We start from the raw sequence: 70,584 nt of genomic DNA, 5'->3' as shown, positions 1-70,584 counted from the left end.
GATTATTTGACGAATCATCGTACAACCCGACTTCACACAAAGCCACGACTATTATAATAAAGACTTTGACGAGACGAGCGCAACTAGTTTGTGACACACCGGACAGGCGAAGGGATTCTAAAGCGAGAACGAAGAATAAAATTTGGAAATTTTTCCGATGATTATATTTAATACTTATCGTAATATCGAGACCTCTTTTGGCTAAATTCAATTCAAGACTCTTTGGACCGAATACAAGAGGAAACGCATGGGATTATTCCTCTTTTTACTAGAAAACACATTTTAACAAGTGCTTCAGCTAAAAAAATTTCAAACTTTGCGAACTGGAGCGTTTATTCTCTTTCGACCTCTGAAAATAGAGTTTCCGAAAATGTCTTACTGGGAGCTTCTATTTAATTTTTTTTTTTCCCCAGAATTTCTTGATTTTTCTGCGAATACTGATCGCACTTTTCATTTCTGTAGTCTTCACCAATTTACAGTGCTTTCTGAAGATTTTCAATGAAATTTTCATACCACTTGTTCCTGTTACTAAATTTCTGGAAAACGGAAAGGGCGCCCAAAGCTTTCAGTTGGAAAGTTAAGGTGGAAATGTTACGTATTTTTCGAAAAAAAAAAAAAAAGAAAAAAAAAACCGGTGGGTTAGATTGCTTTTTCTGAGGTTTCAGTTAAACTGATTATGAAATCAACAAAAAAAAAAGCCGCTTTGAGAAATAAGACAACTTCTATGTTATTTTACACCGTTAGACAGCCAAATTAAAACGTGAAATTGGGGCATTGTCCATCAATCGGGGTATCGGTAACTGAAAATAGTCTTCCATTGCTGACACAATTTCAGTTCGTTTAGGTTGCCTGTACATATGATCAAGCGCAAACATAAGTTTGGATTCCAGGTACCAGAATTTGACTACAGAACAAACTGAGCCCAGCTACAGCCCGCAGTTTCTATGGTACACCCGCTGCACACAAAAATCTATTTATTCTCGTGAACCTTACAAACTGGTACTCGAGTCCACGGAGCTGAGAAATACAGTTTATCCTCGTCTCGGTGAATCACTAATTTTGCTTTTATATTAAATGGCCCAACAGACCAAACTGATTGTTGTTTGTGCATTTTCACAGTCTCGCAGTTTTGCTGGCCAAGAAAGCCCAGTTTTGAGTTCCTTGTCAGCCGAGCAAACAAGCAAACCCCATTAGTCAGAAAAGCTTGTTTAAAGAACGATTTTTTTTCTCATTCACACCCTGTGGCTTCTCTGAGTCGGTCCCTCTAGCTCGGTCATAAGGCCTATATATAAAAAACTTTGATTTTATTTGCTTCTGGAAAGGTTAGAATATATATTGCATACCACTGCGTAAGCTTAAGCTTTCTTTTGTGGTCTTCATCCTATTGAAACAAGGTAGTACAGATATTTACGTCCTTATATACTCGTTATTCAGTGGTCACTAAGACGTAGAATTGAAAAAACGGAGCTCGCTTCCTTGATTTTTAAAATGAGAATGCATAACGAAGTTTTCTATCTTTGATGTGAAGTAAATATGAAATAATTCATATTTGAACTTTCTTTACTATACTCAAAACGACTCCATTTTTTTCACGAAAGAAAACAATTCCCCATGGCTGAGTTTGTCATAATCTTATTTCATTTTACCATAGACTGTAAATACCAGTACCTCTCAAAGTTCATGTAAGTTTTTCTGGCTTGGTAAAAAGATAGAACACGAACGCGTCATATGTAGAAATTATTTACGCAAGAACCATAAGAACATGAAAAAATTCGCATTCCTTATTGATCACTGACTGAAGACGGGACATATAATGAGGTGGGCTAGAGGAGATGAAGGCCATTTCTCATCGAACTTTTTCGAGGGAAGAACTTGCCTACCAAGGGGAGACCTTTTTATAGCTTTAGGAAAGAGTTTTGAAGTCCTCGGGTAAGCCAGTGAACTCAGCTCCCGCTGTTTATCTCAAGGCAGCAAGGGGTTATAACTTAACTTAATGTATTTGCAGATTAGAAGAACCAGTTTGCCTGCGAGATGTTTCGATATTTGTCACTCTTTTGCCTCCAGCTTGTTCTGTTGTTGGTAAGTTTGCAATGATTTGGTTACGTTACAGTGGTGTACATATCTGTTCCTAGTTCAAGATCAATTCAAGTCAAGTTAAGTTCGTTTTACGTTTTCGTCTCGGACAGTTTCAACTGCGCTACAGAAAATCCATGTTGCTCGAGAACACTTAGACCATGATTTTAAGGTTTCGCTCCAAGTATCACCTCTCTTTAGTGAAATATCACCTCTCTCCTAATACCAGATTCGAGAATTTGATTTGGCCGTATATCACCAAAATATCTGCTAGTTGGCGAACAAAAGTGGAAAATTAGGTGATGGTGACTGTGGGAAATAGAAAACCAAAGAAAGCGAAGTAAGCGTTTGTTTCGCCTTGAGTTTTAATTCCACTCACTTCAGAAGAGTAGCTCTTTAGTATCTTTTCTGTTCAATCCCTAGAGTTGATTAAATTTTTTATATACGATGTTATTTTTCTAGGGTGATGTGCTCTGCAACTCCTCGATCAATCCTTGGACCAAGCGAGCCTTGTCTTCGTACCATCGCCATCACTCGTCTAAGCTATCTGTGAAAGACCTTGCTCTTGAATTGGCAAAGAAACACGTAAGTCTTGCGAAAACGCGTTATTGAAACCGAGCTATAGAGCTATAAGATAAATCGAAAACTAATAAATCTTTATCCCCTGATTGTTTAAAAGAAGACCCTAACTTGCTAGCTTAAAAGCCAGAAATCTGACAACCAATTAGTTTATCAAAGAAAAAAGTATAAGGTAAAATAATTGAGCTGCACACATTGAGCACAGGCTGAGCGCCATTAATTCAATTCACTACATACGCTGGCAAATGCAATATTAATATTCTCATTCGTCTTTAACTTTATAGTTGCTGAGGATGATTATTGATGAACAGCACGACCTGCAAAAGGCAAAGGTGAACGTTTACATTCTCCAGAGAGGTTTGCCAACAACCCTTATTTTATTAACATTTAGAGCCAAGAGGGGTGGGGAGGGGGGGGGGGGGGGGAAGGCTTCTATCTTGGGGTTGCAGAATCAGTGGGCATGCTCCCAAAAATATGCCAAATGCATAATTGGAACCTAATTGAAAACTGTTGCACCAGAAATACTAGCAATGCCACAAAGTAGAAATTACGATGAGGTACCAGTCCATAGTGTTAGCCTTTGTTTCTGCCATAATACTCACAATTTTTTTTTTTTTTTGCTCCTCCAAAGAGGAGTGACTAGCCACCCAATCCACCGCACCGCCAAAACCGCCCCTGGTCGTTTAGTGCCATGGTTTTGACTGGGGCCACAATTCATTGAATTCGTGAAGTCCTGTTTGTAACAATTCCTAAAAATGTCCATTTTTAGGTCACATTTCTCGGCTCGTTCTGTAAAATGTCTAAAGCAGTGAAATTCAGGACTTCATAAAAAAATTGTTAGCTGCTATAAACGGAGTGGTCTGTACAGCAACCTGGCAACACGCTCCTATTACGAGGAAAGGGTGAAATTTGGTCCCCAACATGATGCTTTTTTTCCCCTTTTTTTTCCCAATACTTGCAGACAGCTGAACTAATATCAAGTCTGTTGGTAAACGTGTCACTCACAATGCTCGACAGTACTCCTATGGAGCCTGGATGAAAGACCCACTAGGAATCATGGGTACCGAGACCATATTCGTGATGGAATCGTATTACTCAAAAAACGTACTGGAAGAGTTTGAAAACATGGACATGTTCAAGGCAGGTGTGACTCGTAAGACGTACAAACTGCCTTACAACTGGGACGGAACTGGAGCAGTGGTGTATGGACCATACCTGTACTACAACAGGTATAATTAACCGGTTCTACCCCAGAATATGAAGTTCACAAATTGGGAACTTCCCAAATAACGCAAAATTCATGTCATCCACGTCAGTTCTCTGACCATGAATCTATCATTTACTATTCTCCAGGACAAAAAGCGACACTGAAAGAAGCCAATTTCTTAACGTATCGCCACTGACGAAACTGAAAAAGATTTAAAGTAGTAAACGTTAGTGAAACAGGAAAAATTAATCTGGGCAAACTGAGTGCTTTTTGGCTCATTAAGGTAAATCAGTTCCCCAGTTAACATTTCTAAAGCCCACTTTTGTTGCCTCAATTAACAGGAAAAATTCGGCCTATATTATCAAGTACAATCTGCATACACAGCACATTGACGCCCAAGTAAGTGTGAGTGGTTACACACCGAGGAAGAACTACTACCAATGGAATGGATACAGTGGAATGGACCTAGCTGTTGACGAGCAGGGATTGTGGGTACTGTGGGGTAGTACTGGAAACAGTTATCGATTGTACGCATACAAAATTGATGTTTACAAAAACGCTGTTACACACCCTTGGAGCCTAAGCACCGGTAAGTACACAACTTTTAAGAATAACGAGGGTTTATTTAAGCAATAGACCACAAGTTTTTATGGTTTATAGGCTGATAAACCACGCGGGATGTTGGGGGAACACTCGAAGAATTCGTAAATCACGAGCCGCAGGCGAGTAATTTACGAATTCTTCGAGTGTTCTTCTAACATCCCAAGTGGTATCATGCCACTAAACCATAGAAACGTGGTCTATTGCTTTTATATAATAATTCAGAAGACACGAGAATTTCCATGAGTTTACTGGCACAATAAACCATAGCTGATTGGCCAATCAGAGCGCGCGCTTTCATTTGATTATTATATAAAGTAATAAATATCTTTTAGAAGCAGAATGGACCCACTAAAAGTAGTCTACGAATACTGTTCCTCCGAAATTTGATTAGATTATCTGACGAAGTTAGGGCCATCGAAGTGAAATAAAAATTTCCTTACCTTTGTTGCCACCCAGAGTGGCAACAAAGGCTAGTTTAGAATAATCCGTTTGATTATGAAAAAGATCAATCCTCATTTCAGACTAAATAACATAGAGTTTGGTAGCCTGAATTCAACTTTAGCCACGTGATTATATCTCTCAGTATATTTTCTCCCTGTTCACATTACGCAGAGAGGATGAAACATATGGGCAATGCTTTTGTGGTCTGTGGAGTAATCTACTGTATCGACGACCCTTACAGCAATCCCACTACCATCAACTTTGCTTACGACACCAAGACAGGCAAACAGTGGAACCCCAACATACAGTTCACAAATCAGTATCGGTACTACTCCATGGTGGATTACAACCCCAGAGAAAAAGTGCTGTACGCTTGGGACCAAAAGCGTCAAGTTACTTACTCCCTCACCTTTGAGGAACATTAGATTCGTGGAAGACACGAATCTAAAAGCAAGCGATAAAAGTTCACAAGCTTGCTGATTACTTTGCTCTTTTGTAGATGCGCACAAAAAAAGTTCCGTTTACAATTTGTACTTTTTCAGACTTCTGATTCAGCTGATTCAGTCTTGACCTGGTCTTGGCAAACTCAGTACTATCCGATCAGTTACTCATTTCATATCATTAACTGAAGAACCGACCAGAGAGTTCAAACAATTCCAGTTCGTAGTCTGAATAGCCACATAATTCAGTTATCTCAGATAAAAAAAAATTCTGTAGGACTTCGTTTTCATTCAATAATGGTGTGACACTAAGATCTTTGCACTGACTGACGTATCTGACGTCTCTGATTGTCTGAATAAGTGTAAATTGTAAATGAAGCTGCTAAAAACACGAAGGAAGACTTGTCTTCTGTGTGTTGACCAAACTTTGACTTGAAAGATCAAAGCGTTGGTACAGTTAAAGCTGCTGTTAGTGCTGACTGCTAAAATAAAATGTGGAAACTACATCTTCGCTGTCTACTTGTGAACTGTAAGTAATAAATACACGGATAGAATCTAGGAAAAACATCAAGATGCCAGCCATTACTTTCAAGTGAAACATTAGACTGACGCAGACTGTCGTGAGTCAAAACGTGTTTATGGAAAGTGATTGGTAAAGAGTTGGCTAAGAGCGAGGCGATTAAAGAAGGCCAGGGGCTGGGGGAAAGGCAGGAAAATTAAAAACGTTGAGAAGATTAACCCGAAATTTCAGTCACCTTGCCCGGGTCGGAGGACATTTCAGGCCATGAGAACATGTACAGTGATTTCAATTTGTTACCAAAATTTTAAAACTGGAGACTACTATACAGATCATTCCTAAATGTCGAGCGAGTTTTCTTGAGGTGCTGGAAGGGGCTACAATCGAGTTTAAGAGTTGAAACGAATTTTGAAATTATGGCAATTTTTGGACAACATAGAAAATCTAAATATCAAAGATGGCGAATTTTTATCGCATTGCTAATGACTTCAAAATACTCTTATAATGCAAAAAAAAAAACAAAAATCGAGACTTCGTTAAGGACGGTGCCTTCTAAATACAAAGGTTTTTGCGCTAGGTTAGGACCACTCGGAAAAAGTAGATCTTTGCAAGGGCTGTTGGAATCCCCGAAGAAAAATTGGGGTTGCCATGCATTTTTTCGAGATAATTAGCCTCAAATCTCAACAAAAATGCTGACATCAGCATTTTTCTGACAAAAGCAGGAAAGGATATTTCTTCACAGATTTCCTTAGAATTCGCCTTTACAGACAGAAAAGCAAACACATTTATAAAGATCTTAAAACTACATGGTAAATGGTAACATAAAAACCATTTTTGGTATGTGTTTAATAACAAAATCGTTGCAACGGCGCTTTTAGGGTCTCTGACAGCCTCCCTCTGGTTCAGGTAAAATACAGTCTAAATACCTTTTGCTCACAACCAGAAACTAATCACGTGTTGAATAGGCTTGCCACTTCCATTTCATAACATAAAATGTAGGGGTAGCCACGCGTTTTTTAAAGTTATTGATCTTTTTTGAAAACCTTTACGGTGCCCGTTACATATTTTCTTGTCATCTCCTCAGTAAGTAAAACATTTGCGTATCTCGAACTTGTTATGCGCGCGCACTACGCCATCTGCAGGTACATGTTTACAGTTGGAATTCAGCATAATTTGCGACAGATGACAGCTAGTTTTTCAGCTGGAAGACATTAATAGTTAGTGGTCAGCGATATGCTGTTATTCTGGTTTTCCTGGTTTAAGTGCAGGTTCATTAAACTTGATTTGGTCACAGTGGGAAAATTTTGCTTTCATTTTAGTCGTGTACTTGGTAGCGTAGTTGATTGCGTCCGTGTCAACCCCAGCGCGCGCGTGGCGCTTAAACCTGCCTTGCGTGATGCGCAGAACGTGTGCGCACTAACAAAAGTAGGCACCGTCCTTAATTGTCACGCTAGTGGGACGTTATTAGAAATCGTAACGATTTTTGGCAACGTGGTAACGAAAACCCCGAGTCGGAGACTGGATTTTGTCCTCAGCTGGTCCTTTTTTGCTCCGACTGAGGAGCAAAATAGAGAGAATATAATGCTCTCTTCTACCTATATCCTAAGTGTCAAAAATCCCATTCTATACACGGTTAACCAATTCAAGACTTTTTTTATGAAAAAGCAGTTGTATAACGCTGTAGATGTCTTTTTCTTGGCGCCGTTTTAAAATATTATCGCCAAACGGAGAAGACCTCATTAGAAATTAAAAAACAGAATTCTCTTCAATTGTTCGGCTCGATATCCAGCTATTTTTGGAGTCCAGTTGTTGCATGATCCTCCTCGCAACGTATGGTGCGGTGTAGGGCACGAAACATTTGCGTATCACCGTCTGAGTACTTCAGGAAAGGGAAACCTGTTCGCAGGCTACTCCTGGGCAAGTAACTTAACATTCTCACTTGCCCGATGGGCAAGAGATCAAGCAAGTCATCTGTCAACTATATTATTAACACAGCAAACTAAGACTTGCCCAGGGCAAGCAAAATTTGAGAGCCCTGAAGCGTTTTCCTTTGTAAGATGAATACAGCTGTTGTAAAATGTTACGAGGTCTTTGGTCGGAATGTTTGCCCTTTTTAGTTGTCCACGAAAGTATAATCTAGCTGGTACCTTATTAGATATCTACGCTACATGTAATCCATTAGAACCATTATCGTTAACGCTGTTGTGGTTTCTGATAATTCGCTGTACACATATTAGAATTACATGGGCTCTGGGGATTTAACCGAAACACGGCAATTACCGGCCGTAACAATTATTGGATGACGTTGAGCAAGATATCGTGATGTGTCAGTGGCGAGCAGTTTTCACATGAGTGTCGAAAGTAATACGCATTTGCTTTGGTTTTCCATTACCATGCTGTCTTTGTATAGTTCCACCGGCCTGAACACGTTTAACTGAGGTTAAGAGTTGAACACGTTTTTAGGCCAGACTTGCGTATGTTTACGTGTGAGGACGCACGTTTAATACATAGTAAAACGAACCAGTAAAACACTCAATAAAAAAAGCCGCAACGCTCACAGCTGATTCAACCGGTCTACATCCAAACTAAAGGTATTTTTTTGTTTTTATAACTGCTGTCGTGTTACGCGTCTACTGTACCCGGAAATATTGTGGTCGTCGCCCATCTGAAATGGCAGCGATACTGGCAGCCGTCATCTCACGGACTGGGTTTCAACAGACGCGGAACACGAGCGCATCACGTAAAGTGATTCGAGTCAACAACAGATCGATTCGCGCTGCAATTCAGTGTACTGCGAACTTACGGTCAAATAGGACTCCTCTGCTCCCTGCGTGGAAAGTTGACGTTTCCAAGCATTACTGAGCTCTTCGTCGAAGAAAACTATTGCAACTTCAACAGCGGTTAGTTTACTTAAGAAACAGTTAAGGGGATGTAAAATCCACGGTATATGTAAAGTGATATCTCTAATGATGAACAAATCAGACACTTTTAACGTACTGGGTAGGGAAGAAATAAGTAATCACGATTTCTCAACATCTTCCCGTAAGGCAAATATATATATGAACGTACGACGTATATTTCATGAAGCTTGTCTGACCGAATCTGTAACCTACCATTGACACGTTTTATTTCTTGACTGAGCAGAACTTGTGAAAAAAATACCTCTGAAAGTGTTTACACGTTATGGTTATCAGTTTTATTAGTATTTGTAGTATTGGCTGGATTCGTAATTTTTTTTTTTATCTACAAGTATTTTCAGTGTTGACTTCGACTTTGTTAGAAACTTGGTAATATTTCTAGGCTTCAGATACTTTCCGCACAATGTACACATAACGTTTTAGCCGGTGACACTGAAAACGTCAATATTTTGCCGATTGAACTTAATGTAAACATGAACACACTGAAGACTCTTCATTCACGGTTTTCAGCTTTTTAAACAGCCACGTAACGAAAATTGCTCATATGCTGCTGAAAAAAAAAAAACAGCTGAAAAGTTTGTCAGCTAGCCAAGTATTTTGCATATCTTGCATATCTTTGCGTATCTTGCAACGTTCCAAAGTTCAAGTTTCGCGAACTCGGAAACTTGTTTTGTACTGAGACGCGTGTATATTTCAAAGGGTCAAGTTTATGCCCCTCAGCATACAAAAGTGTCAGAGCATAAAAACGTTCCGACTTTGAAGAAACATATTTTCGCTTTTTTTTTCCTCAGACATGACTCTCAAACTTGGCTATTGTAGCAACTTTAAGGTGTTATTTCCAGTTGTGTCAATAGATTTGGGTTTCTTAACCAATTACCTAAAGTTGATAAACAAAAAAAACCTACAATGGTCTGTTATGTTTGCGCTGAATGTAACAATATTAAGCTCAAAGCTGCAACGGAGCTTCAAAACGCGAAAAGTCTCGCGCGTTCTACAATGAAATGAAGATCACATAACTAAAAAAATGAAGCGCATTTACTTCATTTATTTATGAAGGACCAAGCCCAGTTTGTCGTCGAAACCTTGGGAAAGCTAACCGAAGTTAAACTTAGCAAGCTAGGAGAAACCGAAATCTCAAGATACATTGGGACGTAGCCATGCACTAATGATCTTTTAAAACAAAATCTTTTATCTTTAATTTTTTCCTGACGTTTTTCTCAGTTCTTTTTCAAATTTCAATCAACAGTTGGAACGTAATTTTCAGTCGCTTTGTTTTTAAATTTGCAGATTCATAAGAGTCATCGACTTACAAACGTGATGGCATTTCGATATCTGCTGCTTCCGTTGTGTTGTTTACTTCCTCTTTTGCTGGTAAGTTTTGAATTTTTGTACTGCCGCTTGTGCTGAATAGTTCTTATCCGCCATAAGAACCATGATTTCTCAGTGTAGATCGCTTGAACGAGTACATCATGTCCAGTCCTAAAAGTGAAACTTCCTCACCGTTACCATATTTATAGTATATTTTACTTTCTCTTAGTATGTATGTGTGTGTGTGTATGTGTTTTTTTGACCTTTTTTCCTTCCATTGCTTAACTACTTTTTATCCTAAATTCTGATCATTTTGTGTGCTCATGACAGTATTTTTATTCTTTTGTTAAGTCTTAGATATTTTTAAGGTGGTCCTTTACGTAAGCCTTATATTTGCTTCCCTAGGCTTCCTTGCCTTATACATTAATGGTTTGTAAATATATTTATAAATGGTAAATATAAATCAAGAACAAGATCAAGTTTTGTCTGTATAGTTCAAACCATGCCGTCAAGCTAAGCAGCGTCCTCAATAACATCAAGCGGAATTCGATAAAGTACAGCAAAAGGATAATTTTAATTTCTCTTCAGCAGAATTTCCTACATACCAGTAAAGCGCTTAGAGACAGAAATTTTGGAGAAAATTTATGTTTGAGTCCCTCGACGTTTACCCATGTTTCTTATGGACCTTTATAAATAATTCTGTTAGAATTGACATTGATTTCGATGTATTTTGCATCTAAACTTTACTCACAATTTCCGTCGTTGCACTCCTCGCACATGCTGCATCGGAGTAACACCGGAATATTCGCAGTTTCGCCAAATAAATATGCGTAAGTCTATTACTGGAGATTGGAAGAAAAGTTTCGTGAGAGCAAATCAAATACAGTCCAACCTCCTCTAAACGACCACCCAAAATGACAACCCTAGGCGATCGCTTACAGGAGGTGGTCACTTACGGACCTTAAGAGAGCTTGGACCATATTGGGTCAAAATTTTGCCTCATTAGCATATGGTAATTGCAGAGACTTTCCCCATGTTTTTAATGTTTTATTCATGTGAAAAGTCGATTTTGAGAAAAATATCCTGTACTTCCCATTGAGAAATTTCCGTCTCTTGTACAACCAGGAATACGATGATAACACCTTTTTACCTCCTTTTCGCCCTATTATCTGTCAATAACTATTGCTCGCTCACGGGAGGTCAAAAAAGACTAAAGAAAATTGCACGTTTTTAGCTCTAAAAGTGGTCGCGGTAGCTTACAAGAGGTTCCCACAATTAACATATAATGATTTGACTAGGAAACTTTTGGTATTTTGGAAAACTGGTCGCTGAGGAGAGGTGATCGCTTACAAAAGGTGGTCGCAACCGGAGGTTCGACTGTACTGCGAAAATCATTACGAGGAATTGATTTTCCGATAGACAAAGATGAGCGTGTTTGCTTTCGAAAAGATTTCTGATTTGCAGTTACCCTCAGTAGGCTTGATTGTATGCCTTGTTATAGGCAATTTAGAACAAATGGCCATCTTTCCTCTAAAACCCAGTTAAGCTCAGTTAAACTGCAAACTTATTTATAAAACACACTTATTTTCTTTTTGCTCTCTTTGCAGCTGTTAAATTGTCTACTTAGTTTTTTTGTGCATAGTTTTGGTGACTTCATGGATTGTAACTAACTGAATATATTAATTTCAGTCGATTGAAGTGCTCAGCACTTCTTCGGTAAGTGCAACACGAACAAAGCGTGCTGCTTCTTCTATTCAAGATCTTGCCGTTGAGTTGGCCAAGACACAGGTAAGTTTAATTAAGGTTATGGAATAGTTAACTCGTTGCATGCACTTACTTCTTTTCATTTGCAGTTAAATGTGTTTTAATGTGTGCGTTTTATTTGCAAACAAAGTAATATTTGGCGCACACATGTACATGCAATATTAAACATTTGATGACTGTTCCTGAGGAAAAAAGGTTTACTTTGTTTCCCTGGAATCTCTATGCTTCTCAACGAGGAGCCTAAGAAATGTTGAAATTCAAGGGAAACAAAATTAATTGGTTCCCAATCGAGGGACCAGTCATAAAGTGATCAGTGCATCGGTGGTCTTTGATCAACATTCGCCAAGCAACGGTACACTGTTACTCTCTAATGTCGTAGATTTTGTAACGTTGTCCACTCCGAGACTTTTGGCGGGAAACAATTCTATTGTTAGATGTCATGTGACCTCGAAGTATAACACGCGGCTGTTTGGTAAAAACGTTTCGATTGTTACATGTTAAAGGAGCTACGTCACGGCTTGCGCATCTTGAGAAGTTTAGCTTAAAATTTTCAAGTTCGCCGATTGTAGTGCGTGTTAATCGTCTCCATCCTTAACCATCCTTGTTCCTTCACGGTTTATTATTATCTCGGTTTGGTGTTTTCTATCTTAGTAAACTATTATTTTCAGAACGAACAATTATTCTTGTTACAAGGTCTGAAAAATTTTTTTGTAACCGAAGCTTTCGACTGTGTTGCACAGTCTTCATCAGTGATTAAAGTGAGCTCACGTTGTCACGTGAATGCAAATTGTTTAATCACGTGACAACAGATGGTCAAAAATGGCGGGAAGATCATAGCCCCCATCTCTGTTCAGTGTTGGGCGTTACCGTCTGATGTGGATGGCCTCCTTGATTTTCCTTTTGATATCTACCGACTCTTTATCAAGAATCTTGACTCCTTCCCAGTCGATCTCGTGGTTGGCCTGAGACCAGTGTTCCCGGATTGCAGATGTTGTTTGTTTCTGATGTTCACCCAGTCGCTTCTCCAGAGTTCTTGCTGTCTCGCCAATGTAATGCTCTCCGCAATCTTTGCATGTGATGTCGTATACCACGCCCGTCTTCTTTTCAGTTGGTGTCCTGTCTTTTGGATGGACTAAGATGGACCTCAACGTGTTGTAAGGCTTGTGGTATGTGCGGATGTCTTGTGCCCTAAAGACTCTACTAAGATGTTCTGAGAGTCCAGACACATAAGTGAGGAGAAAAGGTCAGAACAGGTCCACAAATCAGGAGAACAGCACCTCGGAAACACCTAGACCAACCTCCGTAGGCCTGCCTTATGTGTCTGGACTCTCAGAACATCTTAGTAGAGTCTTTAGGGCACAAGACATCCGCACATGCCACAAGCCTTACAACACGTTGAGGTCCATCTTAGTCCATCCAAAAGACGGGACACCAACTGAAAAGAAGACGGGCGTGGTATACGACATCACATGCAAAGATTGCGGAGAGCATTACATTGGCGAGACAGCAAGAACTCTGGAGAAGCGACTGGGTGAACATCAGAAACAAACAACATCTGCAATCCGGGAACACTAGTCTCAGGCCAACCACGAGATCGACTGGGAAGGAGTCAAGATTCTTGATAAAGAGTCGGTAGATATCAAAAGGAAAATCAAGGAGGCCATCCACATCAGACGGCAACGCCCAACACTGAACAGAGATGGGGACTATGATCTTCCCGCCATTTTTGACCATCTGTTGTCACGTGATTAAACAATTTGCATTCACGTGACAACGTGAGCTCACTTTAATCGCTGATGAAGACTGTGCGATACAGTCGAAAGCTTCGGTTACAAAAAACATTTTTCAGACCTTGTGACAAGAATAATTGTTCGTTTATTTATACACCAAGGTCAAGAATGAGCGTACATAGTCATATTATTTTCAGGTTTTCTTCCAATTTAAAGCTAATTTTGTACGTGGCCAAAATAACTTGCTGTTTTGTAAACTTTTTGGTGATTTTTTTGGGTATATTTGGGGATAGATAGCTTTTCTCAAAGGATTCGTAAAATTTATGGAAATAGAAAAATTTTGAAGATTTGATCAGTGTTGTTTTAGAATTAGAATTTGAAGTTGGAAATTGGTAGACGTACACCAAACAATTGCCCACCAACCCGGGATGCCCTTTTGGGGGCAATCAACTGTCTGGTGGTGTTCCAAACACCTTTTTTCCTTTTAATCCCTCTTTAAACTTCCTAAAATTTCATTTAAATTCATGTGTACCACCGTCTTAAGAGCCTGATATCGTCTTTATACACGTGTTTTTAATGCCATATAGGGACGAGCCAGTCTTCAAGCGAATGATGTTATTTTAATCTGATTTTATTTAACACTGATTGTTTTCATGATTATTTCATATTTCTGTAGCTGCTCAAAATGATCGTCAACGAACAAGCTGACCTGGACAAGGCTAAGGAGAGTGTTCATATCCTACAGAGAGGTTTGCTAACGACCACATTTGCATCAAATTAGTCGCCGCGGTAGAACGCACAAAAAGTCGAGGAGATTCTCGAATCTGTAACCGAGAAATGCGTACATGTGTGTACATAGATGTGTGACTGATTGTGCGTTGCGACTGAAATACATATCAACAGGAAAAAAATACAAGTACAAAAATACACAAAAAAAACCGATTAGTAGAGTAAATCTTTGACGCGAAAGGCAATCGATAGTTTCCAAGGGAAAACCAGTGAGAAAAACTTAAAAATGAAGTTGTGGATATCGATACACAATTTGAATTCTAGTATGAATAAATACTCACGTAACTTTCCCGACAAGGCTGCGTACAAACATGAAAGTAAGAGCAAGTAAAACACAACTGAATTCCGGGTTCGACCCCTGGCAGTGGACACTGAGCAATTCCCTTTACTCTGACAGTGCCTCTCTCTACCCAGCTGGTGTATAAATGAGTACCAACGAATTTAATGCCAGTGGCGGATCCAGACCTTGAGCTAAGGCGTTGGGGGCGGGGCGTGGGAGGGAGCGGTTTTGTTTTGCTTGCCTTGCCGGCTTTTCTTCCCTCTGTGATTTCTTCTTTTTTACCCAAAATACGGGGGGCGGGCGGGCCCTCCGGGCCCCTCCCCTAGATCCGCCGCTGAATGCTAGAGAGTAACCCTGCGATGGACTAGTATCCCATCCAGGCGGGAGGGAAAGGCGGGGGGAGGGGGGTGGGGTAAAAATACTCCTAGTCGCTTCATGCTACTGAAATCGGAGATAAGCACCGGCGTGATGGGCCACTTTACTCGTATGCAGACTTTATCTTTTTACCCTTGTTTGTTGCTTCTCATGCTGGAATGATCAGCTCTGCTATTTAACCTTACTTTCCTTTTTTGCAAAATTTCATGCTACTGGAAAGTTGTCCGTCATCTTTCGTTTTCTTTACATTTGGATGAATGGAAACAACATCTGGAGAAATTTAGGCGAAGAGAAATTGAACTGGCAGTTCTCAGTACATTAAATATTTGAGGAGTGGTAGGTAAGGTAAAGTCTGCTTACGAGCCAAAGGGCGGAGCATCAGGCCGGCGCTTATCCTGGTTTCTGTAGCATAAAGCGACTAGGAGTATTTCTACTCCCCCCTGGATGGCATGCTAGTGAGTGAGTTGGAGATAAAAGACAGATATAGGAGAGAGTAACAGCAGAACCTCCTGACCCCGCCCTCTCTCTTTTGATGGTTTACAACCAATCCCGAGAGATTCCCAGCATGACTGCCATGCTGGATGACATTAACAAAAGTAGATTGTTGCATATCTGATGATGTCATTTGGGACGAAGGATTTTTAATTATTTTCCTTGTAGTGAAGCTTTACGTCGACTCGCACACAAGCATAATTGTCAGAAATCTATTAAATCTATTACAGACGCTGTCAAAGCTTCGGTTTTTAAATATCCGTATGCTCAGGACACAAATGCTGAATATCGTGACTGACTTATTCGCCCCCCACCCCCTCCGTTGAAAAGGGAATCATGCAATAATTTCATTTTCATTTTAATTAAACTCTTCCTTATAAGGTTGTTCCTCTTGCAACTGGATCAATTCTCAGTGAGAATGTTAAGCTTTTTAAGCAAAATTATGTAAATTATCTTAAGGATTCATATATAGGGCTCCACCATTTTTCTGTATTTTAAGTCAACTTTACCTAGTATTTAGTCATTAGTCATTTTATTTATTAGATTTTATGTATAGCGTAATGAGGGCCACTAGTTTGTCAGTGCTAGCTGTGAAGTGCTTTTACCCTCGTTAAATAAAGTTCTTCTTCTTCTGCTGCTGCTGCTGCTGCTCCTCCTCAGGTGTCAGGATTTAGTCTGTTCTCATGTGGTAAAATATAAACCAAATAAGATTTGTCTTAACTTTTTTTTCTTGAACTCTTGCAGACCGTTGTACTAATATCAATTCTGTTGGTAAACCTGTCACTCACAATACTCGACAGTCCTCACAAGGAGCCTGGATGAAAGACCCGCTAGGAATCATGGGTACCGAGACCATATTCGTTATGGAGAGATATAGCGGAAAAAATGTTGTTGAAGAATTTGAAAATATGGACAAGTTCAAAGCAGGAGTGACTCGTAAGACATACATACTGCCTTACAACTGGGACGGAACTGGAGCAGTGGTATATGGACCATATCTCTATTATAACAGGTAGTGTCAGTTTAGGTGTCCTGCGCAAAACATTTCATTAAGGCAGGTTTAAATAACTCTCTTTTTGATCTTTTGTATGAAAGATATCAGTTGCTACCCAAAACTGCCAAAACAGATTTTTAAAAAAACTACAATTGCTGAATTTTCTGATCATGTAGAAAATTTCAGATTCTGTTTTTTTTTTAAACTCCCTCCCTCTCTTTCTTTCTCTTTATATCTCTTTATTTTTTCATTTATTTATCTATTTATTTATTTATTTTATTTCTTTATTTTTTTATTACTTGCTTGTTTTGTTTTGACGTAACAGAGATAATTCGGCCTATATCGACAAGTACAATCTGCACGCAGAGCTCATCGAGGCCACAATCACCTTGAGCTCTTTCACACCAAGGAAGAACAACTACCAGTGGGGCGGATACAGTTCAATGGACCTGGCAGTTGACGAGCAGGGATTGTGGGTATTATGGGGTAGTACTGGAAACAGCGGGAAACTGTACGCATCCAAAATAGATGTGTACAAAAACGTCGTCACTCACAGTTGGGCACTGAACACAGGTAAGCGCATAATATCAATCACTTTAACATTTGACCGCTATCAACGAGGATTTATATTAGGATGGGAATACCACCTCAAACTCAGATTGATTGAGGCAATTTCCATGTTTAATTTTTTTATTGTTATTATTTATCATTGTTTTTTTTATCTCGCTTTTTGCAAGAGGGCTGTAATCATTAACAGTGATGATGTTTCAAAGAACCACCGGCGTCACCAGGCATGCGTCTACGTTGAAGGGTCCGTGCAAAGTTATTGCTGAGGCCACCAGCGTTTTAAGAAATGGTATCGTTTCTTAATTTTCCGCGCACGCTCAATACATAAAGCAGCAACGTAAATTGTGTGCGCAATATGCACGTAAAACGTTAGCGCAAACTTCTCCTTAAAAGAGAAAAATCTCAACAAGACAAAGAGTATAGCAATCATGCATGGGGTCATCTATAATTTCACACGCAAAGTTATGGTGTATTTTGAATGTGGCAATCAGTTTATTATCTCATAGCTCCTTCTCACAACGAGAATGACTGCGTTTGAATGAGACAGTGGGTTTGTCTTTTTTTGTTTTTGTACAGAAACAATGAGCTCGATGGGCAATGCTTTTGTGGTCTGTGAAGTGATCTACTGTATTGACAGCTATAACATCAATCCCACTACCATCAACTTTGCTTACGACACCAAGACAGGCAAACAGTGGAACCCCAACATACGGTTCACAAACCAATACGGCTACAACTCCATGGTGGATTATAACCCCAGAGAAAAAGTGCTGTACGCTTGGGACAGCCACCGTCAAGTTACTTACTCTCTTACTTAATTTGAGAAACATTGAATTCGCGAAAGACACGAATTGAAACTGCAATAAGCGTAAAAAACTCTCTTGGCCTTTAATAAACAACTCCACAAATCAAAACGGCGTGGTACAAAGAGTGTGCATACGAGCGGCGTAGATACAAACAGCGTGGGTTGAAACTAAAACAGTAAAGGAGCAAAAGTTACAAGTTGCGACTAAGCTAAATTCGAATAAAGAAATAACAAAACTGCAAAACGAGGACTGTGAATTACACTTACATTGTTTCGGCCAGAGAAAACTGTTGTGAAACGGACTGCGAATGACGCGAAGAGACTAGCACGAAAGTTAAATAGAACTGCGCTAAGCGCGGACCAAAATGAACTGCCCCAAAACTGTACTGCAAAGCTATGATATGGAAAATACGCTAGAACATGCGGAAAATAAAACTATAGAAACTTAGAAAGGCGCTAATGAAGATGAAACAGCAAAGAAACGCTAACGAGGGCGCGAAAACTGACAGAAAGGAATAAACACCTAAATTGACGCAAAAAAAAAGGACGAAACAAAAGGACGAAAAGAAGTATAAACTAATTTGCGTACGCAAAGGAAAAACAAATTACGCAAGAACGAATAATAGAAAAAATGTCACACTTGGATCTTACATACCGGCCCCATAAGTGAGGAGCACACGCGAGGCACTTAAATTAAACAATTAAAGATCTAAGTGTCTTTCTAAGAGTTCTTAATGTTCTCTTCTCCTGAATTCAGAAAATTGCACAGAAAATAACTCCAAAGGGAAAGTTCAAGCTTCTATCAGCAAGCAAAGCTTGTCAATTGGCCTCTCCAAAACTGCTCCTTTTACTTTCACCCTGGTACGGCGCACCAAACCTTTCTTGTCGGCGAAGACTTCTACCACTCTACCAAGGGGCCATGAATTGCGAGGGGAATTTTCCGCGCTCCACTTCCGGGTCTCCGTCTTGAAGACATCCAAGCGATGAGGGGTTCCTAGGCCAATCTTCTTCTGACTTCCAGAGAAACTCCGGCCCCAGTAACCATCTTTGGCAGCTCAACAATGCAGTGGCAGTCAACGCTCTTGAAGCGCAATCTCCAGGATTCGCTACACCTTCCACATAGCGCCACTGATCTGGATTTGAGCCCTCTCGTTGTACGGCAACCCGATTGGCAACAAACGTGTGGAAACGCGTACTTTCGTTCTTCATATAACAAAGCACTGACATGCTGTCTGACCAAAACACGGATTCGCAATTAGGAGGCATCTCCAGCTCTTCCTTGAGCATCTTGTCTTGTCGTACAGAAACGGTTGCGGCCGAGAGCTCTAAACGAGGAACGGAAATAGCTTTCAAAGGAGCAACGCGTGATTTTCCAAACAGGAAGGAACAATGAATTCGGTCCTCATGGCTGACCAGTCGAAGGTAAGTCACTGAACCATAAGCAGCTTCTGAGACATCAGAGAAGCGATGCAGCTGAGTGGATTTAACGGGACCAAAATCCTCTGGCTTTAAACAGCGACTCACAGCAAACTCCGAGAGCTTTGGAACATCTGCTAGCCAATTTTCCCAACGTGCAGCGTACTCAGTCGGGATCTCGTCATCCCATCCTAGCTTAATGCGACAAAGATCTTGAAGGATTTCTTTTGCGGTCAGAACGAACGGTGCCAGGAATCCCAACGGATCAAAAATAGCACTCGCTAGAGACAAGATACCCCTACGCGTTGGTGGACGGGAGCTAATGTTGACTCTGAAGCGGAACGAGTCGGATTCTACACACCATTGAACTCCTAGGGGTCGCTGAACAGGCAACTCGTCCTTCCTTATGTCCATGTCCTTGATGTCCTTTGCGCGCTCCTTCTCAGGGATGGCTTGCAGAACATCACGGCTATTGTTGACCCATTTGGTTAGCTTGAAACCACCACGTGATAGTGAAGTGCATAAACTGCCAACATGCTCAATGGCTTTCTGCTCGCCAGGGAGGGACTTCAAACAATCATCAACATAAAAGTTTCTTTTAACTGTGTTGATGACGTCAGGAGGGAAGCTGTGACGATTATCTTCTGCTGTCTTGCGGAGTGCGAGATTTGCGCAAGCCGGTGATGAGATGGCTCCAAACAAGTGAACTACCATCTGATATTCTTGTAATTCGTGCGCCATGTTGCCATCCTCCCACCAAAGAAAACGCAGAAAGGAACTGTCAGGATCGGGAACTCTCACTTGGTGGAACATGGACTCTATGTCCGCCATAACGGCCACTCTCTCTTCACGAAACCTCAACAGGACTCCTATAAGCGAACTGGTTAGGTCCGGGCCCTTGTACAGCATGTCATTGAGAGACTTTCCCATAAATTTGGCCGAACAGTCAAACACGACGCGGATCTTTCCTGGCTTGCGAGGGTGGTAAACACCATGGTGCGGTATATACCAGGCGGTGCCCTTCGCGGGGCTCCTCTGATCAGGGGACACTTTGCGTGCATATCCTTTGGAGAGAATGTCTTCCATAAAGGCCTTATAATCTTGGTACAACTTCGGGTCTCGTTCCAGCCTTTTCTTCAACCAAATGGCGCGCTGCCAGGCCTGAGCCTTGTTGCTGGGTACAGGCGTTTGGCGATCCTTAAACGGTAAAGAGATTTGATAGTGCCCATTTCTCAATTCCACCGTCTGTTCGGCGATTTGCATAAATCTACGTTCGTCTTGAGACATCTCTGTCTTGCTATCAACGGTGGGATCAGTAAAATCGCGATTGTAGAAGTCTTCTATCATCTGTTGGAGCCGGTGATCGACTTTAGCAACAAAAGTGGATGACCGTGAACTATGGTGACGACGGCGTAAGGGACCATTTACCGCCCAGCCAATTCGCGTTCTTGAAGCATAAGGACCACCGTCTTGACTGTGTTTGATATCAAGTGGATCGAGAGCCTTGGGAACGTCACTAGCAATCAAAAGGCCAACCTCAGCGTCGAGACGAGGTAGAAAAACTCCTTGCAAGTGGGGCCACTGATCAACGTCGTCCTGAGTTGGAATGTCACTGCTGGACACAGGAATCTCCGGCCCGGTGTAAAGGGTCGGGAGGCTAATCCACTCGTTCTCATCCAAATCGGATACAAGAAGGTCGCGAACCAGGAAGCTGTTGGTGATGCTATTTTTCTTCTCAAGAGTAGACAAGGATATCTTAACTTGCTGACCATTAATCCCGAGCTGCTTCATGAGCGATTCAGTACAGAAACTGGAGTTGCTACCGTTATCCAAGAAGGCGTAGGTGATGACGCTCTTATCACTATCTTTCGCTCTCACTCTAACTGGTATTACGGCCATGCCTGTCCTACGACCCTCTCCCGAAGTCTCACTGTTAGCACTGGTGCCCGTTTTTACCATGTGACTACAAACTTGAGTGCTGATTACGTCCTCCGTACCCACTCCAACGTCGACAGCTGGTCTCTCACGAGGGCTAGTATGTAAAACAGTAGGATGCCGTCCTTTACAGTTCGAAATCTTGCAATTTTTCCTCTGCGGGCAAAACTTTGCGACATGTTCGGTGGATAAACATCCAAAGCACAGCTTTTTGGACAATAGGAATTGAATTCTCTCTTGGTAGGGTTTCCACCGCAATGACTGACAATCCTCAAGGGCGTGGTTTCTGCTACAATAGAGACACCGATTTTTCCCTTGTGAGGGCCCCTGATCGATTCCAGATAGCTGAACCTTGCGAGTCTGAGGTCCCTGCTCTCCATCGGCGCGTTGACTTGGCTCCTTTACACCCTGCGGAACCGTCTCACTGGTAGGACCTTCACTATCGCCTACATGTGCTAAGAGACTGAGGTTCTTGGGATTGGATGTCTTGCCACCAGAGGACCGCTGACCAGGCGCCGATCTTACGGTATCGGATATCTTGCCAAAGACTGGGTTGGTTAGTATTCTTGCTTTGCGATCAACAAAGGCAACGAAGTCACTGAACTGTACTGGCCTTAACTGTCTGTCCATGATGTCATCAGCTAAGCGACGCCATCTTTCTCTCATGCTGTAAGGAATCTTGAGCACCAACGTTTGAATGTTTCCTGGCTGATCAAACTTAGAAATGTACTGGCTACCTGCCAATGCGTTCTTGCAACTTGCGAGAAAGACTGAAAAACGATTCAAAGCCACACCATCTTCTGCCTTTATGCTCGGCCAATCGAGGGCCTTCATCTCGTAAGCGGATGTTATGCGATAATCGTCACCATACTTCCTTCTCAAAAGCCTACGAGCCTCATCGTAACCTTCTTCCGCTGGTAAATGATGACAGGATCTCACAAGTTCCTTAACGTCCCCTGCGGTGAACTGCTCGAGGTAATAGAGTCTATCAGTATTGCTAAATGTTCTGGATTCAACCAAATTTTCAAAAGCGCGAACGAAGGTGCGGTATTCAATAGGGTTTCCGTCAAACACAGGAACACGGGGCTGCGGAAGTTTGTTTCTATTCTGATTATGCGCTAGCAATTCCATTATTCTATTCTGCTGAAACTGAAGAGCAGTCTGTTGCCGCTGCAAACCAATCGTTTCCTTTCTCAGATCCTCGCCGACTGTACACGCTTGATAATCAAACTGGCCGTAAGGAACAGAATCCATGGACACGCCCTGGCCTGGGTGGTGCACCTCGCCTGGAAAGGACCTTTTCGCGCGGGGGCTGGTACGAGGGGGATCCTGATCCTGGAGCTCTGTCTCCAATTTTAAAGGCTTCACCTCCAGTAGAGAAGGGGAAGTCATTGCTGCGTAGACCCTCTCCTTAGCTGTTGTCTTGACCATTTCGGCTTCGAGGTTAAGGCGTAATTCTTCCTGCTGCAAACGAAACTTTTTCTCTTCGAGTGTTTGGCGCTTTTCGAGCATAGAAATTTCGGCTTTTAACTCGGCAATTCTTGCGGCTTCTTTGGCTCTCGCGGCTGCAACTGATGAAGCACGGCCACCACGTGAACTTGCTCGACTTGAATGTTTTGAAACCTTGGAAGCACCTGAAGGAATTGGTGTGCCAGCACAACTAATTGAATCCTCGGGATTCACCGCCGAATCTACTTGAAGCGATTCAGCTAATAGCTTGTGTTCAATATTAATTATCCAGTCGACGATCTCCTGACGGAACACACGAACCTTTCTCTCTTTGTCTTCAAGATAGCGTTGACCCTCAATAATGGCGTTCTCATCCAGAATTTCTCCGACGTAGTCGCGATGGGCCTCTTTGAATCTTTCAAAAGCGTTGTCCAAGTAAGGAAGCTTCTCCTTAACCTCCTGAAGATTATGATCATCAGTAAGCAAGCCAGAAATTTCATTGGAAATGGCTGTTACGGTAGATAGATGACCAGACCTTGAATTTTTCTTTAAACGAAGTGTTTCCAGGTTAGACGCCTCAAAATCCAGCGAACGGTTTGGTTGTCGCACGCGTGTTCCAACTCGCCGGGCGGCGGGATCTGTAAGCTGCTTGCGGCTAAAGCTCATGACGAAACGACATGTCACCAACAATTTTCAACGATGAAACTGCAATAAGCGTAAAAAACTCTCTTGGCCTTTAATAAACAACTCCACAAATCAAAACGGCGTGGTACAAAGAGTGTGCATACGAGCGGCGTAGATACAAACAGCGTGGGTTGAAACTAAAACAGTAAAGGAGCAAAAGTTACAAGTTGCGACTAAGCTAAATTCGAATAAAGAAATAACAAAACTGCAAAACGAGGACTGTGAATTACACTTACATTGTTTCGGTCAGAGAAAACTGTTGTGAAACGGACTGCGAATGACGCGAAGAGACTAGCACGAAAGTTAAATAGAACTGCGCTAAGCGCGGACCAAAATGAACTGCCCCAAAACTGTACTGCAAAGCTATGATATGGAAAATACGCTAGAACATGCGGAAAATAAAACTATAGAAACTTAGAAAGGCGCTAATGAAGATGAAACAGCAAAGAAACGCTAACGAGGGCGCGAAAACTGACAGAAAGGAATAAACACCTAAATTGACGCAAAAAAAAAGGACGAAACAAAAGGACGAAAAGAAGTATAAACTAATTTGCGTACGCAAAGGAAAAACAAATTACGCAAGAACGAATAATAGAAAAAATGTCACACTTGGATCTTACACGAATCTAAAAGCAAATGATGAAAATCGACAAGCTTGCTGATTGCTTCGCTTTTTTGTGGAAGACACGCTCAAAAAAAAAAAAAACTTTTAGTTTACAATTTGAACTCTTTTAGACTTCTGATTCAGCCTTACAAATTAAATAACACCTTTTACTCATTTCGCGTACTGAAAACCCGTCGGCAGATCTCAACTGGCTTTTCGAGTCAGAATTTTCCTCTGTTCGTATCAGCTGGCTTTTCAGATAAAAATGTAATACTTAGATGCAGTGAGTGATTTTAATGAGCACCAAGATCTTTTATTAGGAACTGTCTCTGATTGCCAGAAAAAGTGTAAATTGTAAATGTAGTTGCTGACGAACTCGAAGAAAAAAACTGGCCTAATTTTGAATCAAAAGATCAAAGTGTTGGTACAGTTAAAACTGCTGTTAGTACTGACTGCTAAAATAAAATATGAAAAATACATCAGCTGGCTGTACATTAGAGAATCTGTAAGTAATAAACACAAGGATGATTTTTTGAAAAAAATTATAATGCCGGCAATTTTGTTTTTTGAAACATTTGACTCTCACAGATTGTCGGGAGTTAAACCGTGCTCTTAGAAAGGGATTGGGACTGGAGTTGGCTTAGCACGAGACGATTGAAGAAGGCCAAGGGGAAGGCAGGAAAATCTAAAACGTTGAGTACACATCTGACCGGATTGGCAAAAACATAGCCATAGAATTTTACTTGCCACTGATAACCTTGATACAATTCTGTCCTAGAGCTAGCTTTCCACGAGGCTTATCGTGGCTCAAATTACAGCAAATAACTCTCCTGTATGCCCTTTGAGGCCAGGAAGACTAAATTCACTGTCTTTTCGTTGAATCATGAATTGTGCAATTTAATTAAGAGTGCTTTCAACATGAAATTGGAGTCTAAATCAACACGAACCAGAAGCATATAGGTGATATGCTTCTGCACGAACGTACAGATATCAAAACCGCGGCGGAGAACTAATCTATCGCTTTCTAAAGGCCTGCATCGTCGTAAATGGGCTGAACAAGAGCTTCCTACATCGAGAATCGATTGAACCTCAAACAAACTAGGCCATAGTTAGCAGTAAGCGGACACTCAACATGTTGTCGTTACGTCAATTATCGCCCGGAAGCCACGCAAATAAATTTCTTCCGCGCTAGCGAATCACAGACAGTTCTGATAGTTAGCTAAGCCGAGAACGCCTAAAATTGATAAAACAAGGAAATTCTACTCCTGATCAGCGGGAAAAAAAAGCAGAAAAAAAATGAAAAAAACAAATAAATCAAAAAACACTTGATTCAAGGGAACAAGACTGCATGACCCAGAAAGGTCGAAAAACGAGCGTGTCTAATTTCTGTCGATCTTTGTAAAGCATTTAGAGTCAAACTAGGGAATTCCCTGAGCAGTTTAGGACATTCTGTGCCAATATATGTCTGAATTTATGAAAACCGTTTTAAAGACTTTGCACCAAAATAGCGGGCATGTTCTTGGAAAATCGGTTAGCTATATATTATAACTTCAATTTGTTGCCATAATTCTGCAACTGGAGACTACTATACAGATCATTCTAAACGTCGAGTGAGTGTCTTCAGGCACACAAAGAAATTAACAAATAGGCCATTACCTTTAGCCTCTGTGCCAAAACGAGTCGTCGTGCGTCACCAAGCAATTTATTTTGTGAAAGGAAGTATAGAGCTGATGCTATGGCACCATTTACACCATAGAGTCTTTCGAATTTTATCCAAGTCATTTATATGTGCCTCGTTTTTTGACCCTTTTAATATTAACAGTATTTTTCGTAGGTTTGAGATAACTTGCTTGACTGACCTGCTGACCTATCTTTTTAGCAGCTTGTTATTACCCTTCAGTTTACTTTTTTTGAATTTTGTTTTTACCTGCTTGCCATGATCTAAAATACTCTAGGTGTAATGTTGACGTAGTTACTAAATAAAATAGGTGAGCAAGTAAGTAACGAGGAAGTAAGCAAGTAAACGTTATACATCTTGAGGTGGTTTCTTTTTTAAAATGTTTTTATATTCCCCAAATATCATGACAAGGCTGTGGAAAATTTACTATCCAAAGTTTGCATTCATTGAAGAGTTCGCCCAAGCATTCCAATTTTGCGCGTACCACTTTTATTTTACTCGAGTTGTACAGAACTGAATTAGCAATTACGGCCGAGTTTTGGTAAAACTCGGATACAAGTTGCACCGTACCGATGTTAGGGGGTTTAGCAAACCACGACGGCGACGGCGACGAGAGCGAAACCAAACAAAAGGTTTAATGAGCAGAACAATAGCTGTGCTCGTGCGTTTAGAATCTTGGTACATTTCTTTGCCGTCCTCTTCAAAACAACAACGTGAAATGACTAAGGTCTGCGTATCTTGGAGAACGCGAACCGCAATGGCTAATTTTTGGTGTCTTCTTTTGGGATTGAACGCTGCCGGTGCATGTTTAGCCTAAGCAAATTCTTAGACCGATAGGCGTACTGAACTGATTTACAGAGTTGCGACATTCGAAGGCAAAATATAAATTCATTTTTTACAAGGCGTCGTCCCCGACGTTGCCTAGGTCACGGAGCTTAAGAAACCACGACGGCGACGCCGAGGATAACGTCGATTCAAAATGATTTTATATTTTACTTACGAATCTCGCGGTACCCTAAAGTCATTCACTTTGTTTATCGCTGTCAAAGCTATCACGAAACTGAATCTAGGACACATCGTTAAATTTGAAATAAAAATTTTAAAAATTAGCCGTCGTGGTTCACGTTATCCAGACAGCACATAATTTGGTCATTTCACGTTGCTGTTTTGCAGAGGACGGCAATGAAATGTACCAAGAATAATAACGCACGTGCACAGCCATTGCTCTCCTCATGAAATCTTTTGTTTAGCAACGTTGCTGTTGCCGTTGCCGTCGTGGTTTTCTTAAGCTCCCTATTGCTAAAACTCCCTATTTTCAACCCTGGTTTAAATAAGTGAAAAGCAAAGGGAGGTTCAGACATATTATTTTTACCTCGCTAATAGCATATAATGGCGCGTGTCTTTTTGACTAAACCGGCGGTCTAATATCATAATGCACAATTAATTGGCACACGCTAGCCAAACTTATTGTTTGATTTGCTGCACATCATCGCATCACTGAATTTTAGCTTAAGTAATTAAACGCAAAATCCTTGTTTCGTTATTAAACAAAAAGAACGCCATATATAATTGAAGTTTGCGGCATACACGAGTCCTATTGCTCTTGATCCTTCGAAGTGCTTAATAACAGAAAAAAGCGTTGTTGAAAAAACAGCTAATGCATATATGTGTTGAGCATTCGCTTCACGTTGCAGAGAGACTACATGCAGCAGATTACGCGACATTACCTTAACATGACTGACAACAGTTTTCAGCATTTTCCAACATTCCTGATGGAACATCATTTAGAGCCGTCTAAACCTTCTGGAAGGTTAAGTTGGGTCTGAACCTCCTTCACAGCATTTTTTTAACCTTTGCAAAATGTCGCATCTTCCACAATGAAACATAGGCACGCAAGGCGTGCAGGAGTTATTGTCTTACGAATGAAAAGCCTCTGGAGCTAGCGACATTTCAGGTTACTCTTAACAATAACAGTTACTGCTCTTCTCAGTAGACCGCGAAATCCACGAATACTTTTTCCCGCTTTCAGAGTAATGTTTTGACGCCACAAGTTTGTTTCAAACTAATCTAGTGGTGCAATTGGAATGCACCTGAGAGGAGAATTTTTCTAAATGCGTCGCGACGTTTTCTTCCTTTCTTCTTTCCACAAAGCACACTGCACAAAGAACTGTAAAAGTTTGACGACACGATGCGAAAAAAGTTCATCTCATGGTACATTTGACTTGATGCATTTAAATGTACCACGTGATTGGTTTAAAACTAACTCGCGGCATCAAAAACGTTATTCACAAGGTGGCTCAAAACAGTATTATAACATAACTAAAGCAGAGCGCGCGCTCTGATTGGTTAATTTAGCGTCTACTATTTGGCCATGGGTGTACGCTGCTGACGTGTGTGCTAATGTTTACAAAGCAAATCTTTTGACAGACATTGTTTCCAAAGTAATGGCCGACGTTCTTCTGCCAGAAATGCGAAACTGTCTTCACAGTTGTCTGAAGATGAAACTTTATCGAGTTACTGGTGTGCAGTCGGTTGTCATCAATGAATTTTCGCGCGCTTGTTTTCTCTTAACATGTAAGACTACACGAAAATTTTTTTGTGATGTAGCTCAATAAAAGGACTTCTGTTGTTCCAATGTCTCAATGTTATGTTATAAAACAAATGGTAAACGCCATAACGTGCACTATTGAGTTATGGATGCACTTGGGAGGTTTGCTAAGCACTCAAGAAGCTAGAGTCGCACTCGGCTATCGCCTCGTGCGACTCTTACGCTTCTTTCGTGCTTAGCAACCTCCCGCGTGCGTGTTAAATATTTCCGTCAGAAGCCTCGGCTCTAACGCGCACTTCAGCGCGAGGCATCACGCCATCACCCGAGGGGTCGCGAGATAGCGGGCGAAATTTAAAGTTTGGAAAACTCACAACAAACATGGCGGCGCGAGGCCTACCTCGTAAAACTTTGTTTCCGCCAAGTTTTCCTGAGCTGTTTGCGATATCGCTTAATTTTTACCCTCAAAAACATCCATCCTTCAAAAAAAAAAAAAAAAAAACATTCCATTAAAGCGCTGCGCTAGAACGTAAACGGAAATTGTGATGTTGATGTTGCGATCGACTGCGCCGGCTATCAATCTAAAAAACAGCAGGGAAAAAACTACTCTTCAAGCTTTTACTAGGCCAGCCTCACCTTCGGGTATTTATGGTACTCTTCTTCTACCGCTTATGCTGCTAATGACAACAGCAAAAAAGGAAACACTATTCGCGGGTATTCAAGTTTATTCGCGTGAAATTGCGGGCTTTACTGGGCAGCGGACTGCCTTCACGCGTGCACAAAGTGCGATCTTGCAAAGTCTAGATTTTAATTTGCGCGTACAACGCGCGACAAAAATTCCTTATCCACGAAGGTAATATCTCGAAAACAGATCCGGTGACCCTACTTTTTCAATACAAAAAATTATTCAACAGCAAAAGCGGAATGCCTGCGCGAAATTGTAAAAAAAAAAAAAAAAAACTGCGGAGTGGAATTTTTTCAACTTGGAAATTTCCATTTTTTTTTTTATTCAAGCAAAATCTACTCCACAGAATTTTTTCTAATTTTCCCCGTTTCTTCTTCTGTGTGCAATAAAAAGATTTTTATCAAAAAAATATGAGGTCACCGGCTTAGTTTTTAAGATAGATGCAATAGCCCTTTTCGCGGTTACCTTTGCTCATTTGCATTACAATAAAATCTAGCATGTATGTGAGGAAATTTCGGGCTATTTTGTAGTTTTAGCCCGAAATTGCCTCGCATCCACGGTGGATTGTAATGCAAATGAGAAAAATTAACCGTGAAAAGGGCTATTGATGGTAAAAAGTGGGTCAAGTTTGTTGCTATGCAACAGGGCAGTGTTACCTTAATTTATGACTTAAACACAATAAAAGGAACAGTGGAGAGTCACCTTAAAAAAATCATTGCACAGCCATTCAAGACAGAACAGTTCCAAGCCTGAAAAATCGCACCTAGTTCTATAAGTCTCAAAAAAACAGAAAACTGTTTTGAGAACCATCTTAAAACGGGAAGAAAATCGTGAGTATCGCGGTCTACTGGTATTAGGTTAATCAAACAAGTTTGTTTGGTTAGGACGCACACCAACAAACAAATTTAGAATTGTGACGTACCAAAGTAATAAGATAAAACTTCTCACCTGAATAAATGTGATATCGAGCCAAATATTATCACTTTTATATTAACAATTCCAACAGTGGCTTTGTTTACTAGAACTATAATAGAACTGTTCATAGCAAGATTGAGTCAGGCATCGCTCGGGAAGGGAGATTAAAGGGGCAGTATCATCAGAGGTCTCCTACGTTTTCTTGCAAACTATGTAAGAGTTATAAAGGTGCACTCACTGATCAACAAAACAACCTTTAAACGACAAAAAGGCATAAATTCAATCTCTAAGAGATCAATGATTTTTAGTGATTTTCGTCCAAGAGAACATTGTCAAAACGTCGGCTCGACGTTTTTAAGTTTTAGACCACTTCTTTCCTTACCTACTCGTCCGTAGCCACAACAGTTGTAAACAACTTTCGTGACTAGTACGGTGCATTTTAGCAAGATTAGGCAACTACTAGTGGATTCCCAATTAATACCAACACCTTCACTGGGTTTTCAAGTAGCACCGTAAATCTTGGTGAGACTGCTCCTTTGAGTGTAAATCATATGGCAAACGGAGAACGGCAGATTGGCGTTGATGTTCGTTTTGTTTGAAGACTTAATTTAACTACAACAACATCTCGCAATACCGTGGTCACATTCTGTTGCCAGCATTGATCGTCGTCTCTGCAGTTTTGATGACAAAACCATTAATATTGATTTAAAAGCCATTTAAGCAAGAAGACATTACTGCAGGTAAACAGCATTAATTTATTTGAGACTTGAAACTACAAGACAGCTCAGACAGCTGAAAGACTGATCAAATTAATTTCCAGCTTTCAGTGGGGGACACAAAGTCTACAACAATATTTATACAGTTTTTTGGAAGGTTCCCATATCACATCCCTTCTCGATGCCCAAGAGACTTTTTGGAGTAAAAAAGTCAGCTTACGAAAGACGTTCAGAAAAAGGAATCTTAGGGGCCGTTTACATGGAGGAGGGTGCCTCGGGGGGATAGGGGCACCCTATGTAGTAGGGTTTCCCTTCTCTTTTGTTTTATGCGGTTCGTTCTACATGCGAGATAGGGTGCCCCTAGGGGGTAGGGTTACCCTACCTTGAAGGTAGGGTGCCCCTAGGGGCTAGGGTTGACTTTTGTTGACATAAGCCCATGTAGAACGAAACGGTAGGGCTGGCTCGGGGGGCTAGGGCTATGTCTTGTTATGATAAGGCCGCTGACCACCAAGTAAAAGGCGCGAAATTTCAGTAAGAATTCAACATGGCTACGAACAACAAAGGTGAATTATTTCGCCGCTATCAGCTGCAGAAAAGCTTAGAGTACGAGGAGGAAGATCAAAACGAGGAGCAGTTAGAATTCAACGACCAACGGGAAAGCGGCAAAGACGGAGATGGAGAGCAAGCGTTCGCCTGTGAAGAAGAAGAAGCCGCGAAGACTAGCACGTGTTCAAATGAAGTTTCGACCAAGAAACGTAAAAAAATGCAAAAGCAGGCAGTAAGCAAGAAGGTTAAGAAGTTTGCATGGACGGACGATAAAGTGGAAGATCTTCTGAAGTACATAAACGATTATAAGACAAATTGTAACTTCAAAGGAATTGATTTTGAAGCAGATCTTGCTCTTTGTATGCTGCGGTGCGAAAATGCATGGCTCGTCATTACCCATTAGATTTTGGGCCGGAGGAAGTCACTCTCCCAGAAAAAGAGCTCAAGAATATGAACAAGGAAGAGCACAATAAATACATTTCGGAAAGTGAGGCAGAAAAGGCGCTAATAAAGAGTGGGTGTTCAAGAATCAAGGAAAAGCCAAGGCTTTAAGGCAAGATTATCGTAACGCCGTTAACAAAGGCTCACGAAGCGGGAGCGGGCGCATTGTGAAAGAGCATTACGATTTTTTGACAAACATTTGGGGAGGATCACCAGCCACGACTGCGTTATCGTTTGGAATCGGAGCGTTTCGAAGTCGGGCCACGGCAATATCATACTGGTTAGCGATTTGAAAGCCAACCATTTGAAGACGACGTTTTTCAAGAATTAAATATGTTAAAATCAATCCACACAACTGAAAAGCAGCGACCAAAGATGAGAGAGTGACAAGAATTGCGTTTGCCGCCGAAATTTGTCTGCGATCCGCCATTTTGTCTGTTTACTAAACTTAGCGACCACCCCTTCAAATTAGCTCTTGGCCCTAGCGGGGAGGGTGCCCCTAGCTTGCATGTAGAACCGCGGTATCTTCAACCGTACTAGGTAGGGTGCCCCTATCCCCCCGAGGCGCCCTCTTTCCATGTAAACGGGCCCTTAAAGCGGAAGAACCACTTTGTCTCCTGTATATTTAATTTGCGGTTTAACTCCCGCCTCGGAGTCTATCGATGCAAACTGTTCACAGAAATGAGAACATACTTTGGAAGCGGAAAATGATAAGAACAGCGGATGGAGATTTTCAATTTACGTCAATATTTATGAGTGATAAATTTGAATTTACGTCACAAAAACAAAAGACCAAGGACATGCTTTGTTCGCGCGGTTAAAGCTCACTCGCTTAGCCATTGTCCCAGATCGAAATGTTTTTACCACAAATCGTTCTGAGTTTGAAAATATATAGTGCCGGCACAGAGATTAGATGAACAGGCTTTGTTTTCAGCTGAAAAAGGAATTAACGCTTGTCTCAAACACATGCATTGTAAAAATTTCTCAAGTAGCCATAGGTTACACGACCGCAAGAGCGATTTAACTCTAGATCGTTTAATTGGTTCGCCTAGTCATTGGTCAATTTGCTTTATTCCACACATCACATGCTGAAAACTTAAAGATGCATGCATTGGGGTTAGATTTTTTTGCTCCACTTTGTCATAAACGCAAATTTCAATTAAATGTAAGGAAACTTATAGCAGGATGGTAATGATTCGTTCCGAACTGATGGTTTCATTTTACATTTGTATTATTTCTGAGAAGGGAGCTTTCAAGGTCAAGTACGCACAAATCAATACAATTTTCCTTTCAGGCTGAACGCCAATAGTGCAATTGGACGTCAGTCCTACAAACCAACTCAACTCGAAACAACTCCTTCTTTAAATTGATAAATAAGGGAAGGAGGGAGAGTATAGCAAAAAAACCTTTCTTTCTATCTAATTTCCAGTGTGAGAGGATTTAATTGGTGCAATCGTCTCTTGATCTTTTTAATAATAGTCCCAAGAAGGAACCAAATGTCAGTATTCTAATCAAAAGAGGCAGGACTAATAAGAGTACAGGAATGAATGGCCACTCTTTGTGGTATTGTTCTGGGTGTTTTTATTCCTTGTTCCGCATTTGATGTCGAGATTCATTAATCTTTAAATGATGGTACTTTACGGGCGTCATGACCGTGAGTTAGGTTGTTTTTACTCCTCGTTTGAAAGCTGTTCTCACAAAATAACCTCTCAGTTTTAAATTGTATTTAGAACAGGTATCCAGTTCTTTCCTTTTATGATCCAATGAAATTAATTATTTGGTCGACACGTTATTTTAAGAAAGGCTTTAACCTAAATGTTGGACGTCGACATTCCGTGACCAACAGCAGAACGGACTTTGGTCTCTGATCAGCGGATAGGAATTCTAAAGTGGGTGGACTGATTGGACATGTTCCTGTTTTTACGTCGAAACCAATATCAATAATTATCTCCCTCAGGCCGGGTCATCTATTAAAGATCGGTAAGTTCACAGTATGTTGCACGCTTTTAGTAACGGGAAAAAAGCCTTCCTGTAAACAACACACGTAGAGACAAACTGGGGTCTCTTATTAGGACACGAATGCAAATCAATAACCACCCTGATTAAGTTAACAAAGATCGGAGGAACAGATTCCATGACCAAACGGCCACTTCAAACTGTTCCAACAGACGTTTTCATGGTAGACCCAAATTGTTCCTTCAAAAAAGTTGCTGTAATCGGTGTAATAGCTATTATACCGGTAGTAAACTGTGATCAATGATCTTTGCGAATGCAAGAGAATAGAAAATTGTGTTTTAGTATAAGTCGTGTAACTGTATCTGTTAGTAGTGTAAGTCGTTTAGATATTGTAATTTAAATAGTGTAAATAATTAGAGCGATATAATGTAAACAGAGCTAGTGTTGTAAGTAAGCGTTGTTTTCCCTTGTGTTATTTCAAATAAAAAAAAAATAAAAAATAAAGAATTGTGTTTTATGAGCCGAAGTACATTTTTCGATAAATGGGCTGTAAATTTTCTATTCATAAAGGTCCGGTTGTGTTTTCCTCCAACTTGTCTCGCAACATTGTTGCATTGCAAGTTGAAACCCACTGTTGCGCATATTACCACGTTTGTGACCAACTTGTCTCGTAGCAAAATACAGTGTTGCACGTTTTCGGAATCCTGCGCGTATGATTGAGTAACTGGGTTTTTCAGTGTAGTAACTTAAATTAATTTTACACGCCACAACGCAGATCGCAAAATTATGATTCTCTGTCACTAGCCAGGTGAAACATGGAACAGATTGACGTATTAATTTCGTCCAAACTTTTTACCCGTTTTAGCACGCAAGGTAGTTACTAAAATCAAAAATAAACAAGCGACCACATTTAAAATAAAAGATAAGATATTTAATCTGAATAATTGTTATAGCTCGTAATAGCAAAAAGATAGTACACTTGTATGAAAGCTCAATTCTTAAATCGTTTAGAAAAGTCTGAACATATCAATATTTGTTAAGATACATTTTTTTTTTTTTTATCGATTATTAGTATAAATCTACTAGCGTTCTATCACGGATGCCGTTCTCTGATTTGCAACGCCACTCACTATCTGTTCTGTGATAGATAATGAATGGCTTAGCAGCAACTGAGAGAAAATGAGGTGCTTGCGTAGCAGTGTCCTTGTTAACAAAATGATGGCCGCTTCTTGGCGTTTTCGAAGCGTCAGTGAAGAGGATTTAGATAAAGTTTTGAACGACTAGAAGACAATTAGAGTATTCGCTCTCGATTTCTATGCGTGATCGTCACCTATCACGCGATAGAATCTTGAGCTCATAAGCTAATTGCTTGATATATAGCAAGGCTATTGTTTTACATATCATTTGAGAGATCTGGAATAATAAATTGCATACCTTTAAAACTTTTACGAAATCTTTTACGGTATCAGCAACATTCTTCTCAGCTAGAAACTGACCGACCTCGTTCCCAGGGGTTTCTCATCTTCCCTCCCTGAGAGACCCTGGAAACAAGGTTGGAAAGTGACAAGAAGCTCAGTATGCCATTTCAAACACTAATGGCAATCACGCTTGATGTCATCACAATATTGTTCAGTTTCACCGAGTATTACATACGTAATAATCGTGTCGCTCACATTTAGGACATCAACAAACTCGCGGATTTTGAGATCGGATGGCGGTTAAACAGTTTGGCTGGAAGGAGAACAGACTTTGCTACCAATGACAGGTGTTCTCAGTTTGGAATGCTAAAGTTTTCATTATTAACTCTGAATGGCATAACTGAAATATTTAGCACGATAAAAATAATGGGCTCTTTAACATAATTAAGGTATACATTCTTGTCATGAAGACTATTGTCTCTTTGCACAGCATGACTTTTTGTAAATTATTTCCATTATTATGGCCTCCTTAACCTTGACTTTGCCAATACTTTTTCCTTCTTTCACCGGATGTTAATTCCATGATGAAGAGCTTGCTAAACATGAAGTAAACTGTATCTCGAATGTAAATTTCGTGAACATGTGCGCAGGGGTAAACAGTTCCTTTCAGAAACACTGGTGAAAAAAAACGTTTCACTGGTTCAGAAGTGAACCAATGCAAATGCATTACTCAAGATCAGTCGGCTGAATCGCAGGACTGACGTACATTACTCCTTTGAGGTCATCATTTTTCCTGTTGCTTCCCAGACAGCAGTCATGGAATAACAATAAAATCAGAAAGTGTAACTAAGCTTTTGTCTAGAATAGTGGATATCAATTCAAAGGTTGGTTAGTTTTTCCTGTTATATGGAAAACAATCGAAAAAAGCAGATTTGACACACTGACGTCGCAAACTGATGTTTTGTGAGCTCGGCTACTCCAAAATCGACAGTAAAAAAAACCGACAATACTTATTTTAATGAACCTAAACAGCTTAAGAACTTGTGTAACTAACAAAGTTATTTGCTCGTCAACAAGATCATTGGTAGATCAACCAGAATGACAAAGGTTTCCTTTCTGCTAATGAACTCTATGATGAATGCTTACTAACTGGATGTTTTTTGTAGCATGCATTTTAAACAGGAAACCGAATAGTTTGAAACTTAATCTTTAAGTTAACTGAAATTACTAGTTCTTTTACCGGTAGCTTTCCAGACTTATGCTACGATTATCAGTTGAGTAAGGCACGAGGCAAGTTTGGTTACGAAGTTTTGGCCTTAAAATTATAGTGTTGTCACGGGCAACTTACCTTGTTTCCGTTGGTAACAATATCGACAGCCGTTGGTCGCCTGACACGTCGCCTACAATTTCGCGTGCTTTGCAGCCAATGGCGTAAAACTGAGGCCGAGAAGTTATCAATGGATACCGAGCCAGTTGCTCTTGACAACAACACGATTTTTACGTTAAAACTTGGTGACCAAACTTTCTTCCTGCCTTGCTCAACTGATAATCGTAGTATCATACAACTTCTAATCAACAATGATTTAGATAAACATATACAGGCAAAAACTAACGATAGATAAATCCGACGTTTCGGCGACATCTTGGCGCCATTGTCAAGGGAAACTAATTAAATATGCGATTTCAAGGGTAACTAAGAGTTCAGAGTTTCTAATTTGCATAAGTTAGACAAAGACTTTAGCGCGAACTGAGTCTGATTGTACATTTAAACACGGTCGTAATTGTTTAATGAGTAACATCTCATTAATGAGACAATCAAACTTGTTGTGGCATTTTTTCAACACGCTAAAACAATTGCGAAGGTCATCCGGAATCCTGCCTGCGTGTCTACTATCATAGTGATTGCGTACTGACGAGGTCTTGCTTCTATGTCCATCAACGCGTACGAACAGATGGCCACGGGTGTAACCGACATAACCAGCATCGCACTGGTCACACATGCTTCCCTTTCTCGGTACTCAACTCCTAAACAGAGCGCCTCGTATTGAAACTAAAGTGTTTGTGAAGCCAACAAACAGTGGTCTGCTTCTCCATTACCACAGTCATGTCGATAGTAGGTACAAGCGCGGACTATTGACAACTATGCTCGATCGCGCACATCGCCTGTCTTCGTCATGGTCCTACTTCACTGAGGAGTGCGAACGACTGAAGTCTGTTTTCTCTAAACTGAAATATCCCAAGCACCTTGTTGACTCCACTGTCAAAACCTTCCTAAATTTAAAGGTCGCTGACCAGCCCTCATTACGGTCCAGATCTACGACAGAAAACACTACTCGGGTTGTCATACCCTTTAAAGACCAGGAGTCTGCTAATATCGTGAAGACACAGTTGAAAGATCTCAGTGTGAAGCTGCAGACCAGTGTTCAACCGGTGTTTACGAGCCGCAAGATTGCCCAGGAGTTCCCGACAAGCGAACCTAAGCCTCAGCTCATTGATCAACAATGCGTTGTGTATAACTTCAAGTGTGACCAGTGCGATGCTGGTTATGTCGGTTACACCCGTGGCCATCTGTTCGTACGCGTTGATGGACATAGAAGCAAGACCTCGTCAGTACGCAATCACTATGATAGTAGACACGCAGGCAGGATTCCGGATGACCTTCGCAATTGTTTTAGCGTGTTGAAAAAATGCCACAACAAGTTTGATTGTCTCATTAATGAGATGTTACTCATTAAACAATTACGACCGTGTTTAAATGTACAATCAGACTCAGTTCGCGCTAAAGTCTTTGTCTAACTTATGCAAATTAGAAACTCTGAACTCTTAGTTACCCTTGAAATCGCATATTTAATTAGTTTCCCTTGACAATGGCGCCAAGATGTCGCCGAAACGTCGGATTTATCTATCGTTAGTTTTTGCTCATACAACTTCACAAGTGATCAGCAAGTGTAACAAAGTTTTTGTCTTTGGGAGCGGATGCAAAGGCTAGGTCCGGGCTGTTTTAAAGTTTTCGCTTAGATCACGTAATCGCCGTCAAACAACCCAAAATAAATAGTGCCACTGGCAGCCAAACTTTGAGCAAGGAGGAAAGTTTCTTCATCAAAAACGATATACAGTATATAGCTTTGACAGAACAAGATGAAAGTTGGTAGAAAGAAGACGAAACTACAAGAAAACAAAGTTTAATCTTTTAATACCGCTTTATCGACTTTTGGACGAGCTAGCCACTATTAAATTCGAAGAGAAAAATTTGATTGTTGTACGAAATTTATTTCCTTCGATAGAACTATCACAAAGGCTGTTCCGTGTCAGTTAATTGTTGATTGATGATTCATTGATGATTGATGAATTCGTTGATGATTGTTTGATGATTGTCTTATTCAGTAGGTCACATCGCATAACCATTCTTCGTTTCTGAAATCCATTCAAATAGAAGAAGTGAAGCGGAGCAAATGTATTTCAAACATGTAATCCAATGACGATTTTATTCCTTGTTGTGATTATGTAAACGCTCACCCTTGATTCATGCAATCACTCACATCTCAGCGGCCGAAACTGAAAGGTAAGCGGCACCTTCTTGTTCACTTATTCGATTTTCAATTCTTTTTCGTTTGGAAAAAAGACCTGATTGGGCATATTTTGTATTTTTCAAGGCAACGTCTTCATTTGTAGTGGATTTGACAACTGGAAACAGGTATGTTTTTGTTTATACTTTAAACTGTCAGGAATGCAAACCTTTTGAACAACTGTTATATCGCACGATTACATGCATCTTTAAAGAGAAATTTGGGTTAGTAGGCAGCCCTTTGCAGGTTCCTCAGATTTTTCATACTTCGTAGATGTAAACGAAATGTGATTTTAACAGTGTGCTTTATGTTTTTTAATTTAAAGTTAAAAAAACAACAATTTTCCGTGTTTCAGTGTAATCAACAAGCAATCTGTTAAATAATCATTTTCCTAAGTTTGAGGTGAAAAGAAATTTCCATCACGGGGATACGGGTATTTGGTTTAAAAATTTCCAAAAATTGTTGGAAATCATGGGAAGCATACGGTATGAATTGGTGTAAGTATTGCCTGCTCAGTTTTAAAATTGCGGAAATTTTCATTTCGTGATAATAAATGCAATCTGTTCATCATTTTGAACAACAGGAACAATTCTAAGTTCAAATCAGAGGTAAATGGTCGATTAATCGACTCGAAGAACCTTATGTGCTTGAAATTTTCCAAGATGTGAGTCAAACTTGAACATTGCACTAAATTTATAAAGGTGTTATTTGCAGTCGTGCCGATAGACCAATATCTAAAGTTGATAAACAAACAAAAACAGATTATCGAAAGATCTATTATGCGTGCGCTGAATATAACAATAGTAAGGTTAAAAGCAACCCAGCTTCGAAAAGCGAAAAATCTCGCGAGTTTAACAATGAAATGGAGACCATATGCTAAAAGAAACGGTCTGAAGGACAAAGCTCAGTTTGTCGCCGAAGTTTTAGGAAAGACAACTGACCGCAAACTTAGCAAGCGGAAAAAAATTAAGGTAAAATGAAAGTCCTTAGGCGTGCACTGATGATGGTCTAAAACTACATATTTTACCCCGAATGTTTTTCTGGCGTCAGTCTGGTCAATGTGGAGGGTTAGGTATAAGACTGCTTCTTCATTGACGGACTTCCTTCTAGTGTATCTGTTCAGCACAGTGCTTGATCTCTTCCTTGGATAATAAGTTACTCTTTAGCATATCGCGAGTCTGTGCCCAATTGTCTTAGCACGTTCAGTTAGTTAGTGACATGATTGTTACGATGTTAGTCGGGTCAATGTAGGTCAGGTACTGGACTGCTTATTCATTGCCGTTCATTTACTCTCTAACTTAATGGAAGTACTTTATTAGGGCATGCCAGGGTTTGTAGTTACCAGATCTCCTTACTATAAGATCTGCGTCATCGTGTCTTCGTTGTAAGACTTATGGTTGGCTATATTCCATATTGTTGCCCGGTTGTGTCAGACAAGGGCTGTTTCCAGGCTGGTAATAATACCCAAGTTTTCGTAATTTTAAATTTTGCGACCTGCTATGCGCGTCGCCCCGTAATTTTCGTTCAGTGACGCTGGTCAGTCAAGGGCTGTGGCGCCACTGTTCGGTGTGCCTTTTCTTTCCAGAGTTCCGCCAGCGTCTTGGTGGGGTTGCCACATTGTTGTGGCTTGTGGCGAAAGTTTTAACACCAACTTTCCAGAAGAGATTTTAATCTTTGTTTGTAACCTTAGTTTCAATTAAACTCGTCACATTTGCAACCATTTATCCCAAACGATTTGTTTCTATTGTTGTCTACCTATCTCCTCAGCAAACTAATGTGACGCCTTGCGGAGCTCTCGATGTCTTAATGCTTGCAAATGACTCAAGATAAAAAAAAATTAAGCTTGAATGAAAGTCCTTCGGCGTACACTAATGATGGTTTAAAACTACATATTTTACCCCGAATGTTTTCCTGGCGTTTTCTCTGGTGTTTTTTTCAAGTTTCAATCAACCATTTAAAAGATAATTTTCGGTTGCTTTGTTTTTTAATTTACAGATTCATAAGAGGCATAAAAGTCATTGAATCAACGAGATGGCATTCCAATACCTTCCACTGCTCTGCTGCTGTTTTTTGCTGGTAAGATCATTGTATTTTTCTTATAATGTCTGTTTTCCTTCCCGCCATGGAGTGAAACAGCCTACTCAAACTCAATACGGTTAAACTCGACAAATTGCAGCAAAATGGTGATTTCTTTGTCTGTAGCAGAATTTGTTTTTGCTTCATATCACATCCGTAATTGCGGAGACAATTTATATTTTTCGCCTCTTAGCAGTTTTTCAAGTCAGTTAGATAATTGTAAGGTGGTATTTCGGTATGTTTTGATTCTAAAAAATTTCTAAAAATTCCGTTACACTTCCTCACTCAAGTTAGGAAGAGGAACAATTGATTTTGACAAATAAAAATGTACGAACCTTCAACTGGAGATTGAAGCAACTGAAAAGTTTGCTTTCAAACATGTTTCCTGATTTGTATTTACCATCAGTTCGCTCGACTGCACGCCTTTTCAAGTTATATAACTGTACAGTCAGTTTAGGACAAAAACCCACCTTTCCTCTAAAAATCAATTGTCTTCAGTCAGTTAGAAAGAGAAAAAAATTGCTCTTTTCATTCTGCTAACCCTTGGAAACTCGCAGTCAATTTCTAAAATTTTAAATCTAAAAATTTTTTAATGAGAATCAGTTAGAGAGCAGCCTTCTCTTTCCTGTGTGCATAACTGAAACCATGAACTGGCCTCCTTCTGACATGACTTTAGATGTTAGATGTAAAGAAAAAATGGTTGGTATGCAGACCAGCTAGACCGGCATCTAGACCGGTAATGTTTTGCAGAGAAAGAGTTGCAAACTAATGCAAAATCATTGAATATATTCATCTAACAATATTTATTTATGGTAGTGCCAAAAAAGCCTGATGAGAAAAAAAAGTAACGAGTACGAGCAAACTTTAGCAGAATTAAATTCAGCTCATTGCCGTTCGCAAGCAAAATGTCAGTAATTACAAACCAGTTACATTAAATAAACGAATTAAACTGTTCTTGTTTGCACCATATAATAAATATCTTATTAACCGACATTAGTCGGTCTGTACGAGAGAATCCTGACCTCAGTCGTGTGTACAGACCTCACTGCGTTAAGTTCGGTCCGTACTCACGACCCCGGTCAAGATTCTCCCATACAGACCTCCTGCTCGGTTAATAAGAGATAAATAATTATTTCAGGGTGGTGTGCTCGGCACTTCCTCGGTAAGTGTTAAGCGAACAAAGCGCGATGCTTCTTATAAGGCAGACCAGTCATCCAAGCTGACAATTCAGGACCTTACCGTTGAGTTGGCCAAGACACAGGTAAGTTCAAGTCCATGGTGATATCAACAAGTTGTATTTACTAAGTTACTGTAGGTGCTGGAGGTGTAAGTTTTTAAGAATAGAAAATCGGAGCGCATCTGGCCATCTGTAAAGTGCAGCAGTACATAGGACGCCGCTCTTTTATCAGTTTAGTCCACTTTTACGGTTTGGAGAGAGTTTAAAAGCTTGAGATGATATTATTGATCTTTTTTGTTTTGTTTCATGTCCGTGTTTCTAAGATAGCCGACAAAATAATGTAATTTATTTTGCCGTAACTGATACTTTTCCATGGTCCCGATTTTATATAGTCTGAATTTCAGCCGGCTGAAATTCAGACTAGATTTTACACCCTGTAGCCCTTTTCTTGTCTTCTCAGTTTGATTTTTTTACTAGCTGCAAAAATTGATTGAAGAAGAACGCGCAGGCCTGGACAAGGCAAAGAAGACTGCTCGTATCCTTCAGAGAGGTTTGTTAATTTGGAATATTTCCTGTATGGTGTAATAGGGAGTTCAAAAAACCAGGACGCGACGCCGAGGACAACGTCGCTTAAAAAATGATTTTATATTTCACGTACTAATCTCACTATACTCTTAAATCATTTTTCTTTGATTCTTAGTGTCGAAACTGTCACGAAACGGAATCTGGGACAGGGCGAAACATTTGAAATAAACTTAAAAAATTAGCCGTCGTGGTTCACATTCTCTGGACAACGTAGAATTTGTAATTTACGTTGTTGTTGTGCAGAGGACGGCAAAGAAATGTACCAAGAATTATAACGCACGTGCACAGCCATTGTTTTGCTTATAAGGACGGTGCCTACTTTTTGTTCGTGCGCACACGTTCTGCGCATCACGCAAGGCATAGTTGAATCAAGGTGGCTCCCTAGAGCATTTGCGAACACCCTGCCTATAGAGCGCGAGTTAGAAAAGGAAACTTAGTTAATTTCTCTTAAAGTTTTCCCTGTAGAGATTTACCAGTATGGGTACTGTTAAAATAAGGTTTATGTTTTGGTTGTCAATTTTTGGATTAAGGTCATTACCATGGCAACATCTCATTTAATAACAGGCAGATGTATTTCTCATTTTGACCTAAACTCCTTAATATTTATACTTTCCTTCAGTGAAAATTTTTCATACTTCGCCACGTCATGAAAATGATATTGCCTGACATTTTGAATTAGTAAAAAGTCTAGGTTGTTCAGATGGTTTTTCCAATATTCTGTAATTTGTCATTATTCTAAAGATATTAGATTAGCTATGACAGATTTTAACAAAAATAGGGTATTTCATAGGAATTGCATGTGGTTAAAAGTAAGTCAAATTGATAAAACAAATTCACCGAAGGGAACGCGAAAATATTAGCCTTTATTTGGTCACGCTGACGTCACAAAAATTAGAAAAACACGCGTGCTGTCACACGTGGTTATTCATTCAGGCGCGCGCTCAGGTGATACCATGTATCGCGTGCGAGAAAGCAAGAGTAAATTAGAGTTCTTTTACCGGTTATTTATAGAGCTTTTTTGTCATATTGTTTTGGCCCTAGGCTTAGACACATATTTGAACGGAGTTTGAAACTATTGCTACCTATACTGAAGTGATTTAACGCCTTTCAAGTGCTGAAGTGATTTCGTTTCTTCTTAGGGATACTTGCGTCATTTTTTGCACGCGCGATTAATACTGACGTCTGACAGGCAGAGATAGCGCGCGCTAGTGAGTCTCAGAAAAACTGTAGTAAGTCACCTTAGGTGATTCCTCACATTTGCATTGTGCATCCTTAAGGTCCGGTAATACGGGCAACATTTTTCTTCAATTTGCCTCGCAACATTGTTACATTGCAAGTTGAAACACTCTGTTGCGCGTATTACCACGTTTGTGACCAACTTCTCTCGTAGCAAAATACAGTGTTGCAAGTCTGTTAATTCTACACGCTTCATTGGTCAATCGTGTGTAAATAAAGATGGGCCTTTCATATAATTTAGCGTTTCGACGAACTTCCACTTCCACTTCTGGCCGTCATTTTCTTCTTAATTTTCAGTGCCAACGAAGTTCTCTCAGTATGAAGCTCAGTGTCGTTTCGGAACAAAATAAAGTTTTGTTGTTGTAAAAGATAGCTAAGCGAAAAGTTGTATTTCTGCAACAGTTCTTCCAAGCATTTTGCCTGTTTTGCCGCTTGTTTTGAACGGACAAACGAGATGCCCCAAAGACTATGATATCCTTCGAGGTCTTTGCAAAGCGCAAATTTATTACTTTCCGAGAGTTACTGGTCTACTTCGAACTCAAGCTCGTCTTTACCGTCCGCCATGTTATTTTTTTGGCCTCGTTGCCGCGCTTTGCGACAGCCAATTACTCAAATTTGTTGCGAGACAAGTTATAGCTTCAAAACAAAGCTAAAATTTGTTGCAGAAAGTAGAACTCGAGCCTACTTTGCGCGACATGCTGCCTCAACTTGCAACACTGTAGTTTGCTGCGAGACAAGTTGGTCACAGAAGTGGTAACACGTGCAACAGAGTGTTTCAACTTGCAATGCAACAATGTTGCGAGAAAAGTTGAAGAAAAAGGTTGCCCGTATTACCGGACCTTTACTGCGCATAATTTCTGGCGTCATTCGCGCGCACTCGTGCACGCACATTGAAAACATAGCGGATTTGCCTTGATATTGAGCTCTGTCAGTTGAAAAATGGCTATAGCTCACTAACGAGCTCGAGCATCCCGAATTTTTTCCAGTCTTTTCAATCAACTAATCATTAGCTTTGCGTGAGAAAAGACTGATCTGATTTCTATTGCTGAAAATTGAATAAATAAGGAAAATAGCAGCTGCACTGTAGTCTTTCTATTTTGCAGTTTGATAGCCGTGGCAAGCAATTTGGTTCCAATATTTTAACAAGGATTCAGCTGTCTGTCAAAATAAAACTTAAAAAGTTTATCTGTGTCCGACACAAGTATTGACTGTAGTCTTAGGCGTGTTTTCATGAGCCTGGGCTCACAAAGAGTTTACATAACTTGGAATGCGTTCTTGTAATAAACATTAAATAATGCTAAAATGGGACACTTTTAATGCCTCACTGCTCCTTAACGAGCATGGGCACCCCCCCCCCCCCCCCTATTTATGTTATAATTAAAGTTCTCATATGATAAATATTCATTGGACAACGTTTGAACAAAAATCTATTGACAGTTTTTTTTTCAGGGGAATTACCTTAATACTGACTTTGGCAGGCAATGGTAGAGCGCGCTATTGAGTCTCAGAAAAATTATAGTAAGCTACCTTAAGCGCCACGCGCGCGCTGGGGTTGACATTGATGCAATCAACTACGCTACCAAGTACTCAGTAAAATGAAAGCAAGTTTAATGAAACTGCACTTAAACCAGGAACACCAGAATAACAGCATATTGCTACCCACTAACTGTTAACGTCTTCCAGCGGAAAAACTAGCTCTTATCTGTCGAAAATTATACTGAAATCCAACTGTAAACATGTACCTGCAGATGGCGTAGTGCGCACGCAAAACAAATGCGAGGTATGCAATTTTTTTACTAACTGGGGAGGTGACAGGAAAAAATATATCGTGCACTGTAAAATTTTTCAAAAAAGATGAATAAGTTTAAAAAAAGCGTGGTTACACCTACATGTTATGTCATGTAATGGAAGTAGCAAGCCTATTCAACACTTGATCGGGTAATTATCATTTTGATTCCTTATCTAAAACTTGGCGGCATTCTAAAAATACCTTGGACGTCCAACACCTTTACCTTTTTTCGTTCATTTCGAATGAATGAAAACAAACCTGGAAATATTTATCGAAGTAAAATATAATTTACCGTTAATTTTAACATCCAAACCCGCGTGCAATGGTCAGGGAAGAAGAGGTTAGGGTTAGAAGACAAAAAAGGAATGAAAAACAAAAATCTGCCAGTAACAATTAACCCTCTATTACCTCTATTTTTACTTTTTCTCGTGTTGAGAGCCTTCACTAAGGCTTTTAACGAGAATAAAGATCAAAATAAACTTTAATTACATCAATTACAGATACGGTTTAATACAGCCTCAGTGCAGATGTTATGTACGGCTCAATTTTAATGATTTACCCAAAGTAAGTGAGGGCGCTTAATTCTCTTTGAATACATATTTATCTGTTACAATATTTTAGTAAAAACAGCACATAGTTCAACTCAAGATCTGTAAGAATAGGGACTCCGATATGGCGATAGTCGTACCGTTCCAGCAATATTTAAAGTGAACTTCATAATTCATTCTTTTAATCAGTCCATTCAATGTAAATGTCGTTGAATGTCACTTTCGCTATGGGGGCCCTTATTCGAAATGACGCGGGTTGGAATAAGGACGCTTATATTGATAATATTAAAAAAACGGTATTCAAGGAGAGTTGTTATTGCAAAGCGAGCGCCGCTTAGCAGCTTAATCATCAATGACTAGGTCTTGTCTTATCGAACCATACTAACCATGTGAAATTTGGCGTTGTTCTCGATTTCTTGTAGACAGCTGTACTAATATCAAGTCTGTTGGTGAACCTGTCACTCACAATGCACGCCAGCAAGTCCAAGGAGCCTGGATGAAAGACCCTCTAGGAATCATGGGTTATGAGACCATATTCGTGATGGAATCCTATTATGGAAGAGACGTTGTTGAAGAATTTGAAAATATGGACAAGTTCAAAGCAGGTGTGACTCGTAAGACGTACAAACTGCCTTACAAATGGGACGGAACTGGAGCAGTGGTATATGGACCATATCTCTATTATAACAGGTAATGTTTTAGGTGTCCTTCACATAACATTTCATGAAGACAGGTTTCATACCTCGTTTTCTGATCCTTCTTATCTAAACCATACTACTTTTCTTCGTTTGTAGTAGTCTTTCAGCTATCAATATTTCGAGGTATGAAAGCTGTTGGTTGCTAACAAGAGTACCTTGTTGTTTTCTTGCTGCTAACCAAAACTACCAAAATAGACTAAAATAGCTCAATTTTATTCTCATAGGAAAAGTTCCATCTTGTTGTTTCTTTGTTCCTTTGTTTCTTTCTCTCTTTCTCTCTCTCTCTCTTTCTCTCTTTTTTCTAGGGCTTTTTCCTTCCCTCTTTCTTTCTTTCTTTCGATTATTCATGCTTTCTTTCTTTCTTTCTTGTCCTGTTTTGTCCTAACAGAGAAAATTCAAACCACATCGACAAGTACAGTCTGCTGACAGAGAGCGTCGAGGCCACAATCAGCGTGAGCGGTTACACAGCTAGGAGGAATGGCTATCAATGGCAAACCTCCTACACTGGAATGGACCTGGCAATTGACGAACAGGGATTGTGGGTACTATGGGGTAGTACTGGAAACAGCGGGAAACTGTACGCATCCAAAATTGATGTTTACAAAAACGTCATCACTCAAACTTGGACACTGCACACAGGTAAGCACATACTACATTCACCTCTCCGAACCTCCAAACAACGCCGTTCCGGGAAGTTTAATAATTTTCCTTGATTTTTTTGGAACAAATGAATGCACAGAAAAATACGTGTATTTCTCTTCGGTTTCTTGAGCTGATATTCACGAAAACGTACCGCTGCATATAAAAATAAATTAATATATATTTTCGATCCGGTTCCTCCTCTGACGTGGTAAGAGCTGAGTTTTTCATTTTTTTGTGTGTGTGATGAAGGAAGTAGTAATTAATAATAATGTAATAATTTATTCAAGATAAACCCCGTCAGTGTAATAAACACTGGTATCAAAGGAGGTCCTGTTATTAGGGTAATGATCTATTTACAAAACCACCGAAGTCTCCAGGCATGAATCATCGTTAGAAGGTTCATGTAAAGTTATTGCGACAGGCAACCCTGAGCGTTTAAACTGTCTCAATTTCTCACTAGCTCCGAGCGCACGCTCAATAACTCTCAATATATAAAGTTGCAAAACACACAAGCGCACACAAAAGCATTAGCGCGAGCTCCTTAGACAAATTAAAGGGTAAAAAATTCCCAACGAGACAACGACTGTAGTAATCGCGACGTCATCTGTAGTTTTACACGCAAAGTTATGGTATATTTTACACGTAGCAGTCAGTGGTAAACATCCTTATTTAAAAAAAAAGTGTCCCGCAAAAAAGTGCATACAGTTTATGGTATAAAGAGGGGTTCATTGCTCCATCTAACAAAGAGAATGATTGCGTCCGACTGAGCTGGCAAGGGTACATACTTTTTTTTTGCTTTTGTACAGAACCAATGAGGACGATGGGCAATGCATTTGTGGCCTGTGGAGTGATTTACTGTATCGACGCCTATAACAGCAAGTCCACTACCATCAACTTTGCTTACGACACCAAGACATCAACAAAGTGGGTTCCCAACATACAGTTCACAAACCAGTATGGCTACAACTCCATGGTGGATTACAACCCCAGAGAAAAAGTGCTGTACGCTTGGGACAACAGGCGTCAAGTTACTTACTCTCTTACTTTTGAGGAACAAGTTCCAAGTAAATAGAGGAAGTGGCAAACATCGAGAAGGGGAACATTGCTGATTGCTTTGCTGTTTTGTAGAAGACGCATAAAAAAGGCAGTTATATTCAGTCACAATTTGAATTTTTATAGGCGGTCCTGATTTAGTCATAAACATTAATACAACATTAACCATCTTTTGACGAAATTATATTCCAATTTACTTCAAGTAGGTTTTTAGAAGTTGCAACACCAAATTACACGAAGAACATGCAGAGCTTTTGAATCTGTTTGATCTTAAATCTCTCCTCTGCATTAACGAAACGCTCTTGCAAACGTCTGTTCTTTTGAAGAAGGCCTGTAAAGTAATGATTACAAAACGTAAAAGCTAAAATGACCACATGTATCGTCAAATAAAAAGATGAATTATGAGTAAGGGCATGAAGGCTGAAAACTTGCTCGTCTTGATGGCAAGGAAATAGAATGCTTATAATGCTTTAGAGCTGAATGCGGAAATAAAATTTGAGAAAGAAATCTATAATATACTGTTGTCACTTAAGCTGTGAACGAGTTAAGTTTAGCAATAACCGTAATTTATTATTACTGTTTGAAACTGTTGGCAAATTCTGGGAAACATTTGGTTCTAACAACGCGAAAGGTCATATTAATTAAATATTAATTGATGAGATTCGTCCTTCAAGTATTTCGAATTGCCGCCTTAGTCACTAGATGTACCTTATCTTGGTTCACCCAGTTACATTGGGTAACGTGGTTTACTTGGTTAAACTGATTCAATATATAGGTCTAATTTTTTCACCTTTTCAATTTGTTCACCTGATTCAACTGGCCCTCTTGGTTCACCTTTTTAACCTTATGTACCTGGCCTACTTGGTTCATCTGTCTAACTTGGTTCACCTGGCTCGGTAATTTCACATGGTTCACCTGAGTCACCTGGCTTTTTTGGCTTACGTAGTTAAGGTGGTTCAACCGGTAAGCCTGGAACACTTTTGGTCGGATCTGGTTCATTTGCTAGTTCACTTGATTCAGTTTCAGCTGGTCCATGGGGCTCAATTTTTTTCACTAGTTTCGCCATCAGAGACAACGAAAACTGCGTCGCGTTGAACGCATCCAAAAAGTTGAAAATACCAAGTTTTTGCATATTAAGGGTGAATTGAGAGGCCCAATGTTTTTGCGGACCTTGGGGTTGGTAGCCCTTTTAAGAAGATTCCAGTATGCACTCGAGGACTTGACTTCATTAAAAATGGTGGAAAAATAAGATGATTTAGCTTTCCTTAAATCAGGACTACTCCTGGTCTGGCATAAAAGTTACTTAAAGGAAAGACAGCAATTTACAGCTGTTAATGGAGCAACTTCAGAAATGATGCCGATCTCTTTCGGAATTCCTCAAGGGTCCGTTTTGGGGCCAACACTTTTCACTCTTTTCACGAACGATCTTCCGTCCTCTGTGTCTTCCGGATCCGTCTATATGTTTGCCGACGACACAACGGTTTACTGCGTGAGTGACACGGCAGAAAAAAGTATTGCCCAGTTAAATTCTGCCGTACGTGAATTAAACGAGTGATGCCTCATTAACAGATTAACACCCCACCCAAGTAAAAGTGAGGCCATACTAATCTCTAGAAGAAATCTCCCGGCTAATATTCCCCCGATCTTCATTGGAAACTCTACAATTGAATGGGTATCGAAATCACGATTACTGGGAATGACCGTTGATGAGAAACTGACCTGAACTCCGCATATGCTGGAACTCAAAAAATCATTTGCTAAAAAACTAGGATTACTTAAGAACTCGAGATTTCTCCCTAGGAACGTTCGTCAGGATCTCTATTTTAAGGTCATTTTGCCCTCAGTGACCTATGGTCTTGTACTATGGGGATCTTGCTGCAACTCCGACTTAGTTCAGTCCCTGGAAAGACTTCACTGCAGGGCTGCGAGGCTTATTTTTAACTTGCCGAAAGACATGGCTTCTGTTGATGTCCTACAACGGGCCCAATGGCCCACTCTGTCTATTTATTATAGATCAGCCATTTTATCTGTTTTCATAAAGCTTTTCACGATAGGTTACCTGTCACATTAATCGATCTGATTTCTAAGAAACGGGCCACAAATTATTCAACCCAGACCTGCGCTTCTTTAATTGTTCCCCGCTTCAACACGCGTTACATGAAAGACTCTGTTGCGTTCAGAGGCCCAGTCCTGTGGAATGCAGTGACCAACAACTGTAGTGCCCTGACAAAAAATGTTCCATATCGTGACCTCAGGCTAAAGCTTAAATCTCTAGTTATTTTTAATGAATTCAGCTTTAAGATAACGTCTGCATCCACTTGTAATTTTAGAAAAGATGACTTTGCATATACTTAAAAACTTATGCTAACAATCTCTTATTGTATATATCGCTGACTTAAGTTCAAACGTTTTTTCTGTAAATACCCCTAGTTTTTAGTTTTTAGTTACTTAGCGATTAGTTAATTGCAAACGACCCCACAAGCTCAAGTAGCTTTAATACTCATCGTTTTAAAATAAAGGTTATCTATCTAATGGAGCCGACGCCAGTGGTGGTTAATTTACCTCAGGAAACAGTTTGGAGGTCTAGATTGGGAGATCTATACGTACAGCGTAATTCAGAATTATACGAGTCAGGCATAACTGGTAAAGAATGGAATAAACAGTCGCGATTTACCTCATTTAAGGTCATTCCCCAGTTTTGCATTGCGCATCCTTACTGCGCATAATTTATGGCGTCATTAGCGAGTGCTCGTGCACGCGCATATTGAAAACATGGCAGATTTGCCTTGATATCGAGCTCTGTCAGTTGAAAAATGGTTCTAGCCCACCAACGAACACGGGCACCCCAATTTTTTTTCCAGTCATTGTGATCAACCAATCGTAAGCTTTGCGTGAGAAAAGACTGATCTAATTTCTACTGCTGAAAATTGAATGAATAAGAAAAATAGCGGATACACTGTGGTCTTTTCTATTTTGCAGTCGGTAACCACGTCAAGAAATTTGGAAATCTTTAATCAAGGATTTAGCTTTCTGTCTGAATCAAACTTAAAATGTTTATTTGTGTCCGACACAATGTCTTGACTGTAGTTTAATGCGTGTTCTTATGAGTCTGGGCTCACAAAGATTTTACAATTACTGGGAATATGTTCTTATAATAAGCATTAAATAATGCCAAAATGGGGCATTTTCAATGCCTCACTGCTCCTTAGTGAGCATGGGCACCCCCTCCCCCTTTTATTTCAAAATTGTAGTTATCATATGACAAATATTCAGTGGACAAAGTTTGAACAAAAATCTATTCCAACTTTTATTTCAGAGGAATTACCTTAACATCCTTCGATATTCAAGAAAAAAGAAGAGAAATTGATTGAATCCTGATAGAATATGGCTATATCCATATTTACTTTCCTTGATTGTGTCGAATCCCGCTAAAAGCGTATTTGTTTGGTCTTAACCCAAAGCACAAGACCTTAGGTCTATCAGAACCACCTTAATTTTTCAAACGTTTAAGGTGGCTCTGAACCCTATGTACAGTTTTTTTTTAAACTTTGCCAAAAGTTGCGTCCTATCATTCTTATTTAATTTTGATAATGTAAAAAAAATCACCGTACCGTTTAGGAATTATAAGCCCCTAAAGCTGTAATTAAGGGTGTTTTTAGCACGTCATGGTAACCTAGTCTGTCGCGAAAATGATAACAACGTGTTCACAATGATTGGGTATTTTTGTGATACCATGATTGTAGCATCAAGTGATAAAGAGTGGTGAAAATGACAAATCAAATTCTAACTGCTGGAAACTGTTTTGAGCCACCTTAAACACCAAATTTCTATATTGCGCCCTTAAATCTCATCTGGAGCAATCTTACAATCATGAACTCATTACTTTAAAGTTCAAGATAAAATTTCTTCCTTTCGCTAAAATGGATAAACCAGAGCCTGCATTTCCTCCAGGCATACCCTCTAAATCATGAAATTTAAAATAGATAACCTAGCTGCCGGCCATGAAACACAGGTGGAAAGAAAACGTACCCTCCAGTGTCTTCCAGAGTCTGTTTTGCACCTTTTCTCCCTAGAAAGAATTTAGAAAGAATAGTAATGGAAAACACTCTCTATTCTCCTTGGTACCTCCTGAAAAAAAATTCAAAAGAATTACAACAAAAGATGCTTCATTCTTTATTTCAAAAATTAAGGTTTGAAATTGACTTCATAAGCTTACAGTCAGTTGTTTATTTGTATGGATCGCCCGGTAAACCAGGCCAAGATATTTCAATACAAAGAATGACTTACATAGGCGAAAAGGCCGAAATAAAAAAGAAAAAAAATGGTCTAAGGTAAAGGCATAAAGATGGTTAGAATTTTGGCTAACAGTAGCAAGTAGCATACCGTTCTATAAGTTTACTCCTGGCTTTCATCGCTGCTCTCAATTACCCTTACACGTTTTCATTTCTTACTATCACTTTCAAATTTGCTTTCACATTTACCAGGAGAAGTACTCTGCTGCGAATTTACATTTATGTTCTATACATTGAAGAGTTCACCCAAGCATACCAATTTAGAGCATAAGTATACACAATTTATATTTTACTTGAGTTGTGCAGAACTGAATTATAGCCGTCAAGTTAAGGGATTACGCCCGATTTTGGTACAACTCGGAAAAAAGCTGCACCGATATCTATTTTCACCGGCATGGTTTAAACGCGTGTAAAACCAAGGGAAGTTCAGAGATGTTATTTTTCCCTCACTTATAGCTTATAATGGCGCGTGTCTTGTTGATTAAAGCCTGGTTTTCATTAGCGACGCAAGCACAAGCGCGAGCACAAGCGCAAACACAATAATTCCTATTTCACCGTAAAACGACCTTGACGCAGGCATAAGCACAAGCGCATGCACAGGGTTTAAAATTTTTCCTTTTTCTTGTGCTTGTGTTTGCGTTTGCGCTTCCTATAAGTGAAAACGAAATACCACTCAGGAATAACCTAAGTACAAGGATATTTACCACACGTAGTTATATTTGGGCAATGGAAATACTGGATCCAGATTATCTCGCGCCTAAACAGTTTGGAAGGTTCGGATGATTTTGCTTAAGCTTGTGTTTGCGTCGAATTTCGTTTTCACTTGGGTAGTGAAAACCAGGCTTTGATTAAACCAGCGGTCCAATATCATAGTGAATAATTTAATTGGCACACGCCAGCCAGACTAATTGTTTGATTTGTTACACATCACTGCATCACTCAAGTTTAGATTCAGTAATTAAGTGAAAAATCTTTAACCGTACTTTGTTGTGTTATATCAAAAAGCAGCCCAGATAAATTGTAGTTTGCAGCATGCACGAGTCCTATAGTGCTTTCGATTCTTTGAAGTGTTTAATAACAGAAAAAAAAAGCATTGGTTTCTTTTTTTTTATTAACACACAACAAAACACTGCTGAAAACTACTTACAATTTAAACTTCTTCGTATAAAAATAATGCTAATACAATACTCAATGGTACACTGCTTACAATTTCTTTCTTTTTTTTTTTTTTCATCTTTTTAAAGTACAGACCAAGAAATAATTTATAAAAATTAACGCACAAGCGTTGGTGCATTTAAAAAAAAAAAAGCATTGATGCATTTAAATGTACCACGTGATTAGTTTGAAACTAAGTGTCGTCATCAATAAGGTTATTCTTATAGCAGGGAAACACTTGTGAGCGTCGTGGTCTACTGGTATTAGGTCAATCCACCAAGTTTGTTTGGTTAAACGCACACCAACAAACAAATTAAGAATATTTAACGTGCCGTAAAGTAATAATATAAAACTTTTCACCTTAATCAACGTGATATCGAGCCAAATTCTATAAATTTTATGTTAACAATTCCACCAGTAGCTTTAATGCTTACTATAACTACAACAGAATTGTTCACAGCAAGATGGAGGCAGCCATCGGCCGGGAAGGGATATTAAGTATAAATCATATGGCAAACGGAAAACGGCAGATTGGCATTCGGTATTGGCATGGTTCGGTATTTTTTAAAGAATTAATTTCATTGCAACCACATCTCGCAATACCGTGGTCACATTCTGTTGCCAGCATTGATCGTAGTCTCCTCAGTTTTGACGACGAAACCATTAATATTGATTTTAAAAGCCATTTAAACAAGAAGAAAGTAATGGAGGTAAACAACACTACTTTATTTGAGAGTTAAAACAACCAGAAAGACTGATCAAATTAATTTCCAGCTTCCAGTGATACACCAAAGTCTACAACAATGTTTATTCAGGTTTTTGGAAGGTTCCCATATGCATGTCACAGCCCTTCTCGACGCCCAAGATACTTTTTGGAGTAAAAAAGTCAGTTTATGAAAGATGTTCAGAAAAAGGAATCTTAAAGCGGAAGAACCACTTTGTCTCCTGTTTAATTAATATTGCGGTTTAACTCCACGCCACGGATCGGCGTTGCTCGCGCTGTCAAAGTTCACTCGCTTAGCCACCAGTGTAGCTGGCGGCATAGCTCTTGAATTGTGCGATTTTTGATACAAGCACCAAATTTTGTAGGATAATGTGTATTCCCAATCTGATCAATTCCTGATATAGTGCCAGACTCAATTTTTTAATTCCAGCTGGTTAGCGATAATCAGAGTTTTCACTCATTACACTCCCCCGCGGAGTTCTTGATGATGTTCTTTTTCGAGAATTAATTCATGTTTTTACCTTACGCTTTTACGTTATTAATGCACGTACGATTAGAATTCTTATTTCTTTCCTCCCTTTTTTTCTTCAAGTAGAGGTAATTTTCCCGCTAAAAATATTAAATGAATGAAGGTCCTAATTTGTATAAATCTGCTTTTTATCTTGCTGCCCTTTCTCTACATTTCTGTAACACTTTCTCTTGGTTCGGATGGTAGGAGGGGCATCTCATTCTAATTTGTTTCCATGCAATTGGATGCAAATACGCACAGCAAACATCATTGTTAGATAGATAAAACGGCGTGCTTCAACATATAAAGGAAGAAATGGCTTGATTTGAAAGTAATTGTTTTACTTAGCATAAATCTTGTCGAATTCGACAGAACCAAACAGAGCCAAACTTGATCACATATTTAAAAGGAAACTGTCTCGGCCAAAGAAGCTGCAATGCAAACGTACAGGAAGTATTTTCCAGACAACAGAAATGCCGCATTATGTTCCGCATAATGTAATAGTTCTCCATGGTCCCGATTTTATACCTTGTACCCCTTTTCTTATCTTGTCAGTTTGATATTTTTCTAGCTGCAAAGATTGATTGAAGAAGAACGCGCAGGCCTGGACAAGGCAAAGAAGACTGCTTATACCCTACAGAGAGGTTCGTTAATTCGGGATATTCTATTCCTGTATGTTGTCTTCTTATTTGTATTATTCGACTCACGGTAAAAAGACAAGTTCTGGCATTTACCTTTTTTCTTCATTTTTTTAATCTTTTTTAAAGCTTGGCGACATCCTAAAATACCCTGGTACATCATCTTTACCTTTCTCGTTCATTTCGAATGGATGAAAATAATAACCCTGAAAGCAATATGTCAAACATGAAAGACCGTCTTTGAGTACATTTCACCGAGAAGAGAGTTGAAAATACGACGCACAACGGAGTATTTTTGACGAACTTCAAGGTGTTTGGAAATGTGCTCAAACAGGAAAGACCATGTTTGAGCACATTTTCAAACAACGAGAAGAGAATTGAAAACACGACGCGCAGCGAAGTAGTTTTGATGAACATCGATGTGTTTGGAAATGCGGTCAAACACGATCTTGAGTGTTTGATATATCTTTTCAATCGAAACCAAAACTAAGGAGAAAACAGGGAAATAAAATCGTAAAAATCTATGCTAATTAAGATCAGATATCCAAGCACCGTCACCGTCATGATTTCCTTTGTTTGAACTTGATGAATTATGAATGAGTTTGAGAAAGATTTATCGAAGTAAAATAGAATACACGGTTTTAACATCCAAACCTGCGTGCAATGATCGAGGGGTGGGGGGGAGGTTAGGCTTTGAAAACAAAAACTGAATGAAAAGCAAAAATCTGCCAGGAACAATTGTCACACAGTAAAACCGCCCTCTCGTCCCTCTATTTTACACTTTATGGCTCATTTTGCGAGCCTTCATTAAGGCTTTGAACGAGAATATAGATCAAAATAAACATTAATTTCATTATTTACAGACATACATGCAAGGAGGCAGCGTGGCCGAGTGGTCAGCGTGTCGGACTCGTAATCCAGCGGTGCCAGGTTCGAGTCCCGCTCTGACCGCTACCTGGAATTGTTTCTCGGTAGCCCCAAGTTCAAATCCTCGGCCATGCTTGTAAATAGCCAACTGGTTTGCCTCCGGCCAGTTGGGATTCTTAACAATGTTATGTTCAATTTGAATTATTTGTTTCAGTTGTTTGCTCGGCCCCTCTAGCACCTGTGCTATAACACTGCCGAGGGTAAATAAAGGTTTTTTTTTTTCTTTTATGTATGCATCCATCCATCCATTCATTCATTCATTCATTCATTCATTCATTCATTCATCCATATTCTTTCTTTCTTTTCCTGTTCTTTCTTGACAGAGAAAACTCAAACCACATCGAGAAGTTCAGTCTGATGACAGGGCGCGTCGAGGCCACAATCAGCGTGAGCAGTTACACAGCTAGGAAGAATGGCTACCAATTGGACCTGGCCATTTACGAGCAGGGATTGTGGGTATTATGGGGTAGTACTGGAAACAGCGGAAAACTGTACGCATCCACAATTGATGTTTACAAAAACGTCATCACTCAAACTTGGACACTGCACACAGGTAAGCACATACTACATTCACCTCTCCGAACCTCCAAACAACGCCGTTCCGGGAAGTTTAATAATTTTCCTTGATATTCTTTGAACAAATGAATGCACACGGACATACATGTCATTCTCTTTGGTTTCTTGAGTCGATATTCACGAAAACCTACCGCTGCATATTATATATTTTCGACCCGGTTCCTCCTCTGACAAGGTAAGCGCTGAATTTTTCATTTTTTGTGATGAAGGAAGTAATAATTAAAGGTAATGATCTATTAACAGAACCACAGGAGTCTCCAGGCATGAATCATCGTTAGAAGGGCCATGCAAAGTTATTGCGGCAGGCAACCCTGAGCGTTTAAACTGTCTTAATTTCTCACTCTGAGCGCACCCTCAATACATAAAGAAGCAAAACACACAAAAACATTAGTACGAACTTCCTTAAACAAATTAAGGGTAAAAAGTTACCAGCGAGACAACGTCTGTAGTAATGACGTCTTGACGTCATCTGTAGTTTTACACGCACAATTATGGTATATTTTACACGTGCAATCATTGGTAGACATCCTTATAAAAACGTGGCCCACAAAAAAGTGCATGCAATTTATGTAATAAAGAGGGGTTCACTGTTCCATATAGGGGAGGCGCGGTGGCCTCATGGTTAGTGCGCTCGTCTCCGGATCGAGCGGTCCGGGTTCGAGTCCTAGCCGGGGACATTGCGTTGTGTTCTTGGGCAAGACACTTTACTCTCACAGTGCCTCTCTCCACCAGGTGTATAAATGGGTACCGGCAAACTTAATGCTGGGGGTAACCCTGCGATGGACTAGCATCCCATCCAGTGGGGAGTAGAAATACTCCTAGTCGCTTCATGCTACAGAAACCGGGATAAGCTCCGGCCTGATGGGCCACTTGGCTCGCATGCAGACTTTACCTTACCACTGCTCCGTATAACAAAGAGAATGATTGCGTCCGACTGAGCTGGCATGAGTACATATCTTTTTTGCCTTTGCACAGAACCAATGAACACGATGGGCAATGCTTTTGTGGTCTGTGGAGTGATCTACTGTATCGACGCCTATAACAGCAAGTCCACTACCATCAACTTTGCTTACGACACCAAGACAGCTAAAAAGTGGGTCCCCAACATACCCCTCACAAACCTGTATGCCTTCAACTCTATGGTGGATTACAACCCCAGAGAAAAAGTGCTGCACACTTGGGACAACAGGCGTCAAGTTACTTACTCCCTCACTTTTGAGGAGCAAGTTCCAAGTAAATAGAGGAACTGGCAAACATCGAATAGGGGAACATTTCTGATTGCTTGGCTATTTTGTAGAAGATGCATAAAAAAGGCAGCAATATTCAGTCACAATTTGAATTTTTATCAGGCGGTCCTGATTTAGTCATAAATATTGATATAACATCAACCATCTTTTTGCCGGAATTATTATATGTCAGTTTATTTCAAGTAGGTTTTTCAGAGGTTGCAACAGCAAATACGCGAAGAACACGTAGAGCTTCTAAATCTGTTTAATCTCATATCTGTCCTCACAGTCACGAAACGCTTTCGGCGTAAAGGTCTGTTCTTTTGAAGAAGGCCTACAAAGTAAGTAAAAGATAAAATGACTACATATATCGTCTAATAAAAAGATGAATTGTGAGTAGGGCATGAAGGCTAAAAGCTCGCTCGTCTTGCCGGATACCAAGGACATTAAATGCTTATAATGCTTTTAGTGCTGAATATAGAAATAAAATATGGGAAAAAATCTATGACATGTTGTTGTCACTTACTTGTCAACGGTAACCTTAATTTTTTATTGCTATTTGAAACTGGTGGCAAATTCTAGGAAACGTTTAGCTTTTACGCGAACGGTCATATTAATCAAATATTAATCAATGAGAATTAGTCACTGTAATTTTCAAGTACTTAGAATTGTCGCTTTAGTCACTAGTTGTGCTTCACGGTGTTAATTTATGACGTCATCGCCCAGTGAACAACCACAATGTTTTGCTATTTGCTGGCCCGATCTTTAGGTTTTATTTGCCTTCAATCGTGGAAAAAAGTGTTGACACATTTGGGCAAAACAAACGCTTTCTATCGGCGTCCTTCCGCAATTGAAAAAAACATCTTTTTTGTCGATAGCCAAACCCCCCCATCTCCCCCTTATCAATGTTGAAATACGCTCCGTGGACACTGTCACGTGGTTACAACAATGAAAAGGGGAGAGGGGGTCGAAATGTGAAAATTGGAGATTGAACTGAAAACTCACGCGTTCAACGAAACAGGTTTTTTTCGGGTAGTGTCTCAACTGCTTTTGTCCATGATTGTTGGTGTTGAATGAGGCTTGTGCCAAACCATAGTCTCCTCTACTAACTATGGCCAAACTGAAACTAACTTTGAACATAGTTACTAGAGGAGAATATCGAAAGCTACAATCTTGGACAAAATAAATGGAACATCTGGACCACCCCTCCCCCCATTTCAATGATGCCAAAATGGCGCGCTTTTGCTCCTGCGCGCCTTCATCATTGCTTTGGGGGAGATGGGGGATAATTGTTCCATTTTATTCTGTCCAAGATTGTCTGAGGACCACACTGGCGTTACAAGAAGCTATCTTTGCTATGCAGATCACATCTGATCTGTTGTCGCACGTTCGATAACCAAGGGAAAAGAACGTTAGCCGAAATAAAATCTGATGATCTCTGTGAGCGATTGAAGCAGAATTGAAATAAAATCACGACATGGTTTATTTTTGGTGTGTCATGTACTTTATTAATATGAAAATTGAATATGCATAAGTGCGTGTTGAAGCGTTGGCCAAAAGCAAAGTTATTTCTTTAGCCAAGCCGAATATATTTTTATTGTTGGTACTGCGCGCGCGGGAAATAAAAATATTAAACGTTGCACATCTCTGATTAAGCTCGCTTTCTTAGTTTTTCAGAATTTAATTTTGAATTGCGATCCTTTTAAAAGTACCTTATCGATACCTTCACAAGTCGATTTTTTGTTTTTTGCACCTCTGACGTGGTGGCAATATGTGGACGGCAATGGTGCACGTGGAGGGAGGGTTCATTGATGTGAGGGAGACAGAGTGAACTGATAGCAGTGCATTGGCACTGTTTGCCAGCAGATTTTACGACAAAAAAAAATAGATTTCAACTTACCCGCAGAAAGAAAAAAAACAAGAAAGAAAGAAAGAAAAACAGCAGACGAGGAGAATGGTCTGGAACCCGGGAGAGTTCTCACACTCCACCTTGACCCGCGATTTACGCGCTACTCCAGTGCGCCACGTAAGCCCTCACGCTTCCGTTCCATTATTTTTCTGAAAGCCTTAACTTTTCAGGCAGTTATTGGATATTTTCCTATTGAAGTATTTTCTTTCTGTAGAATAGTTTTCTTTATAAAAAAGAGTCTTGCACGATTTTTATCTACGTTGAAATCAAATTCAACGATTTACAAGTTTTTATTGACGATTTTTTACGGTTTAGCACGGTTTTGTAGCAGGGCAGTAAAATAATATTCTTAGCTTAGTTTCTATTTTATTGATCGCTTAAATCGTCAAAAACCGTTTTAAACCGTCCAAAAACCAACCTAAATCGTAGGAAATGTGTCGTAAACCGTCACTTAAACGTGTAAGCATCGTTTTAACATGGTGCAAGTGCCTATAGAGAACGGTAGTTTTATTGACTTCAGTCTTCCGTCATTACTTCGTATTATGGCAGTGATACGACTATTCACAGACTCGATAGTTTTATTGATCAACTCCTCTGAAATACGACAGATTGTTCTGTATTAAACATCTCGCTTAATGTGAAATTCGAAGTTGCCTTCAGGAATTTGTACCGAAACTCAGTGTTTCGTTCGGTATTCTTTTTTTTTCAATGGCATGTTTGTAGTGAGCTTTTCGAGCACTAATATGATTCGTTATTAATCGCAGTACTACTCTGGAAAGTTGGGGTTAGAATGACGCTTTTATTTATTCATTGTTATCGAAATACACTCTACTTGTAGTGCCTAAACTTAGGCTATCAGCGTTACCATTGAGTTCTGACGCGCGTGACTGCGACAGACACCACTTCCTTGTACTGCCGATAAATGTGTTGACATAATAGTTCCTAATTACTGGCTCCCTTTGTCTTGTCACGTTGAAACCTTAAGTACAATCTTGGACAAAATAAATGGAACATCTGGACCACCCCTCCCCCCATTTCAATGATGCCAAAATGGCGCGCTTTTGCTCCTGCGCGCCTTCATCATTGCTTTGGGGGGGGATGGGGGATAATTGTTCCATTTTATTCTGTCCAAGATTGTAGGTAGCATGTTCTCAGTCATTTGTCGCGCAAATTATTGATGCGACTGTATCCGGTGCGATAATGCAATTATTTTCTCTACTGAGCTAAGTACAAATAGAAATATTGTAGACCCTCCCATGGTTTCTGCTCAATGAAGAACCTTGAAATTATTAAACTAGGTTGGTGAGAATGCCAAATTTAAAACTTTACAACGTTGGGATAATTGTCACGCACGGATAAGCGTAATCGGCGAGGGAGGTGGGGAGAGGGGTGGGTGGCGCGAAGTTGTTTCTCCCACAGCATATAAAGCTATTAAAATTTCACGACTTACGGTATGCAGCGTTTTAATATTTACAATGCTTAGCCGAGTACTGTAAAATTTGGGACGTTGAATCGCACAAAGCCTTTTTGTTTTGCAGACGCAAGTATTGAGATCGAGCTTATCGTTGATGGCTTCGGCTATTCGCCGAATAAATTACTAACACGTTGAGATCTTAGCGCAGTTTGTTTACATTTATCTATTATCTAGCGGTAAACAGTTTACAAGCAGTTTACATCGTACTCTGATTTAAAGCTATGTAAGCGTACCTGCACTCGCTTTAGGGCTTTGAATAAGTCTGGCCAACGAGGACACACTTCTGAAAGAAACTTACCACGGTTTCGTAAGAAAATTTTATGTCGTGCAGCGTCACGTCAGCTTGAAACGATTGGCTAATTACTTTGGAATCCCGTCGATTTTTCAAACCACGGAAATTGGTTCGAAAAATCGAAGGTTCGAAAAAATGGAGAGCAAATTTTTCATAAATCCTCCCAAGAGAGAAAAACTGCCTCCCGATTAATTGGAAGTTTCGAAAAAATATGGAGTTTGAAAAATCGGAATTTTCACGGGAAGTCAAAAATGTTGTAGCATATTAGGAAAGATGACGTTTTGAGCGCTATATAGCCCTTCGTTAGAGAAAACTGTTTCCGTGATAGTCTTCGCTAAGGCGGGTTAGTTTACTTAAGAAACAGTTGGGAAGTTTAAATTGTAAATCCAGAGCGTAACTCTTGATGATAAACAAATAAGACATCGCGCATTGTTCAAGAAAGGAATAAATGATGACACTCGCAATTTGCTTCACTTAACATCTGCCCGTAAGGCATAACTATAAATGTACCTCAGGTTAATAAATTCATGAAGCTTGCCTGACTGAAGCGTGTCGACTGAATCTTTAAGCCACAATTTACACCATTTAATATCTTGACTGAATAAAAGTTTAGAAACAAGCACCTCTGAAAGCGTTTAGTCGTTATTACTGATGAGTCCTCGGATCTAGCAGCGTCTAGGTCTTCTCACGAAAATCAACACGAACTTGTTTTACGATCGGCTCATCCTTTATTATTTTGTCTAACTTTGGTATTGACTTCGACATGTGATGAACTGAAACTACTTTAATTATAAGAAATTAAGCTCTCAAAAGTTGATAATATGTTTAGATTTGAGATATTTTTCGCACGACGTATACAACTCGTTTAAGTGTGACATTGAAAATGTCAATATTTTGGTCTACTGAACTTAGTCAGTTAGTACAAATAATCTATGAATACAAAAGACCCTCTACAGTTTTTCTACTTTTCATATCAGCCACGAAGCGAAGCCAAGTGGTCGATATTGCTGAAAAAGACAAGTCAAAGGGGTCTAAAAGGTAAATGAGCCAAGTAGGTGAGTCGTAACTTGCAAAGTCGCAAAGTTACTAGCTTCCCAAAGTCGATCGGATTATTTTTATCCGCGCGTGTATAATTTGCGATGGTCAAGTTCATACCCCCGCCGGTATACAAACGTGCACGTGCAGGACGAAAAAACTTTCCGACTTAGAAGAACTGTACGGGTCCGCAAATGATCCCAGGACCGCAAATGATCCCGCACCGCAGATGATCCCTAAATTGGACCGCAAATGATCCCGGACAGGAAATGATCCCCGATAGGACCGCAAATGATCCCGACTAAAAAAACAGGAATGGCATGGATGGTGGAATGGTGTGGATAGGGAATTGGCGTACGTGAATACCGATGTTTTCATTAAAGCCATCTTATAATTATAATGGCTTACAACTTGCTTTTTTTTTTCTTCATACTGTCGACTAAATTTTGTTGCTAACTACGATGTTATGAATATCACCACTCAATCATCAAAACACGACTTGGCTTGCATTTCTTTGCAATTCTCCGTAAAATTATGATCAGTGCAACATACGCTACATATCCTCCTTTGCTAAACATTGATATTTCGGTGTTATAGTTAAATCACATTTTATCAGCCATTAATGCCACTCGTCTAAAGTTTTAAACTAAAATCTAACCATGAAGCAACTATTACAGAAGACGCTGTCCCCTGAGTAGACGCACAAGCCTATAACGCTTCATCACTCTGTAAAACACCTAGTGTGTAGCACTGGAAATTTGAACAAATTTATTTTGTAATTTTTCCTTGGTCGTATTTTGGCTTTAATTCCTCGGAAATGACTGCTTGAGTATTCTAAGAAGCCAAAATTCCAAGCTCTAGTTATGAAGTTCAGCTTCATGACCAAGCAAGGCCAAGGCTTGCGCTTCGTTTTCAATTAACTGTTTGATAGATGTTTGATACTATCGCCATCGGGATTTCGAGGATGTTGACAAGTATGTGTTTTTCTAAGACTTCTAATTCAATAGATCGTCTTCACGTGACGTGTTTTTATCCTCATCGGGCATAAGAGGCGGTATATTTATATCTGTTTACAATTAAAGTGCTTTTTGAATTTCAGGGTTATGGAGGTTGCGTGACACAAGGCTACGATCGAGTTTGTTGAAAAACATATACTTATCTCATGATTTTGAGCCTTTTTAGAAGTTATAGCAGTGCTTATGTAAATGCTTGTTTGTTTAGTACTGATAATCAGTCGCCTAGAAAGCCAAAGTAAGTTCCAGATGTTTACACTATATTCCGGCCGCCATGTTGGTGTACCACGGATGTACACCAACATGGCGTTTTCTTACTGGGCTCTGTAAATTTCTGACAAACATTTACGACGAATATCTGAAGTTTGGGAAACGCACAGGCCTAAAACTTGGAGAAGTGTCTTATTTAGTTATCTTCTATAGCGTACATCGCAATTTCTCAGCTTTTTCCGTTGGTTGGTTTTCGATTTATTGTATATTTTTTTTAAAGCGTGACAGTGAAAACTATCTGTACCCTTCGAAGAACAAAACAGCAACTGTGGAATATGTTTTTGTAAAATGATAAAACATGTTTTTTAGTTCATGGTTTTTGTACATGTTCTCACCGGCTTCCTCTGATATAAATCCATGCCATTCCTTATTTTAACGGTCCAATATGGGGATCATTTCCGGTCCGGGATCATTTGCGGTTCAATTTGGGGATCATTTGCGGTCCTGGGATCATTTGCGGACCCGTACAGTTGTAAACCACCAATCAGTGAACCAAGTGCGTTTCGTACTTTCTAGCAAGATACAATTCAAGATATGTTACAGGGAAGAGTGCCGGAAACTGTAGCCGAAAGATGTTCGTAATCATGTGATCATTTTGTTTGAATCCGCGGCTGAAACAAACGGTGCGTGAAACGGCCTGCAAAAAAAGCCATTTCAACACACGTCTGGGATCAGTAGTATAAAACAGGAAAGACTGTTTTTGACCACATTTCTGAACACGGGGAAGAGAGTTGAAAATACGATGCGCAGCGGAGTATTTTTGTAAACGTCGAGATGTTTGGAAATGTAGTTAAACACTGTTTTGAGTGTTTGATATATCTTCTCAATCGAAACTAAAACTAAGGAGGAAACGGAGAAATAAAGTCGTAAAAATCTATATATATATGTTAATTAAGGTCAGATATTTAAACACCGTCATGGTGACGATTTCCTTGGTTTAAACTTGATAAGTTATTAATGAGTTTGAGAACAATATGCCATCAATTAATATTTCATTAATATAATTGTTCGCGTAACTAGACTGCCAGAATTTTGTTAGAAATTTGCCAACAGTTTCATTTAACAATAAAAGTTTTCTTAAAACCCTGACTGTTCAGTTAACAGAACTCGTTCACAAGTACGTGTGACCACAATTTATTACAGATTTTCTCCCATATTTTATTTTCGCATTCAGCACTAAAAGCATTTTAAGCATTTCATTTCCTTGGCACCTACAAAATTAGACAGATGTCTCAGTTAAAGAAGAGTGAGTTCTCCCTCAGGCCGTCATACCGTACCCTTATTCATGATTCACCTTTGTCTCAGACAATATATGTAGTCATTTTCTCTTACGTTTCGCAATCGTTCTCAGAGAGTTACAAATTCTGCGCCTTGTTCTTTCCGCAATATGATATTGAGATTTTCGAAAATCTATTTGAAGTCAACGAAATAACCTTAATCGTGATAATAGATAGTTGATGTTGTTTAGATCTTCATGAATACAGAAACCGTCTAATAAAAGTACTCAACTAAACTTTTTGTTTTCAATGCATCGTCTACAAAATTGCAAAGCAATCAGCAATGTTCCCTGTTTTGGTGTTTGTCAGTTCCTCTATTTACTTGGAACTTGTTCCAAAAGTAAGAGAGTGAGTAACTTGACGTCTGTAGTCCCAAGCGTACAGCACTTTTTCTTCTGGGTTGTAGTTCACCATGTAGCTGACGCCGGAGACCCGTTCGTACTGCATGTTGGGGTTCCACTGTTTGCCTGTTTTTGTGTTGTAAGCAAAGTTGATGATAGTGGTCTTGGCGCTACTGGCATCGATACAGTAGATCACTCCACAAACTACAAAGGCATTGGCTATCGAGGTCATTGTTTCTGTGCAAAAATATGTAACCTTGAATTAAGTTGGATTCAGTGCTTCACTTGATTAAATAAACTGTCGCATCTTGCGTGTGAATTATGGATGACGTCGTGGTTACTACCGTCTTTGTCTTGTTGTATTTCTTATTTTTAGATTTTTTTTTTTTTTTTTTTTTTTAAGGGAGCTTGCTCTAATGCTTCGTGTGCTTACTGCACACTCAATTTAGGTGGCTACGTAATGTACTGAGCCAAAACTTCGCTTGGGGTTTTTAAGGATCATGCATGCCTGGTGACCCTGTGTTCTGCAAATAGATCATCACCCTCATTGATTTATACTACACATACTATTCTCGACTTTTCTTCCCTACTTGGAGAAGCAATCAAAAATCTCTAATATGCAGCGACATTATTTCGTAAATATTGAGTTAAACAACAGAAGAGAAATATTCCTAGACTCCGAGTGTCTCCGCACACCCATATATTCAAAAGAAGATCAGTGCACATTATATATATATATATATATATATATATATATTTTTTTTTTTTTTTTTTTTTTTTTTTTCAGTGCACATTATAATTACTCCGCTTCTAGGTGCGGCGTAATTTGGAGTTTGGATAGACCTGTCTTGACAGACAGGTAGCAGAAGCACTCTTTCATGACGGTCAGCGTTTTAAGTGGTGATTAAAGTATGTGCTTACCTGTGTTCAGTGTCCAAGTGTGAGTTATGACGTTTTTGTAAACATCAATTTTGGATGCGTACATTTTCCCGTTGTTTCCAATACTACCCCATAATACCCACAATCCCTGCTCGTCAACACCTAGGTCCATACCACTGTTAATTTTGTTGTCCCAAGCGTAGCTGTTCTTTCTAGCTGTGAAACCGCTCAAGCTGATTGTGGCCTCGACTCGCTCTGTGCGCAGACTGTACTTGTCGATATAGGGCGAATTTTCTCTGTCACGATGAAAAAGAACAGGTAATAGAAGGAATGAAGCTATTCAAGGGTACTGCTCCCAGGATTGAAAAATGCTTCATTTGTTTTAATGGTTTTGGTTTTGTTTTGTAACTTACGTTAAAATAAGAAAGATCAGAAAGCGAGTTTTGAAACCTGTCGGCTTCATGAAATGTCTACAATCAGGACACCTAAAATAGTTAACAATTGTTCCACTAGCGCTGTTGGACGAGACTCGTTGAGTCGCCTGGCATTTATCTCATATCCAGACCGACTGGAATAATTTTTGGATTAAAAACGCCCCCAAAAGATACAAAACTAAAATATAAGCAAAAACACCCCCAAAAATTTCGCGCAGGCATGGCTCAATTGCTCATATGCCATGATGGCTAAGCCAATGAAAACTCTTGGATTGCATTATCCAATGATCCAGTGTATAAAATAACCACCTGTTATAGTAGACATATGGTCCATATACCATTGCCCCAGTTCCGTCCCAGTTGTAAGGCAGAATGTACGTCTTGCGAGTCACGCCTGCTTTGAACTTGTCCATGTTTTCAAATTCTTCAACGACATTTCTCCCGGTTTGTCCCTCCATAGTGAATACGGTCTCAGTACCCATGATTCCTAGCGGGTCTTTCATCCAGGCTCCAGCAGGCTGCTCCCGAGCATTGTGAATGACAGGTTTACCAACAGACTTGATATTAGTACAGCTATCTGCAAGGAATCAATAAACAAAGACATCTATATGCTATCACATTATAAACCAGAATAAAGCCTGATCACATTGAATTTATCCAGTTGCAAGAGGAGGAGCATCAAAACTACGCAAAGATTAATTAGAGTGAAAATATTGCTGCGTAACGCATTTTACAAGTGGAATAAAGATGAAACATAAAACAGTTATCTCAGTGTAAGTTTCTGTAATCGATTAAAGGTTCTCTACACAGGAAGAAGTGAAAAATTCTTGATGTAAAATGACGTCATCGCCACCATGACCTTCTTTAATTTTGGTTATGTTATCCAACATGGCCGCCACGCCGTTGTCACATGATTCTTTCGGGATTGATTTCAAAATTATCGAAAGCGGAAGGAGTTCGCGAGATCTTACTCGCAGCCGACTCTGTCTGTCTCTGTTCCCAGCTCACCCTCTAATTATCTCACCCACGTTATCATTTACGTTTTCGGCATAGCAAAACTGCAACTTGTATTTTCACAGGGATTTTTTTTTTCTTTTATCCAAATGTAAAGAAAAAGCAAGATGACGGACCGAAGTCCAAACTGGTGTAGGATTTCGGAAAAATAAATTTAAGGATAAATACTATCGCTTATCACTCCCCCCTTAATTTGAGTCGAAAAATGCAACAAAGAAGGGGAATAACAATATTGCAGCAAATTAAATGGACTGAAGTTTGTTGCTTTTTGCTCTCGATGCATGCTTGTGCCAATCCTCTCGGGAAACTTGCGCAACTGTAACTAAGCATTAAGATTAAAATTATAATCGCTGGTTTCTTTTCAGACTTTGCCGTTTGAGCATTACGTTCAGTGAATTATAGAACTATCCATTACCTTTGATAATTTCATGTTAGTTTCATAATTTTATTTTACTAATCGGTTTGCCGTGCAATTTTGGCACTTGAACTTTTTCCCTGTTTAATTTTTCTGTCAGTCGAAACACATAGTCACATATCTGACATATCTTTATACACTGACAAATTTCTCAGTCTCGGATTAGAGAATCTCTTCGATTTTTCTGTGCGCTCTACTGTGGAGATTGATTTGGCTAAAACATCATCAATTATAATCTATCAAATATTTTCGCTCGCACAAGACTGGTCTAAGCGTGTCACGTGACTAAATATGTCCCAGCTAAAACTGGAGAATATCCGAGTGATATTAATATTTGAAGGATAATAAATACAGCAGCCCCTTTTTGACTTAAAAATATGCTCCAATATTTGTCCTTAGACATTGTCTGTTCCTTGAAGCTCACAGTTTTCCTCGAACTTCGCTCGCGGAGAACTGTTCGCTTTTCGGAATATCTGAGCATACTTTCGCGCCGCATTTAACAAACCTCTCTGTAGGATGTAAACACTCTCCTTCGCCTTGTCCAGTTCTGCGTGCTCGTTGGCGATCATTTTGAGCAGCTGCAATGATGTGAAATAAGATAGACATGAAAACAGTCAAGGCAAAATATAGTACGTTAGGTTAATATAACTGAGCGCGTACTTAACCGAACTAATTAAGTGTGGTGAGACTGTGTAAGTTACATGGAAAGCTAAAGAAATGTCGTCTTCCGCTCCGTAAAGCACTTTATTTAATTACAGCTAGGGAAATATGTGATATTATTAAAAGTATTACTTTGTGTCCGCCTAAAACGTACGCATTTAAGCTAATCATTTCATGTACTTAAACTTACATGTGCCTTTGCGAACTCAACGGCGAGGTCCTGAACTGACAGCTTGGTTGATTGATTCGGATTATGGGAAGAAGCAGCGCGCTTGGTTTGTGTGGCACTTACCGAGGAAGTGTTGAGCACTTCACTTGGTTGAAACAAATATATTCAGCAAGTTACAATTCATGAAGAAACCAAAAATGCATTTAGTAAGACAAACTTAGTAGGCAGCCTGAAAAACTTAAGCAATTTCGAAAAAGAAAGATTAAAAAACGATCCGGCTCGAACTCTCTCAGGTAGTAAATCTTTCCTTTTTTGTACCGCTCAGAGAAAATAAATAGTAACTATGACAAATTTACTTTCTGACACCCGTTTATAAAAGAGGAAGATGACCCGTTTTGAATTTCAGAATTCTAAGGCACGTTAAAAAGAAAATAAACGGGGGCACGGTTTCTGTCTCCCAATTGCACTTAATATGAGGAGACAAGCACCCAAATTCCACATTAAACGCATCCCTACTGCGCACGATTTTCGCGTCATTAGCGCGCGCACATCAGCGCGTGCGCGTTCAAAACGCAAGAGATTTCCCTCAAACTAACGAAATAAACACTTCTTTTCTCTTAAACGAGCACGGTGACCCCACTTTTTATTTCATAATTTCAATGAGAACAATATCCTCAATAACTGAGAAAAAGAAAATTAACAGAAATCTATGGCTACTTTTTTAGCAAATGAAATAAATACTACAGAGGGAGACATAACGGGCCCGACAACGCATACCCAAATTATGTTTCCTTTAAAGGATAAAAAAATGTAGGGTATTTGAAGACATTTGTTCTGGGACGTAGATGAATAAACAATCAAAGAAAGTCAAACTCTGTGTGATATAACACGCTGCATTGAAAAATAATTGAGCTTGATTGAATTGAGCTTGCGCACGGAGATTACCAAAAGTCAGCTAAAAAACCGTATTTGTCAGCATTGTGGCGTGAAAAAAAGCACGGCGACAGCCTCATTTTACTACGTTTTGAATATCTCCTCGTCCTGTAACAACAGCATGCCAAGTTTCATCGGAAATCTATGGCGGGTTCTTTTATTAGACAATCACCTTAAGGGCTG

The 70,584-nt window shown here is 39.7% G+C and overlaps 6 protein-coding genes and 1 pseudogene across 6 annotated transcripts; 5 read left to right on the top strand and 2 right to left on the bottom strand.

Moving 5' to 3' along the window:
* Positions 1-3,613: 3,613 nt before the first annotated feature.
* Positions 3,614-5,849, top strand: LOC110063529 (olfactomedin-like protein 2A). Its single transcript, XM_089282585.1, has 3 exons — positions 3,614-3,881; positions 4,201-4,448; positions 5,075-5,849. The coding sequence occupies exons 1-3, from the start codon at positions 3,688-3,690 to the stop codon at positions 5,326-5,328; spliced, it is 696 nt and encodes a 231-aa protein (XP_089138711.1). The 5' UTR covers positions 3,614-3,687; the 3' UTR covers positions 5,329-5,849.
* Positions 5,850-8,469: 2,620 nt separating this feature from the next.
* Positions 8,470-18,410, top strand: LOC110061308 (olfactomedin-like protein 2A). Its single transcript, XM_089282584.1, has 7 exons — positions 8,470-8,760; positions 10,066-10,149; positions 11,776-11,874; positions 14,257-14,329; positions 16,261-16,528; positions 16,836-17,083; positions 17,654-18,410. The coding sequence occupies exons 2-7, from the start codon at positions 10,096-10,098 to the stop codon at positions 17,893-17,895; spliced, it is 984 nt and encodes a 327-aa protein (XP_089138710.1). The 5' UTR covers positions 8,470-8,760; positions 10,066-10,095; the 3' UTR covers positions 17,896-18,410.
* A 378-nt stretch (positions 18,411-18,788) lies between these two features.
* LOC149116904 (uncharacterized) lies at positions 18,789-23,348 on the bottom strand. The gene has a single exon (XM_089280527.1). It carries the CDS (start codon positions 23,346-23,348, stop codon positions 18,789-18,791), a length of 4,560 nt encoding a protein of 1,519 aa, XP_089136653.1.
* Positions 23,349-30,769: 7,421 nt separating this feature from the next.
* LOC149116903 (uncharacterized) lies at positions 30,770-32,023 on the top strand (annotated as a pseudogene).
* A 6,277-nt stretch (positions 32,024-38,300) lies between these two features.
* On the top strand, positions 38,301-48,747 carry LOC149116902 (olfactomedin-like protein 2B). Its single transcript, XM_089282583.1, has 8 exons — positions 38,301-38,432; positions 38,524-38,564; positions 40,432-40,512; positions 41,651-41,773; positions 42,167-42,239; positions 46,270-46,537; positions 46,934-47,184; positions 47,994-48,747. Exons 3-8 carry the CDS (start codon positions 40,468-40,470, stop codon positions 48,257-48,259), a joined length of 1,026 nt encoding a protein of 341 aa, XP_089138709.1. The 5' UTR covers positions 38,301-38,432; positions 38,524-38,564; positions 40,432-40,467; the 3' UTR covers positions 48,260-48,747.
* An 8,094-nt stretch (positions 48,748-56,841) lies between these two features.
* LOC149116901 (myocilin-like) lies at positions 56,842-58,301 on the top strand. Its single transcript, XM_089280520.1, has 2 exons — positions 56,842-57,037; positions 58,036-58,301. Exons 1-2 carry the CDS (start codon positions 56,842-56,844, stop codon positions 58,299-58,301), a joined length of 462 nt encoding a protein of 153 aa, XP_089136646.1.
* Positions 58,302-65,412: 7,111 nt separating this feature from the next.
* On the bottom strand, positions 65,413-69,659 carry LOC110060145 (olfactomedin-like protein 2A). Its single transcript, XM_089282582.1, has 5 exons — positions 69,490-69,659; positions 69,145-69,217; positions 67,520-67,787; positions 66,819-67,072; positions 65,413-66,134 (listed from the first exon to the last, which is right to left on the bottom strand). Exons 2-5 carry the CDS (start codon positions 69,206-69,208, stop codon positions 65,875-65,877), a joined length of 846 nt encoding a protein of 281 aa, XP_089138708.1. The 5' UTR covers positions 69,209-69,217; positions 69,490-69,659; the 3' UTR covers positions 65,413-65,874.
* Between the last annotated feature and the right edge of the window lie 925 nt (positions 69,660-70,584).

Source organism: Orbicella faveolata, unplaced genomic scaffold (genome assembly GCF_042242905.1).
Source record: "Orbicella faveolata isolate gen_17 unplaced genomic scaffold, um_ofav_v1 contig_12, whole genome shotgun sequence".
Taxonomy (NCBI): domain Eukaryota; kingdom Metazoa; phylum Cnidaria; class Anthozoa; order Scleractinia; family Merulinidae; genus Orbicella; species Orbicella faveolata.
The sequence above is the reverse complement of the archived record's forward strand: the minus strand, read 5'-3'. Positions and strand labels throughout refer to the sequence as shown.

What these genes read in the sequence shown, in the direction of transcription:
- LOC110063529 (XM_089282585.1), top strand. Translation starts at nt 3,688, where the DNA reads ATGAAAGACCCACTAGGAATCATGGGTACCGAGACCATATTCGTGATG. An exon ending in CCATACCTGTACTACAACAG is followed by an intron (nt 3,882 to 4,200) that starts GTATAATTAACC and finishes CTCAATTAACAG; the next exon opens with GAAAAATTCGGCCTATATTA. An exon ending in CCCTTGGAGCCTAAGCACCG is followed by an intron (nt 4,449 to 5,074) that starts GTAAGTACACAA and finishes CACATTACGCAG; the next exon opens with AGAGGATGAAACATATGGGC.
- LOC110061308 (XM_089282584.1), top strand. Translation starts at nt 10,096, where the DNA reads ATGGCATTTCGATATCTGCTGCTTCCGTTGTGTTGTTTACTTCCTCTT. An exon ending in CCATATCTCTATTATAACAG is followed by an intron (nt 16,529 to 16,835) that starts GTAGTGTCAGTT and finishes TTGACGTAACAG; the next exon opens with AGATAATTCGGCCTATATCG. An exon ending in CAGTTGGGCACTGAACACAG is followed by an intron (nt 17,084 to 17,653) that starts GTAAGCGCATAA and finishes GTTTTTGTACAG; the next exon opens with AAACAATGAGCTCGATGGGC.
- LOC149116904 (XM_089280527.1), bottom strand. Translation starts at nt 23,348, where the DNA reads ATGAGCTTTAGCCGCAAGCAGCTTACAGATCCCGCCGCCCGGCGAGTT.
- LOC149116902 (XM_089282583.1), top strand. Translation starts at nt 40,468, where the DNA reads ATGGCATTCCAATACCTTCCACTGCTCTGCTGCTGTTTTTTGCTG. An exon ending in TCTGCTGCTGTTTTTTGCTG is followed by an intron (nt 40,513 to 41,650) that starts GTAAGATCATTG and finishes TAATTATTTCAG; the next exon opens with GGTGGTGTGCTCGGCACTTC. An exon ending in AACTTGGACACTGCACACAG is followed by an intron (nt 47,185 to 47,993) that starts GTAAGCACATAC and finishes GCTTTTGTACAG; the next exon opens with AACCAATGAGGACGATGGGC.
- LOC149116901 (XM_089280520.1), top strand. Translation starts at nt 56,842, where the DNA reads ATGACAGGGCGCGTCGAGGCCACAATCAGCGTGAGCAGTTACACAGCT. An exon ending in AACTTGGACACTGCACACAG is followed by an intron (nt 57,038 to 58,035) that starts GTAAGCACATAC and finishes GCCTTTGCACAG; the next exon opens with AACCAATGAACACGATGGGC.
- LOC110060145 (XM_089282582.1), bottom strand. Translation starts at nt 69,208, where the DNA reads ATGATCGCCAACGAGCACGCAGAACTGGACAAGGCGAAGGAGAGTGTT. An exon ending in CCATATGTCTACTATAACAG is followed by an intron (nt 67,073 to 67,519) that starts GTGGTTATTTTA and finishes TCATCGTGACAG; the next exon opens with AGAAAATTCGCCCTATATCG. An exon ending in CACTTGGACACTGAACACAG is followed by an intron (nt 66,135 to 66,818) that starts GTAAGCACATAC and finishes ATTTTTGCACAG; the next exon opens with AAACAATGACCTCGATAGCC.